We start from the raw sequence: 71,192 nt of genomic DNA, 5'->3' as shown, positions 1-71,192 counted from the left end.
CAAACTGCTAGTACCAACAAGATCTCCGTGTGAGTGGCTGTGGGGGCGTGAGAGTTAAGGAATGGCAACAGAATCACCCGAAAAGAAAAGCTTTCCATTCCGCAGTCCCAACCTACCCACCACTGACTGTACCTGTTAAAAGCAACAGAAACCAGTAAACTCAGTACCAGCAGGCCACACTCCTGTAAATCATTAAAATAGCAATGCTGCAAGTACTACAGACTAGAAGAGGATGTGAAACTGCCAGCAAACTGCATTTAAGCTGGAAGAGAAGAGACTTGTGTTTGTCCTTATTACTGTGAGGGAGAAAAAAATAACATATTCAATGTAGCACATCCAAAGCAACTCCATTTTATCATCTCAGGCTTCATCTTTGCCGACAAAGAAGGATTTCTGCTGATTGATTGAAAGCATTACCTAGAGTTTGTGCTATTCTTTATTTATTTATTTGCAAGGAAGGAGTCTCAGCACTCATTAGGTATTTATTCCATTGACCCGTTCTATCAAGGCTTTTGAAGTGCTATAAAACAGGCTAATCAGGTGAGCAACATTTATATTCATGGTTAGAGTGGCTACAAATGAATTGATCAGGTCCAAGGAAGCTTTCAATGGACGAGGTTTGAGGTTTTGCAGCCCAATACTCCGAGATGCTGAGGCTCTTCTAAACGTTTCCTTAGGGATAATAACTGGGAACCTCCCTGTGTGAAAATGAACTGCTCAGCAAGTTTGGTTTTCCCCAGAGAGGGTGGCAAACTTTGAACAGCGTGATTCCAGTATCATGGAACTGGTACATCTCTAACCCACGGATGGGAGGAGCAAACTTGTGTTTACAATAATGACAGGAGAGTCACTACAGCCACTGGGCACACCTGCAAGGACAAGGGTGACCAGCTTCAGACACGTTGTGGTATTTAGAAACATGTCCCTAAGAACACAGTGCAACTGCAAGAGCAGGACAGAGCAAAGGCACCGTGCATGTCCAGCTGCCAGCTGGGATGGAACACGTCCAAAAAGGCATGGCAGTACTTCACTTGGTGTTTCCTTCCAGTACCCTGCAGTGTAAGGACAGCCAGCAGAATTTTTTAATTTTTATTTACAAAATAACAACATCATTTTTTCATCCAGTGCTGAACCAAGCCATCTTGTGCTGTGCTTCAGGAACTGTTACCTTTCAGATCAGATGTGAAGCCAAGCCAATGCCCTAATCCCAAGAAGCATTAAGGACCACTCCTACTGCATTTTTTCATTAATGGTAATCCTGATGCCCTGGCCATATTCCCACCGAGATAATTGCTATTTACCTCTGCAAATTCCTCCCTTTGTTTCTACAGGGCCTAAGCAGACAAAAATCATCCCTATGTAACAGCACCAGCATGTTTATTCTCTTCTTCCCCCAGGTTCTCTGCTTGCTGTATTGGGAACACGGTGCACTCCTGTCTCTTTTAGCAGCAGCATTGCCCTGTGTCATTTCAGCAGGGGATGGTGCAATGCCACATGCAGAGTGGAAAGAGGGCTTTTGTCAACACTAGACTGAATATCCTCCAAGTGCTAAGAATTTCCTGAGTAAGCTGAAGCAAACACACAGTAGTCAATGTTAAGTTAGAATCTCCCCAAGCACAAGAAGGAAAAAAACCCAAGCCTGAGACCAATGTGACTTTTACCAGAGAGAGTACAGAAGACAAATCCTTGGTGAGGAGTGAGTGGCACTTGAGTGTGCAGACACCACACTGCACCATCCAGGACTCTGGCACCAAACCCCAGCTTCAAGATTCAGGGAGATGGTACACTTGCATCTTCCCCCCTTCCGCCTCATTTTTAATTGCAATTATTTTATGTACAGGAAGGTTGTTATTCACTAAGGCGGAATTCACCTCTTTGAAATTAAGCTAAACTTCAGGAATGAAACCTGGTCATGTGGACATGACCAGGAAAATGGTGAGGCACTCCTAGAGGGAAAAGTCTTTACAGAAACATTTAAGACATTTCCTGGCTCACCCTTTGCAAGTTGCATCACCTCCTAGCAGGAGCTCAGGCACTAGTTTTTACAGTACAGACGTTTTTTCTTCCCTAACTTTTAACACAGAAGAGGTGTTTTACTTTAAAAAGGTATTTGTCCAGAGCAAGTGTAGCAGAGATTAATCTCTCCATTCTTCAGAGCTGGCAGCACAGTCCCTCCAACAAACATGAGAGATGTGGGAACTATTCAAAGGAACGCTCAGCCAGCTGCATGCAGCACACTGCATGAAACAACATTCCTGTCATTAAATACACCCCATGGAACATCCTTTCCTTGACATTACTGTTTAATGGCACAAGGTGATAGCCATCAAGTTACTGTATGAAATCCCAAAATATTCAAAACAGAGGGAAGGGACAAGGGGGTAAACCTATTAACTGTGGCCTGTTAATGGGGCGTTGGCTTCTGCTCAGGTTCCAATAATCCATGGGCACAGGGGGTTCACTTTTTACCCCTTTAAGCTGGCACAGGTCAGAGAGACCATGCCCTCCTTCGTGGGTCACCAGGCTGCAGGTGCCAAATACTTCTTATTTTCTGGGCAAGCAGCAGGTCTCGAATCTGCACATGGCATACTCAAGACTGCTCAATGCATAATAAAGTACCTTCTTTTTGCAACCTCATCTCTCCTTTAGGCAAAGCATGGACAATTTTAAGGAGCAATTTTCAGATTTTTTCTCTCACTGCTGAGCTAGCACAGCCAATAGATCATCACTCCCATTTTCCTCCTTCCATCATGGCTTGTCAGTCACAATTAGAATCATTGCTCAGCTCCTGGATTGCTGCCTATGAACAAAGGCAACTCTGAAAAACAAAAAAAAGTCAACTTCAAACCATCTGATCTCTGCTTTCATCCCTAGCCAACAGCAAACAACACTAAAACACAACAAATCCAGATGTTCATGCATTCAACAGAAATGATCAGAACATGTCACTGTCCTAATCCAAGTATTCAAAATGCAACAATCAAAATGAGGTATTAACATGGGACAAAAGGATTTAGAGAGTACCCAGTGGTGTTCCTATCATTACCCAGAAATTATTTTTACAGTTATTGTGCTTTTTGGAAGTTTTATAACAGATCATTAATTTGACACAGAGTAGAAACTTCCCAAAAACAGTCCTAGTTTTTGAGCGGCACTAATCCAGCTGTACAATTTGTCAAAATTTTTTCCAAACTTATGAAAACAAATTCTTTACTATATTCCAGAAGATGAAAAACACTCTGCAGATGGAATGCTGGATATAATTCAGTCAGTAAAGACAGTCATGTTCATCAGAAATCAAAGGTATTAAATGAGGTTCAGCTTTGCACAGGATGTGCAGAAAAACATCACCTGCCTCATGGGAATTGTGTAGCTGATGCTCCACCCAAAAACACTTATAATTTGAACACAACATGACAACTTGCTTTTCATCACTTCCCTCGAGCCTTCTGGCTGATGAGACTCTCCAGGATTTGCAGCAGAGACTGATGGCAATACCTGGCCATGGCTTAAGGTTGGCATTGGAGAGACACGTTGTAGTTTAACTTCTGTTTTAGAAAGAACATCCAAAGCTGGACTAGAGCTACTAGAACCTAACTTCTTAAACCAAAGCAGGACAAAGCTCTACTCGTGGTGCACACACTGTGTCTGTGTTTCCACTGCAGGGGCATTAATTTCAGCAGCTGGTTCTGGTGGATGTTGGGTAGAAGGTCACAATTCAAGATTCAGCCCGTAGGTTGCTGTTCTCCTTCCCCTTCATCCTCACCAAAACTAGTTCATCCAGGTCTTAGACATGGTCTCCCAGTTCAGAGAAAAATTTAGGAAAGAAACTTTCCAAAAAGAAAGAAAAATTTTCCTCCTATCCCAACAAACTGGTACTAACACCTGAGGGATATAAAACCCATGACCACACATTAGTGATAACCGGCACATCTACAAATTTAAGATTGCAAATATTTACTATCTCATTTCAAAATAAGGAGAGCACCCAAACAATGCCAAGGGAAAAGGGAAAGAAAACCCTTCCACAAGCGCCCTGAGAGCAATTGGTGTCACAAGGACTAAAATGTTGGGAAAACTTCTGTGTTGATGGGAAAACAACATCAGAGGTCAGAGATGCTCTGTATGCATGTCACTACCTGCAGCACCATTTCACTGCAGCTGACATGTCTACAGAAAGGATTTCCAGCTGCCGATGTTTACTGAGCTGAAAAAGGTCAAAGAAATAGAAGTGACCTTTTCATGTGGGCCTGCTGGGTAAACTATGAGGCATTGCTAGGCTTGAAAATGGATTAAAGGGGGCCGAAGGGGAGAAAAGCTCTTGAAAGAGCCTCCATGGATAACATCCAGCAGTGCTTCCCTGCTCCATCTAGTGAGATCTCAGCAGTCATATGGGCTTCACTTTGTTGCATTTTCAGAGTAGGGGCTTTTGGCCAAGTGTCACATCTGACAGCATATAATGACTGGAAAGCTCTCCTGCTCAGTCACCTAGGAAGGCAGACCCAAATGAGGCTGCAGGTGCACCCTGTGCTTTACTGCTATCACCACTTGAGAGACACAGAAACAATTGCATGAAACCTTGATTTCCCCATGGTCCTTCATTTGGGGAAAAGGCAGCACTTTGTCTCTTTAGGCCAGGGACAGAAGCTGCCTTAGCTTTGCACAGCCAGGATTTCAGCAGTGATCTCCTCTCACACCCCAGCTCTTCAGCAGTAAGAGCTAGCCAGGCCCTCGCTCTCACTTCAACACACAGCACCACCTTATCTCTTCTGTCAGTGCTACTAAGACCTCTTTAAAAAGTGTCAATAGAACAGGATTGCAAAGAGCTCTATTTACCAGACACACTGAACATGCATGATCCAACATCAGCATGCTGCTGAAGCAGCATGCACAGGAAACACTGAGCAACTCCAAAAAGCTCAAATTACATGAAGGCAAGCTTAGTCCAACCCTCAGTATTTTTTAAAAAAATCTCAGACCAAGAGCTGACATCCAGTGTTCAAGAAACAAGTATTCACAATGTTAAAGACTGCATGCAGGATGAGAGCAACTGCAGGGCTTTGTCCTCCTTTGGAGATCCTGACAGCATTGAGATACTGGGGAAAAGCACAGCACCAGGACAGCCTGGCTTTTGGATACAAGACAGTGTTCCTCTGTGGTTTCAGATCTTGTCTCACTGCTTCCAGACTGTGGAGGACATGCACAGAGTAGAACTAAGGTCCTTACAGAAACCCAGAAACAGCAGTAACTCCTGTGAAGGGGCAGGTTCAGCGCTGAGCAAACACAAACCCTGCGCTTTTGAAACCATAGTGAAATTTGTAGAAGTACAACTACTCAACTTGCTCTGGTCATATCAGCACGAAGCTGCTCTTGTGAAGTCATGAATAAAAATGGACAGCAGACAACAATATGAAAGCTTCATAATTCCTTGGTTTTTAATATAGCAAAGCATTGTCTCAAAAAGCATATTTGTCCTAACTGTAGCATTCTTCCATATCACGTTAAAATTCAACATTTTGGTGACTTAAAAGCCTGCTGAGGCAAGTGACTATCACCATGTGAAATGGACATGAAAAGAAACAAGCAGGAAAAGAAATACAGCCTGACCAGTAACACATTTAGAACAGTCCTGCCATTTGAAGAGAACATGTCATTTCACAAGCCAGAGCAGTATTTCCCTTTGTGTGCATTCTTTTTTGTATTTTACTTTTGTCCTAGAACATTCAAGTGCATCTTTAATGTATTATTCAAACAGAAGCAATGATTAATTAATCAAAACTCCGTTGTATAGGGAGAAGAAAACTGGGCTCTTGTGCAACACCCGGCCAGATGCTCCAACTTAAAGGGAATCATAAGGGAGGATGTGTCAGCAAAAGTGCTTAATTATGCAGTAAAAAACGATGGAATTTCAGAGACAGCTTTTAGGGTTTTCGCAGCATCTCTTTTCAGTGCTTCTCTTCACCACATATAAACCATGTGCCCCTTTGCATATCCCATCTACCAGAGACACTGCAAAGAGTCTTGATCCAATCTCACGGAAACCGGCTCACACGGAACCACGAGCAGCTGGATTCAAAACTGACCAATGTCTCTAAATTATGCTGCTTTAAATGACAAGTGTCCCTGGTGAGAAGCTCAGTACTTCTTAGGTAAGGAAGATGGTCTGTGTACCAAACCAGGAATCAAATCTGGAGTTAAGAAGGCTCTTCTCTGCTTTTGGCTTTGTTGAGCTGTATAAGCCTGCTCAGTTCTTGGTGCTTCTCTTTCCTTTCCCACACTGCATCTTCTTAAAGCTGAGTATTCAGCCCGCAAAGAAAAAAGGAATTTAGAATTGTTTCAAATGCTTTAAATCATCCTAATATATTATCCTAATCCCATCTAGGACGGGTTTGAGCAGGGCTGTTTCAAAAAGGGAACAAATTTCTTTTCAGGTTTGTCATGGGCAGGAGAGGAATCAAAACCTGCAGTCCCTACAAAGAAAATGCAAACTGAGTATTAAGAGAAAAGTTCCTGACAGCAATAGCAATGATGTGTGAGAACAGGTTCCTGAAATTTTCTATTCTCAGTAGTCCAGACCTTCTGAAGCATAGGCTGGATACATTTCTGTCCCAAATAGTTCAGGTTGAGTTGCTCTTGCCACAGGGAAGAAATCAGCAGTATAAGCTCTCATGATGTCTTCCAGCTCTACTTTTCTACAATTCCACATTTTTTTAATATCAGAAATTTAAAAGTTTCAAATCAGCATATTATCTTTTTCAAAGAACTGAGCTCTTCACTGTTTCCATTCATCAAAATATTTGTATTTGTCCTAATTCAACTATACATAAGAAATAGCTTCATCTTTTTTGTTTTTTTAGTGTTTTGCACAACATAACATTTTTGCCTCTGGTTAATACACCAAATCAGAAGCTACAGGAAAACATCAGCCCAAATAACTGATTTTTTCCCCTGTCATTTAAAGCACAAAGTAAGGTTTTAAGAGATTAAAAATAATGTAACAAAAATATGGAATGAAATAACTATTCACTACTCATCAGTCCTTGAGCTCAAAGACCACCAATTTTGTTTCCAACCAGTGTTATTTCTCTTGAGAATCACTATCTGAAGCCCATAAGACAGAAAAAAAAAAAAAAAAAAAAAAACCCACACCAGCTAGATGTACATGGACGCTGCACATGCATACAAAATCTCAAGGCAGAAAATGTGTCATTTTGAAGATTGATATTTACTCACAATTCTTTATTGTCTCCTCAACTCCGTATTTCTTTCCCTTACCTACTGCATCCTTCTCAAGGTCACACTTTTCCACTTTCACAATCACATGCATTATCAAACTGCAATGTCATGACATGGTAAGGATGCAGACAGCAATGGCAGCAGACTCAAGAAGAGTTATCCACGAGGAAGAGTCCACCACAGCAATTCTTCCTCAGCCACACAGTCAAACTTTCTGATTTAACTACCTAAACAGGCAATATGGGTTTTGCTTTTCCCAAGAAAACATATACCAGTATGCAGAACACAACCACCAAAAATTTAATGCCAAATTAATTACTCAAAAATATGCAATATGAGCAAAGACAAGTGCTTGCTGGATACTTCTCCTAGGTGAGAAGTAACAGGCAGATGCACCTGTCCATCCTGAATTTAAAGAAACCACTCTGCTTAGGTCCCTTAGAACAATCAGTCTGTAAAAAAGTGAAGCCAATTACTCGTTGTTTGTTCTTTTTCTGAAAGCTGACAATTGCTAGGGGCAAAGCTCCATGATACACAGGTATCTGAACCCACTCTGCTTCAATTAACCATTATGTCCAAATGGCCTCAGGTGAAACCAAGGGGCCTGAGGAGGCCCCTGGAAGGCAGGTAGCCCTTCTGCACAACTCTTGAGCTAATTAGCCCTTTCAAGAAACAGGAATAATTAGTGTAATTTGAGTCCCTTGCTACAAAGGGCACATTCCCTGCAGGTCCCTCTGCCTGGTGCTGCAGCAGGCAGACCTTGAAAGCTGGACAGCTGTGCTTCTGCCAGAGCTGGGTCTATAACATATTGATGCTAGCAAATCCTTCTCAAAAAAATCATTTCCATGCTTACTTCTACTCCTTCTCCATTTTGTTGTTAAAGATTAATTTTTTTCAGACCTATGTCCCTGGGGCTGTGGCTAGTTTCATTTTTAGCACTTACATTCACATGGATGATACAAAATGGGTTGTTAATGGGTATACTATGGTGCAAAATGGGTTTGTTACATCATCTTTCTTTTGATCAGTAATAGTTAATACTAGTTATGACAAAAGATAACCTACAGGTTTCCCTATCACCTGATTTTTTTTTCATCTCACTGAATCAGAAATAACTGGTGAGCAAGTGCCAGCAAGACTGGTCCTTTCATTGGTTGGGAACACTAATGCATCTTAATCCAGCTGGCCTAAACGCTTCCCAAAACATTGTGCACCATTAGCATCAGAGTCCAGACAACCCTCAAACTAATAAGGACAGTCCCAAGAAGCAGCTTGAGCTGATTTTCTTTGCCCTAGTCAGTATGTACAGCTCTTTTTACATTTGCTCAACCATTCTATGAGGTGTATGACCAGAAGGTATCTGTCTCACTCCACTTTGTGAGCAGCTCAGGAAGGAAAAAAAAAAAAAAAAAAAAAACAACTCGCCAACATGTTTTTCCTTTTCTAATAGAGTAGAGCAGTTAAAAAGAATCAGCCATTAGCCATTATAAACCCAAGCCTTGCTTTCCACATTTGCACATCAAATGTGGTGATGAAGATGGTCAGAGTAACAAGAAGACAGAGTGGCAATGCTACAGATGCCCTGAGGAATTCAGTCCATGTTTGGCATCCTTTAAGGCAGATGAAAAAAATGAACTCTTGCTTTTTTCTTCACTGGCAATGGAACAAAGCTATTTAATTTTAGAACAAGAATCATCTCATGTCTTTCTTCTAAGGACAAGCAAAGGAAGGTTGGAAAGCCACAAATCCACAGGCAAAGCCATGGCTGTGTCACTGCTCATCACCAAGGAGTGGGGACAGGTGACAGGTCTGGAGTTGAATCCACCTCCACCATGCCAGATATATCCCCAGTGTGATGGCACCCTCAGGCTTGCTCCCTTGGCCAACATGATCCTAAAACTGCCAGAACAGGCAGCCAGGGGGGAGCTTTGCTCTGGTGCACCCTTGACTTACTGCACACACATCAGTCAGTGAGGAATGACTTTGCACTCGAGTTCAGATTCCTGTTGAAACTCCTGCTTTGGACACAAACCCATGTAACTGTCTCCAGATGCAAGGGTCACAGCTGTACAGTCATGCTGCCAGATGTCTACCATGGCCAGTTACCAACCACTGATTAATTCTCTTAATTCAAGTGCCAGATCCCTCCTATTACAGCTCCTCTTCCCCTTGATGCCTTGCATCACAGCCAGCAGACTATCCTTCATCCTGAGGATCTAGGGTGCTCTTTGCCAGCTGCATCCAATCTTGCATCTATTCTTCATCTCCATTGCCACTACCAAATTATACTGTGAGATAGCTCTTCATGCAGATGAAGGCTGAATGTTAATTAACAGTGTTAATATCTGCCAATGTGTTTCCTTATCATCTCCACCAAGCTCTTTTACCAAGACATAATCAGCCTGTTTTACTTCTATCCTGGCTCTGATCCTCTGTCTGCATCTCTTGTTACCAGCCAGTGCTTCTACATCAGGTAAGTCCAAAATCCCCAATAGAACAAAACCAACATTTTTTCTCAAAAAGATCATCTTTCTCTCTTTGCATGAAATCAATCCAGCTATTTACATCTAAAAGAGTGAAATGTTCTTTTTCTTCTAGAGTGACTTTTGAGCCAGTCCTGGATCTTAAACCACTATTAAAACCTATTATTTGGATTGTACTGCCCCAATGCACAAACCTTACCTTCTCCCACATTTCCCCCTGCCTGCTCTTTCATTTCTCTAGGCCATGTCCCAAAAACTTAGCTTTCTAACACAATCATATTATTCTTCTCCAACAGCAACTTCCATTTGCTGCCCCATCCCTGTATTTTCCAATCAACATCTCAGCACACAGTTTTCCAGCCTTATCCCCTCCCAGTTTTACTAGGTCTTCTCTCATTCTCCACTTCACATTGCCCCACAAAAAGAAAAGCTTCCTACCTGGTTAGAACACATTTCTACCCCAGTACTGGTTCTTCAGTGGTAGAAAACATTTCAGACCACAGCAGATTTTCTTTCAATTGAGATAGCTCAACATCAGCTTCTCAAAGCTTACCAACAACCAAGGCTCAGCTTCTCTGCTGCAAGAAACTCAGCAGACTACTTAAAGCTTCACAAACTTCTGCAAAAGACCCTCAGCTCTCTACACATCCCTCATATCCTTTCCTGGTCATTAATCACTCCTTCCACCTGAGAGGGCAGGAAATTGCAGACAGATGGGTCCCTTTCAAGGGCCTCTTGACACCCTGAGAGCTTCCCTCATCTTCCTTCAAATTGCCTTCTTCTGCTTCTCCCCATACCCTAAAATCAGTGCTCCTCTCCTGTGTTTGTGCCCATCTGTATCTTCTTCAACCTTTTTTTTTTTACTTCCTTTCAAAAGTTAATTGTCTAAATCACAAAAACCTTTACTTGGCTGAATGGAGTGCTCGCATAATCAATGGATCTGTAAACCCCGTGTTTCTGCTGCTCCTTATCGCCTGTTCACACATTTAAAACAGCAGCAAACATCCACCCTACCTCCTCCCTGAGCGGGGCCACTGCAATCCCGTTATCTGACTCCTACATAAAGCACTCCAGAGCATTCCTTGAGACACCTTCTGCCTCCCAGGTCATGGCTGAAACAGTTCTTTAAGCCAGCAATCAAACACTTCTCTTTAAAGCATTTCAGTGCTTGATAGAGAAACATCGTACATGGATTGCAATTAACAGGGAGGAGACATCTCCTTGCTCCACACGAAAACGTTGTCAGCCATTAACACCTTCAGGAGGCTGTGCTTGAGTGGAAATAGTGCACCTTGGGATCTGGGCTATCAATCTGCTCAGCAGGGGAAGGGGTCAGAGTGGTGAAAAAACAGCTATGTGGGCCTTCAAAACAGTTTCTCTTGCAATTCATTCTCCCCTTGAGTTTCTGTTCTAGTTAACAAATGGTGAAGCTGCCACACTTCTGATTTTCCACAGAGCGGTCTTCAGTAAAAGCTGTCATGTCAATGTTTCCACGACATACCCCCGGGGGCAGCGGGAGCGGGCTCGCCCGCTCCGACCCCGGGCTCGTCCTGCGGGGCAGCGGCGTCTCCCGTTCCCGAGCCTGCGCAGCCTGCTGGGCGTGCGGCGGCAATGGGAGCCGCCGGAGCCGGGGCGCTGGCCGCTGTTCCGTCGGGCCCCGGCCCAGCAGGCGGGCAGCCCGCCCCGCTCCGCCCGGCGGGGGCGGTGCCCGCTGCGCGGCTCCGCGGCACGGCTCCGCCGCTCCTCGGGCCGTGCCGGGCTCCCTCGTGTCGGCCCGCGGTGCCGCGGCTCCGCACACCGCGTCTCTCTCTGCGCCCCATCCCTGCCCCGCGCCGGGGGCGGGGGGCGCCGCGCCGGGTCTGCGTTCCGCGCCGGCGCCTGTGTCCGCCGCGGTGCCCTCTGCCAGCGCTGCGGCGGGCGGCACCGCCGAGCTGCCGGCTGCTTCGGCCCCGCTCCCCCGCCTGCCGCGGGGGCTGAGGCTGCGGCGGGGCGCGGGGCTGTTTACCTTGAGCGCGGCTGCTGACGCGGCCGGCGGGAGGCCGGTGGGTTCCCGTGGCCGCGGACCCTCCCCGTCGGCTTTGTGGACCCTCCCCGCCTGCCAGGTGACCGTGCGTCCGAGGCACCGCGGGCGGTTTTGGCAGGAGGTCCTGGGTAAGGCTGAGGAGATGTGCGACTCTGCCTCCTCGCAGCGCCTGCAGGATCGCGGAGGAGGCTCCTCTGGCTCTGCTGATGCTGCGGGGAGCGTGGTGTCAAGTGATGCTGCGCTGCCTCGCAGTCAGGCGGCTGCTGCTGTCCCTGTGGAGCCCACGGGACGGGACACGGCAGGTGATGCGACCTTGCCAGGGGGTCCCCAGGCTTTCCCTGTGCTTAGGGGCGTTACTCGCAGCACCCATCAGCCTTTATCGTTTAAGATGGTGAAAGAAATCCGTGACACCGTTGCTCAGCATGGTGTCGGGTCTGCTGAAGTTATGCGGACGATCGGAATGCTCCTTGCTGAGATGCTGACACCTTCCGACATCCGTTCTGTGGCACATGCTCTTTTTGACTCTGTGCAGTTTGAGGTTTTTGAGGCCAAGTGGGCTCGTTTGGCGGCCAGCGCAGTGCAAAGGAATGCTATGCTCGGGCCGCAGGATCCCCTCGTGAGGATGACCTCATGCAACAAGCTCTGTGATGTCACAGCCCAATCTGTGACCTCACACAACCCACGCTGTGCTGTCACACAGCCCCTCTCTGACATCACAGCTGCTCTGTGCCTCCATGACACAGCCACAGAGGTGCTGCTGTCACAGATTGGGCTATGGCATCACAGAGTTTGTTGTGTGAGGTCATCAAGCAGCTAAGGCGTGATAGAGGGGACAGTGTGACATCACAGAGCAGGCTGTGACATCATGGCATGGCTTTATGGCATCATAGAGCGGGCAGTGAGGTCAAAGTGTGTGCTGTGACATCACAGAGTGGCAGTATGACATCACAGGGAGGGTTTGTGACATCAGAGAGTGGACTGTGACATCACAGAGTCGGGTATGAGGCCATAGAGCAGATTCTGCCCAAGAGCTTACAGAGCTCAAACTTAACAGGACTTAACTTATACCTTAACTTCCACCTTCAACTTCACAATTTAGCAAAAGAACAGCACTTTACCGTATTAAACCGAACTTATAACCTATGACTTTGCAATTTAACTGCGAAATAACATTTAACAATATTCAACTTGGCTTATATATTAAATGTAAAAACTTAGCAAAGAACAACTCTTAGTACAATTTAACTTAGCTTAGACCTTGTGATTTAATCTTACTGACAGGCCTGACTGGCTCAGCTATCCAAGGCACTCAGACCCCTCAGAGAGCAGCATTTCTGCCACATTTCCCGAGCACAGGCACTCCTGTGTGCACACAGACACAAAGAGTCAGTGCAAGGCACCTGTGAGAAATTCCCCTGAGGGCAGGGAAATGCTCCCTGCCGATGCTTTGGCATCTCCCCAGCGGGGGAAGGGCTGAGCCTGGAGGAGTGGGGGGATCGGCCCAGGCTCCCTCGTTGTTGGGGATCCCCGAGTGCAGCAAACGGGAGAGTTCCCGGCTCGGAGAGGCCCCACTCCGAGGGAGTCGCTGGCCCAGGAGAGCTCCAAGGGGCTCCTTTTGGAGCGCTGTCTGTAGGGCCCCAAGAGAGGGGCTTCAGTGCCAGCAATGTTTCATCCTGGCCGCACTTGGCATCCACAGCTTTCTTTGGCAGGGTGAGAACAGGGCTGTTGTGCCACCGAGGGAACAAAAACACTTCCCGGGGCTGCTCCTAAAGCAGCCAGGAGCTGGTTGGGCAGCAGCAGTGCCTGGAGCAGACAGTGTTTGTGATGAGCTCCAAGGAGCTGAGCCCAGGGGCTGTTGGCCAAGGCCGAGGCCCAGCGAGCATTTCTCAGCTGGCAGGGCGGCCGGAGAAGGTGGAGGCGGGGGAATAATTCACGCCCTCAATGTGCTCCCAGTCGCTCCCAGTATTTCCATGTCCGTGCCCCAAGTGCTGCTCCCAGCCCTGATCCCTGGGGATGGGAATGTCCCGCTCCCTTGCCGGGGCAGGGTCACACCTGAGCCAGGTGTGCAGGGCAGGCCCTTGCCCTGAGCCCCAGCACTGTCCCAGCTGCAGGATCTGCTTCCCACCGGCCTCTTCCTCCTGCAGCCCCGAGCCCAGCTTGGTGCTGAACAAAGGGGCTGGGCCGGGGCCATCCCCCGGCGGGGGCTGCACACCCCCCTGCCCCCTCCCCAAATTCCCTCTAGGGGAGCAGGAGCTGGGGCTGGAGCCCTGTGGGGAGGGACAAGGGAGTGACAATGGGATGGGGGGTGTCGCACACGCTCTGGGGGGACACGCACGGCCCCGGGGACCCCCCCATATCTTCTGCAGAGCCAGGACGATGAACCCCAACATGGAGCCACTGACCTCTGGCAGTATCTTGAGGGTGGGGTCTGGTGGAAGCTTTGGGAGTCTGGGGGAGTCACAACCACCCAAAAACGCCCTCCCAGCCCCACAGCCACTCCCAGACTCCTCAAACCACCCCACAGCTCCCAGCCAGGACCCCCCCCCCCAACTACTCCCTGCAAGATAAATGACCCCAAGAACCACCAAAACCCGTTTCCATCTCCCCCAGGACCCACCCAAATTCTCTGCAAGCCACACAGCCCTGTCAGGGACCCAAATCTCCCTCATAGACCCTGCCAAGCCCCCTCCCAGCACCACACATGCCCAAAGGATTGACAGAAGCCCTTCCCAGTCCGCCCAGGAGCCCCTAAACTCCCACCTCCCATGGCACTGACCAGGAGAGCTTGGTGGACAGGAACATTTACAGCCAGGATCAGCTCGGGTGCTCCAGCAGTGATTTGGGCACTTTGGGAGAACATCCCGGATAGGGAGAGCCAGGCCAGGGACTGGGACAGACAATTAGAATTCTTGGAGAACAGGCGGGCTCAGGTGGACACCTTTTGCCGGCACACCTATGAGATTGTGGACATGTCCCCTGCCTTTGATAGCTTCAGAACACCCAAATCCTCCCAAATATTCTATTGAACCAACCCCAAATTCACCCCCAAATCCTGGTAAATGGTGCAGCTTTAGATCTCTTTGCTCAATTTCTTTATTTTCACCCAGGTTTGGTTGTGTAGACAGGGTGAAGAAAAAAATTATTGAAATGGAAAAGACCTCCAAGATCATGCAGCACTGCTTGATGCCACCAGAAGAAATAACTGGACAGAGCGGGTGAGATTTCTTTGGGGTGTAAAGTCAACAAATTGCTTTCTGCCAGTGAATTTCCAGTTTAGATCAGAGTCCTGATGGATGTTCCTGCCTCTGTGTTCATCCAGGTGCCTATGGGGATCCAGGAGGACGTGGAGACCACCTTCCAGGTGTCTTCCCAGCAGGGATCACTGGGAATGTGGGTCACCAGGGCTCTGACCAAAGTGGGTCCTCCCATGGGGGATGGAGTTGGAGCAGGGCACGAAGCTCTTCCCACAGCTGAGGCATTTGCAGGGCTTCCCTTACCGGTGCCTCCGTTGGTGTTGGGTCAAGGTAGAGCTCCTGGAGAAGCTCTTCCCACACTGGGGACACTCGTAGGGCCTCTCCCCAGTGAGCATGCCTTGGTGGGTGACGAGGTGGGAGCTGCAGCTGAAGCCCTTCCCACACTCCCCACACTCCTAGGGCCATTCCCCAGTGTGGATCATCTGGTGCTGGATCACGTGGGAGCTCTGCCTGAAGCTCTGCCCACACTCCAAGCACTTGTAGGGCTTCTCCCCATGGTGAACCTGCTCATGGCCCACCAGCTCCGAGCTCTGGCTGAAGCTCTGTCCACCTTCCTGGCACAGGATGCCAGGGCTTTTTGGGCTCCCAGGGTCCCTTCTCCCCTCCTTCTCTGCTTTGGGCTGCAGGGGCTCCAAGGAGTCCCCCCTGCCCCTCTCCAGGCTGTTGAGGGTCCTGACAATGACGGCGCTCCCCCCTCTCTGGGCTCTCCACTTTGGGCTCCTGGGGGACACAGGGCTCTGCTCCTCCAGGCTGCCTCGCTGTCAGCCGCCACTTGGACCCCCCATTTTCCCCCAAGGGGACTTTTCCACTCAGCTTTGCAGTTCTTCATTCTCCAAACATCCCCCCAAAAACCCAACCCAGGGACCCCCCCAGGATATCTGGGCCGAGCTCCCCATCCCTGGTCACCCATGGGATGGGGGCTGATGGTCCCAGCAGGGCTGTGAATTCAGGAAGGGCTCGACCTCGTGGTTCCTTTTTCTTTTCCTGATCCTCCATTGTCCCTCCTCTTCCTCTTTGTCCCACTCCTCCTCTTCCATCCCTCCTCCTCCTCCCTAAGCCCACCTCCTTCTCCTACTTCCATCCCTTCTGGCTCTCCTCCTCCATCCCTCCTCTTCCCTCCCTCCTCCTCCTCCCCCAGGAGCAGTGACACCCTTGGTGCCCCGTTCCCGCAGCCCTGACAGCCTCCGGCAGGAGCGGGGATGGAGCCGGAACAGGTCGGGATGGGCAGCGCGGGGCTCTCGGCTGCTCCCACCCGCTGGGGGCGGGGGGAACCCGGCCCGGGCAAAAGGAGAGGCAAACTGGGAAAACTGGGGGCTGCGCATCCAAACTGGGCCTTGCTGGGGACCCTGCCAGGGGACTGCCAGCACTTGGGGCTCCTCTCGGGAGATCCGGGAAGGGGGAACGCAGAGAGGGCTGGGGGATCCCAGGAATGGCAGCACTGGGAGTGACTTTTTTATACTGGCATCGTACTGGGATCATACTGGGAGCAGCTGGGCCCATGCTGGGGCAGACTGCGGTCACACTGAGGGAGACTGGGATCATATTGGGATCATACTGGGATCACACTGGGACAGAGTAGGAGCCTGCAGCAGGCAATTGAGACCATGCTGGCGCAAATAGGATACACTGGGAGTGACTGGGATCATTCTGAGTTTGACTGGGAGCAACTGTGAGCAACTGGGATCATGCTATGAGCAAGTGGGAGGAACTGGGAGTCACTGGGTGCATGCTGGGGGTGACTGGAAACAACTGGGCTTCTACTGGGATCAACTGGGATCATGCTGGAGGTGACAGGGATCATATTGGCAGTGAGTGCAACTACACTGAGGCTGAGTTGGAGTGGTGGTGAACAAATGGGATCATGCTGGAAGGAACTGGGAGTGACTGGGAGTATGCTGGAAGGAACTGGGGTACACTGGGAGAGACTGGGAGGGACTGGAACAAAAGTGAGGGTGAAAGGGAGCAACTGGAACCATGTGGGGCACAACTGGTTCATACTGGCAGTGACTGGAAGCACACTGGGCTCATCTCTGGACCATACTGGGAAGGACTGGACTAATATTGGGAGTGTCTGAGACTGACTGGGAAAACACCAGGCACATCATCCCCCATACTGGGTGTGACTGGGAGCAACTAGTAACACACTGGATGAAAGTGGGAGCAACAGGGACTATGCTGGGGGCAAATTGTATCATAATGGGGAGTGACTGGCAGCAACTGGGCTCCTGCTGGGAGCAGCCCCTGGCGGCCCCGGGAGCCCCGCACCCCTTTCCCGGCCATGCCGCCCCTCCAGCCCCAGCACCCCCCATTGCCGGGGTGCTGGCACTGCCAGGGGTCCCCCCCTCTCGGGGTCCCCGCTGGGGCTTCTGGGGCTCTTCTCTCTCTGGGCTCCCGCTCAGGGCAGCCGCGGCTCTCCTGGGGCTCCCCAAAACCGGTGTCCCCCCGCCGGGGCTCTGCTGCCCTCACCGCCCACCGGGTTCCCCTGGAAAACACCTCCCGGGGACCCCCCGATGTCCCCCCGAGGGCCAGCTGCGGCTCGGCTTTGGAGCCCTACCAGCTCCAAACATCCCCCCAAAAAAATCCCAAACTCAGGGAGCCCCGGGATATTTGGGCCGAGCTCCCCCTCCCCGGGCACCTGCGCGATGGGGGCGATGCTCCCGGGGTGCTGCGAGCTCAGGCAGCGCCAGGGCCACGCGATTCCTTCTTTCCTCTCCTCCGGCTGCTCCCTGCTGCCACTGCGCCTCTTCCTCCCTCCCTCCTCCTCCTCCCCCGCTCCCGAAGCCCCCGCAGCCGCGGGAGGGGCGGGGATGGAGCCGGGACAGGTCGGAACGCAGAGAGGGCTGGGGGGGATGCCAGGAGTGGCAGTGACTGGGCTGTCCTGGGATCATACTGGGAGCGGCTCCTGGGTGACCGACTTCTACTGGGATCATACTGGGATCGTACTGGGAGTGAGGAGGAGCAGCGCGATGGCTCCAGCGCTGGGGCTGGGGGCACTCCTGGGGCCCCGGGGGGGCAGCGAGAGGTGAGGGGGACCCCCGGCACCGGGACTCTTTGGTCGCCCATTCCGGAGCACCGAGGGGCCCCTGAACCCCCATTCCCGGGCACCACCATCCCCCCGCACCCCCATTCCCGGCCATGCCGCCTCTCCCAGCCCCCCGAGCCCCCTTTTCCTTCACCCAGAGACCCCCTGGACCCCTATTCCTGCCTTTCCCAGTGCCCAGCCCCTCCTTTCCTCAACACCGAGGACACCTGGGACCCCTATTCCCAGCCAGCCTGGGTTTTCCCACCTTTTGCAGGGAATGGGGACACCGGGGACCCTTGGAGTCCCCTTTCCTGACGATAGTGACACAATTAGGCTCGCCCAAACGCCTCCTGGATCTCCCCTAAGCCCCCAGTGGGGATTCCTGGGAGTTCCCCTGTGTTCCCCCTTTCCCAGGACTTTGGGGGTCCCCCCGACCTGTCCGTGCACCCCTAGATTTCTTCCACAGCCCCCTGTGATGGTGGGGGTGGGGGCCGAGTGCTGGTGCCCCCTGCCTGCAGCAGATCCAGCGGGGAGGGGAATTTGGGGGGGATCCCTGAGCATTTGGGGTCCCCTGGGTTTTGGGGTGACCCCCGGGCCCCCCAGGATCTCCCTGAACACGCTGACGCTCCCCGTGCACAGTGAGAAGGTTCATACCCAGCACGGGGTCCCAGCTCAGTCACCGGCATTGCCCAGGAACCCCCAAACCCTCCCGGGAACCCCCAAATCCCCCGGGACACCCAGACCTCCCCGGGACCCCAAAATCATCCCTGGGCCCTCCAAAAACTCCCCAAGACCACAAAAACCCCACACAGACACCCCCCAAACCATCCCAGGACATCAAAATTCCCACAAGACCTCCTAGCACCCCCAGACACCCCTGAGAAGGTTCTTACATGGCAGAGGGTCCTCATCTCTGTCACTGGCAGGTACCCCAAACCAGCCTTGGGTTCCCCCTGGGATCGCCCAATCCCCCCCTTTGGGAATCCTGAAAACCCCCCTGGGAACCCCCAAAAATCCAACGGGACCTCAAAAACCCTGGATATAGACAAAACCCCCGTCAGGAATTCATCATGAAATTTATACCCAGCATGGGATCCCCATCACCATCACCGGCATCACCCGGGTACCCCCAGATCCTCTCGGGATCCTGTGCCTGATGCAAATGGAAAGAGAACTGGGGTGTGAAAAATAAAGCTTGTTTATTTTCAGAAAAACAGCAATGAAAACACAGAACATATTTACATTGTAAGAATATTTGTAACAACAACAATCTATAGAACGTATATACCTAAGAACATATGTTATGGTTTGACGCTGGCGCGATGCCAGCGCTCCCATGAAAATGCACTTTTTTAAATAATTGCTGTGAGATGTGATCAGGAACAGAGCGGAGCAGGCTCAAGCTTAATAACAAAGAAAACAACTTTATTAAACTACTACTACTATAAAAATACAGACACTCAATCCTGGACGAAGACCTTCCAAAACACTCTTCCTCCTCCCAACTAATTCCCACCTAATTTCCAAATGGAACCACAGTGAGACACCACCCGGGATCCTGATCAAGTTGCCACCCTTCAGATATTCAAATACTCAATCTTTCAAGGGAGACAGGAGTCTCTCCTGTGCCACAGACCCCCCAGGAAACACAATTGCCACCCTTGTGTTTCCATGTCACACATGGCAACTGCCCGGAGAAAATCTGCCGTGGTGAAACTCTCCTCTCCATGTCACAGTGCTCTCACCACCGTGCATGGACAGACTGCTCATAGGGCTCCTTTAAGGATGCTTTGCCATGGACCAAAAGAGACAACAGTTCAGTTTCTCATTGCGGGACTACAGTCCCCCCCATTTTCCCCTGGGGCTGAGGGTCCAAGAACAGAGGTCTTCTTCTCCTCTTCTTCTTCCTTGAAGATAGAGGGCTTCTCCACACTTTCTCCTCCAACTCTCCTCTGTTCTCTCTAATCCTCTGCTGGTAATCACTAATACAAGTCTCTTGGCTCACCAAACCACCCCCCTAAGTGCAGCTTCTGTCAGGAGAATTTGGTTCAGTCTATGGCTAACAAGAAAAGTCCAGCCACAAGCCACTCCATCATCTCCTTCCAACTCAAGAATTTCTTCTTCCATCATCTCGGATCCCAGACTGTCTCTCTTCTACTTCAAATCAAGGAGGAGTAATATTTTACAAAGCCTTCATTTCTCAGGAAAGGGTTAAAAGCTCAGACTCCCTGGACGGCTGATATCTCTGCCCAGCACCCGATTCCCAAGGCCAAGGCTGGGCACCTTCCCCCACCCCTTCTCCTCCGCGCCAGCAAAGTTACAGGTGCCGTCTGGACTCTCTGTCTCTTCCCTCTTGGCGGGGGGAACGACAAAGACATCTCCACTTCTCTCCACCCTTCTGTCCACAGGAGCTGGCTCGGTTCCAGTCCTTCAGCCCCCTCGGCTCACCTCGACCAGACCGCATGGCTTCCCCTCCCCCACCCAGCCCCATGGCTGGGCAGGGGAGATCTGCACTGCACCCTGACCAGAACCAAAGAGAGCGAGCTCTTGGGAGTTCCTGCTTTTAACCCCCTGTGTTCTCAGAGGCGTATCCACACCTTTAGTGGCCACTTAAGGTGCCAATATCCAAACTTGACTACTGATTGGTTTGACCCAACTTCCTGAAAGAATTCACTTCCATGTCAAACCACAACAGCATATCCAACAAAAGTCAATGAAACGTATTTACAGAAGACAAAAAGAAGCCCTGAAACCTATGGCCTAAAGACAACAACAAACTCTACAACGTATGTACAAAAGGGTGGCATCTCTGTCCGGGATCTCCATCGGTCCTTGAGGAAAAGCAAGAGGCACAGTCACTCCAATCAGGCAGAGAGGGCTCTTCCATGTGCCCCCAGGCTGGCCCAGCAAGCGCAGCACAGGCTGGGGATGGCCACCAGAACCCAATGCACCGGGTCCCACATCCCTGAGCAGGGACCACCCAGCCCAGTCCCAGCCTGGCAGCAGGGGACCCGCTCTGCCTGTGGGGACCACATGCCTGTCCTGCTGCTGGTATTGCTCTTCATCCCAAGATCATGGCCTCTTCCTCATCTTTTTCATCAATGTCCATGTCCTCAAGGTACTCTTCCATTTCCACGTCCATCTCCTCTTCCACATCTACCTCCATCTCTTCCTCTCCACTCTCTTCTCCATCCACTTCCATCTTCTCCTCTGTATCAATCTCCACATCTACCTCCATCTCTTCCTCTCCACTCTCTTCTCCATCCACTTCCATCTCCTCCTCAGTATCAATCTCCATGTCCACCTCCATCTCTTCCTCTCCACTCTCTTCCCCATCCACTTCCATCTCCTCCTCGGTATCAATCTCCATGTCCACCTCCATCTCTTCGTCTCCACTCTCTTCCCCATCCACTTCCATCTCCTCCTCTCTATCAGCCTGCATGTCCACCTCCATCTCGTCCTCTCTGTCTGGAGGACTCATTGCTTGGGAAAACCATGCCCTCATCCTCCCTGCCTGCACTGCCCCAAAAACATTATGAATCCAAACCAAACCAGGTGAGTGGAGCAGTCCAAGCCCTTTGTCACCTGCACACCAAACCGGAACAAGATGCTCTTTAGATCCACTGTGATGTCACAGATGTGATGTTCCAGCAGGAACCTCCAGCGTCCAGCACAGAGCACAACACAACCACTGGCCCTTGTGTCAGCCCACCCTGTGCCAGCCCTCGTGCCAGCTCACCCGTCACCATGCTCCCTGTCACTCTTCTCGTCACCTGCGCCCTGATACTCCCATCAGTCCTGAAAGCTCTCTGTTGCCTGGATTTTGTCATCCGTCCCTGCAGGATGCTCACATTTGTCCTGAGGAAGGTACGGTGCCATTCCATGGAGGTGGACACCCCTCAGCTGCCCGGCTGGGCTGGAGTTCTGTGGGGATGGGGTGGGACAGGGACCCCACTCTGAGGTGTTGCTATCTCTGCAGGCTGTCACAGAGAGAGAGGACGAGATGGAGGTGGACATGCAGGCTGATAGAGAGGAGGAGATGGAAGTGGATGGGGAAGAGAGTGGAGACGATGCAATGGAAGTGGACATGGAGATTGATACAGAGGAGAAGATGGAAGTGGATGGAGAAGAGAGTGGAGAGGAAGAGATGGAGGTGGACATGCAGATGGATACAGAGGAGAAGATGGAAGTGGATGGAGAAGAGAGTGGAGAGGAAGAGATGGAGGTGGACATGCAGATGGATACGGAGGAGGATATGGAAGTGGATGAAGAAGAGACTGGAGAGGAAGAGATGGAGGTAGATGTGGAAGAGGAGATGGACGTGGAAATGGAAGAGTACCTTGAGGACATGGACATTGATGAAAAAGATGAGGAAGAGGCCATGATCTTGGGATGAAGAGCAATACCAGCAGCAGGACAGGCATGTGGTCCCCACAGGCAGAGTGGGTCCCCTGCTGCCAGGCTGGGACTGGGCTGGGTGGTCCCTGCTCAGGGATGTGGGACCCGGTGCATTGGGTTCTGGTGGCCATCCCCAGCCTGTGCTGTGCTTGCTGGGCCAGCCTGGGGGCACATGGAAGAGCCCTCTCTGCCTGATTGGAGTGACTGTGCCTCTTGCTTTTCCTCAAGGACCGATGGAGATCCCGGACAGAGACGCCACCCTTTTGTACATACGTTGTAGAGTTTGTTGTTGTCTTTAGGCCATAGGTTTCAGGGCTTCTTTTTGTCTTCTGTAAATATGTTTCATTGACTTTTGTTGGATATGCTGTTGTGGTTTGACATGGAAGTGAATTCTTTCAGGAAGTTGGGTCAAACCAATCAGTAGTCAAGTTTGGATATTGGCACCTTAAGTGGCCACTAAAGGTGTGGATACGCCTCTGAGAACACAGGGGGTTAAAAGCAGGAACTCCCAAGAGCTCGCTCTCTTTGGTTCCGGTCAGGGTGCAGTGCAGACCTCCCCTGCCCAGCCATGGGGCTGGGTGGGGGAGGGGAAGTCATGCGGTCTGGTCGAGGTGAGCCGAGGGGGCTGAAGGACTGGAACCGAGCCAGCTCCTGTGGACGGAAGGGTGGAGAGAAGTGGAGATGTCTTTGTCGTTCCCCCCGCCAAGAGGGAAGAGACAGAGAGTCCAGACGGCACCTGTAACTTTGCTGGCGCGGGGGAGAAGGGGTGGGGGAAGGTGCCCAGCCTTGGCCTTGGGAATCGGGTGCTGGGCAGAGATATCAGCCGTCCAGGGAGTCTGAGCTTTTAACCCTTTCCTGAGAAATGAAGGCTTTGTAAAATATTACTCCTCCTTGATTTGAAGTAGAAGAGAGACAGTCTGGGATCCGAGATGATGGAAGAAGAAATTCTTGAGTTGGAAGGAGATGATGGAGTGGCTTGTGGCTGGACTTTTCTTGTTAGCCATAGACTGAACCAAATTCTCCTGACAGAAGCTGCACTTAGGGGGGTGGTTTGGTGAGCCAAGAGACTTGTATTAGTGATTACCAGCAGAGGATTAGAGAGAACAGAGGAGAGTTGGAGAAAGTGTGGAGAAGCCCTCTATCTTCAAGGAAGAAGAAGAGGAGAAGAAGACCTCTGTTCTTGGACCCTCAGCCCCAGGGGAAAATGGGGGGGACTGTAGTCCCGCAATGAGAAACTGAACAGTTGTCTCTTTTGGTCCATGGCAAAGCATCCTTAAAGGAGCCCTATGAGCAGTCTGTCCATGCACGGTGGAATTAGTTGGGAGGAGGAAGAGTGTTTTGGAAGGTCTTCGTCCAGGATTGAGTGTCTGTGTTTTTATAGTAGTAGTAGTTTAATAAAGTTCTTTTCTTTGTTATTAAGCTTGAGCCTGCTCTGCTCAGTTCCTGATCATATCTCACAGCAATTATTTTAAAAAGTGCATTTTCATGGGAGCGCTGGCATCGTGCCAGCGTCAAACCATAACATATGTTCTTAGGTATATACGTTCTATAGATTGTTGTTGTTACAAATATTCTTACAATGTAAATGTGTTCTGTGTTTTCATTGCTGTTTTTCTGAAAAGAAACAAGCTTTATTTTTCACACCCCAGTTCTCTTTCCATTTGCATCAGGCACAGGATCCCGAGAGGATCTGGGGGTACCCGGGTGATGCCGATGATGGTGATAGGGATCCTGTGCTGGGTATAAATTTCATGATGAATTCCTGGGGAGGGGTTTGTCTATATCCAGGGTTTTTGGGGTCCCGGTGGATTTTTGGGGGTTCCCAGGGGGGTTTTCAGGATTCCCAAAGGGGGGGATCGGGCGATCCCAGGGGGAACCCAAGGCTGGTTTGGGGTACCTGCCGGTGACAGAGATGGGGACCCTCTGCCATGTAAGAACCTTCTCAGGGGCATCTGGGGGTGCTGGGAGGTCTTGTGGGAATTTTGATGTCCTGGGATGGTTTGGGGGGTGTCTGTGTGGGGTTTTTGTGGTCCTGGGGAGTTTTTGGAGGGCCCAGGGATGATTTTAGGGTCCCGGGGAGGTCGGGGTGTCCCGGGGGATTTGGGGGTTCCCGGGAGGGTTTGGGGGTTCCTGGGCAATGCCGGTGACAGAGCTGGGACCCCGTGCCGGGTATGAACCTTCTCACTACGCACGGGCAGCGTCAGCATGTTCAGGGAGATCCTGGGGGGCCCGGGGGTCACCCCAAAACCCAGGGGACCCCAAATGCTCAGGGACCCCCCCAAACTCCCCTCACCGTTGGATCTGCTGCAGGCAGGGGGGCGCCAGCACTCAGCCCCCACCCCCACCATCACAGGGGGCTGTGGAAGAAATCTGGGGGTGCACGGACAGGTCGGGGGGACCCCCAAAGTCCTGGGAAAGGGGGAACACAGGGGAACTCCCAGGAATCCCCACTGGGGGCTTAGGGGAGATCCAGGAGGCGTTTGGGCGAGCTTAATTGTGTCACTATCGTCAGCAAAGGGGACTGCAAGGGTCCCCGGTGTCCCCATTCCCTGCAAAAGGTGAGAAAACCCGGGCTGGCTGGGAATAGGGGTCCCAGGTGTCCTCGGTGTTGAGGAAAGGAGGGTCTGGGCGCTGGGAAAGGCAGGAATAGGGGTCCAGGGGGTCTCTGGGTGAAAGAAAAGGGGGCTCTGGGTGTTGGGAGAGGCGGCATGGCCGGGAAAGGGGTGCGGGGGTTGCCGGTGCCGGATAAAGGGGGTGCGGGGTGGAATCCCGGCCGGGAATGGGGGTGCAGGGGGATGGTGGTGCCCGGGAATGGGGGTTCAGGGGCCCCTCGGTGCTCCGGAATGGGCGACCAAAGAGTCCCGGTGCCGGGGGTCCCCCTCACCTCTTGCTGCCCCCCCGGGGCCCCAGGAGTGCCCCCAGCCCCAGCGCTGGAGCCATCGCGCTGCTCCTCCTCACTTCCAGTACGATCCCAGTATGATCCCAGTAGAACTCGGTCACCCAGGAGCCGCTCCCAGTATGATCCCAGGACAGCCCAGGCACTGCCACTCCTGGCATCCCCCCCAGCCCTCTCTGCGTTCCGACCTGTCCCAGCTCCATCCCCGCCCCTCCCGCGGCTGCAGGGGCTTCGGGAGCGGGGGAGGAGGAGGAGGGAGGGAGGAAGAGGCACAGCGACAGCAGGGAGCAGCCGGAGGAGAGGAGAGAAGGAATCGCGTGGCCCTGGCGCTGCCTGAGCTCGCAGCACCCCGGGAGCATCGCCCCCATCCCGCAGGTGCCCGGGGAGGGGGACCTCGGCCCAAATATCCCGGGGCTCCCTGGGTTTGGGTTTTTTTTGGGGGGATGTTTGGAGCTGGCAGGGCTCCAAAGCCGAGCCGCAGCTGGCCCTCGGGGGGACATCGGTGGATCCCCGGGAGATGTTTTTCGGGGGACCCGGTGGGCGGTGAGGGCAGCAGAGCCCCGGCGGGGGGACACCGGTTTTGGGGAGCCCCAGGAGAGCCGCGGCTGCCCTGAGCGGGAGCCCAGGGAGAGAAGAGCCCCAGAAGCCCCAGCGGGGACCCTGAGAGGGGGGGACCCCTGGCAGTGCCAGCACCCCGGCAATGGGGGGTGCTGGGGCTGGAGGGGCGGCATGGCCGGGAAAGGGGTGCGGGGCTCCCGGGGCCGCCAGGGGCTGCTCCCAGCAGGAGCCCAGTTGCTGCCAGTCACTCCCCATTATGATACAATTTGCCCCCAGCATAGTCCCTGTTGCTCCGACTTTCATCCAGTGTGTTCCCAGTTGCTCCCAGTCACACCCAGTATGGGGGATGATGTGCCTGGTGTGTTCCCAGTCACTCTCAGACACTCCCAATATTAGTCCAGTCCTTCCCAGTATGGTCTAGAGATGAGACCAGTGTGCTCCCAGTCACTGCCAGTATGAACCAGTTGTGCCCCACATGGTTCCAGTTGCTCCCTTTCACCCTCACTTTTGTTCCAGTCACTCCCAGTCTCTCCCAGTGTACCCCAGTTCCTTCCAGCATACTCCCAGTCACTCCCAGTTCCTTCCAGCATGATCCCATTTGTTCTCCACCACTCCCACTCAGCCTCAGTGTAGTTGCACTCACTGCCAATATGATCCCTGTCACCTCCAGCATGATCCCAGTTGATCCCAGTATAAGCCCAGTTGTTTCCAGTCACCCCCAGCATGCACCCAGTGACTCCCAGTTCCTCCCACTTGCTCATAGCATGATCCCAGTTGCTCACAGTTGCTCCCAGTCAAACTCAGAATGATCCCAGTCACTCCCAGTGTATCCTATTTGTGCCAGCATGGTCTCAATTGCCCGCTGCAGGCTCCTACTCTGTCCCAGTGTGACCCCAGTATGATCCCAATATGATCCCAGTCTCCCTCGGTGTGACCGCAGTCTGCCCCAGCATGGGCCCAGCTGCTCCCAGTATGATCCCAGTACAATCCCAGTATAACAAAGTGACTCCCAGTGCTGCCATTCCTGGGATCCCCCAGCCCTCTCTGCGTTCCCCCATCCCGGATCTCCTGAGAGGAGCCCCAAGGTCTGGCAGTCCCCTGGCAGGGTCCCCAGCAAGGCCCAGTTTGGATGCGCAGCCCCCAGTTTTCCCAGTGTGCCTCTCCTTTTGCTCGGGTCGGGTTCCCCCCGCCCCCAGTGGGTGGGAGCAGCCGAGAGCCCCGTGCTGCCCATCCCGACCTGTCCCGGCTCCATCCCCGCTCCTGCCGCAGGCTGTCAGGGCTGCGGGAATGGGGCACCGAGGATGTTGCTGCTCCTTGGGGAGGAGGAGGAGGGAGGGAAGAGGAGGCATGGGACGAAGAGGAAGAGGAGGGACAAAGGAGGATCAGGGAAAGAAAAAGGAACCACGAGGTCGAGCCCTTCCTGAATTCACAGCCCTGCTGGGACCATCAGCCCCCATCCCATGGGTGACCAGGGATGGGGAGCTCGGCCCAGATATCCTGGGGGGGTCCCTGGATTGGGTTTTTGGGGGGGATGTTTGGAGAATGAAGAACTGCAAAGCTGAGTGGAAAAGGCCCCTTGGGGGGACACTGGGGTGTCCCAGTGGCAGCTGCCGGCAGAGGCAGCCTGGAGGAGCAGAGCCCTGTGTCCCCCAGGAGCCCAAAGTGGGGAGCCCAGAGAGGGGGAAGCGCCGTCATTGGCGGGACCCTCAACAGCCTGGAGAGGGGCAGGGGGGACTCCTTGGAGCCCCTGCAGCCCAAAGCAGAGAGGGAGGGGAGAAGGGACCCCAGGAGCCCAAAAAGCCCTGGCATCCTGTGCCAGGAAGGTGGACAGAGCTTCAGCCAGAGCTCGGAGCTGGTGGGCCATGAGCAGGTTCACCATGGGGAGAAGCCCTACAAGTGCTTGGAGTGTGGGCAGAGCTTCAGGCAGAGCTCCCACCTGATCCAGCACCAGATGATCCACACCGGGGAATGGCCCTATGAGTGTGGGGAGTGTGGCAAGGGCTTCAGCTGCAGCTCCCACCTCGTCACCCACCAACGCATGCACACTGGGGAGAGGCCCTACGAGTGTCCCCAGTGTCAGAAGAGGTTTCAGACCAGTTCCAGTCTCCTTGTACATCAGCGGATTCACACGCAGGAGAGGCCTTTCCGCTGCCCCAACTGTGGGAAGGGCTTCAAACAAAAGTCCCACCTTGTCACCCACCGGCGCGTCCACACTGGGGAGAGGCCCTACGAGTGTCCCCAGTGTGGGAAGAGCTTCTCCAGGAGCTCTACCTTGACCCAACACCAACGGAGGCACCGGTAAGGGAAGCCCTGCAAATGCCTCAGCTGTGGGAAGAGCTTCGTGCCCTGCTCCAACTCCATCCCCCATGGGAGGACCCACTTTGGTCAGAGCCCTGGTGACCCACATTCCCAGTGATCCCTGCTGAGAAGACACCCGGAAGGTGGTCTCCACGTCCTCCTGGTTCCCCATAGGCACCTGGATGAACACAGGGGCAGGAACATCCATCAGGACTCTGATCTAAACTGGAAATTCACTGACAGAAAGTGATTTCTTGACTTTACACCCCAAAGAAATCTCACCCGCTCTGTCCAGTTATTTCTTCTGGTGGCATCAAGCAGTGCTGCATGATCTTGGAGGTCTTTTCCATTTCAATAATTTCTTTCTTCACCCTGTCTAAACAACCAAAACTGGGGTGAAAATAAAAAATTGAGCAAAGAGACCTAAAGCTGCACCATTTACCTGGATTTGGGGGTGAATTTGGGGTTGGTTCAATAGAATATTTGGGAGGATTTGGGTGTTCTGAAGCTATCAAAGGCAGGGGACATGTCCACAATCTCATAGGTGTGCCGGCAAAAGGTGTCCACCTGAGCCCGCCTGTTCTCCAAGAATTCTAATTGTCTGTCCCAGTCCCTGGCCTGGCTCTCCCTATCCGGGATGTTCCCCCAAAGTGCCCAAATCACTGCTGAACTGCCCGAGCTGATCCTGGCTGTAAATGTTCCTGTCCACCAAGCTCTCCTGGTCAGTGCCATGGGAGGTGGGAGTTTAGGGGCTCCTGGGGGGACTGGGAAGGGCTTCTGTCAATCCTGTGGGCATTTGTGGTGCTGGGAGGGGGCTTGGCAGGGTCTATGAGGGAGATTTGGGTCCCTGACAGGGCTGTGTGGCTTGCAGAGAATTTGGGTGGGTCCTGGGGGAGATGGAAACGGGTTTTGGTGGTTCTTGGGGTCATTTATCTTGCAGGGAGTAGTTGGGGGGGGGGGGGTCCTGGCTGGGAGCTGTGGGGTGGTTTGAGGAGTCTGGGAGTGGCTGTGGGGCTGGGAGGGCGTTTTTGGGTGGTTGTGACTCCCCCAGACTCCCAAAGCTGCCACCAGACCCCATCCCCCAAGATACTGCCAGAGCTCAGTGGCTCCATGTTGGGGTTCATCGTCCTGGCTCTGCAGAAGATATGGGGGGGTCCCCGGGGCCGTGCGTGTCCCCCCAGAGCGTGTGTGACACCCCCCATCCCATTGTCACCCCCTTGTCCCTCCCCACAGGGCTCCAGCCCCAGCTCCTGCTCCCCCAGAGGGAATTTGGGGAGGGGGCAGGGGGGTGTGCAGCCCCCGCCGGGGGATGGCCCCGGCCCAGCCCCTTTGTTCAGCACCAAGCTGGGCTCGGGGCCGCAGGAGGAAGAGGCCGGTGGGAAGCAGATCCTGCAGCTGGGACAGTGCTGGGGGTCAGGGCAAGGGCCTGCCCTGCACACCTGGCTCAGGAGTGACCCTGCCCCGGCAAGGGAGCGGGACATTCCCATCCCCAGGGATCAGGGCTGGGAGCAGCACTTGGGGCACGGACATGGAAATACTGGGAGCGACTGGGAGCACACTGAGGGCGTGAATTATTCCCCCGCCTCCACCTTCTCTGGCCGCCCTGCCAGCTGAGAAATGCTCGCTGGGCCTCGGCCTTGGCCAACAGCCCCTGGGCTCAGCTCCTTGGAGCTCATCACAAACACTGTCTGCTCCAGGCACTGCTGCTGCCCAACCAGCTCCTGGCTGCTTTAGGAGCAGCCCCGGGAAGTGTTTTTGTTCCCTCGGTGGCACAACAGCCCTGTTCTCACCCTGCCAAAGAAAGCTGTGGATGCCAAGTGCGGCCAGGATGAAACATTGCTGGCACTGAAGCCCCTCTCTTGGGGCCCTACAGACAGCGCTCCAAAAGGAGCCCCTTGGAGCTCTCCTGGGCCAGCGACTCTCTCGGAGTGGGGCCTCTCCGAGCCGGGAACTCTCCCGTTTGCTGCACTCGGGGATCCCCAACAACGAGGGAGCCTGGGCCGATCCCCCCACTCCTCCAGGCTCAGCCCTTCCCCCGCTGGGGAGATGCCAAAGCATCGGTAGGGAGCATTTCCCTGCCCTCAGGGGAATTTCTCACAGGGGCCTTGCACTGACTCTTGGTGTCTGTGTGCACACAGGAGTGCCTGTGCTCAGGAAATGTGGCAGAAATGCTGCTCTCTGAGGGGTCTGAGTGCCTTGGATAGCTGAGCCAGTCAGGCCTGTCAGTAGGGTTAAATCACAAGGTCTAAGCTAAGTTAATTTGTGCTAAGAGTTGTTCTTTGCTAAGTTTTTACATTTAAAATATAAGCCAAGTTGAATATTGTTAAATGTTATTTCTCAGTTAAATTGCAAAGTCATAGGTTATAAGTTTGGTTAAATACTGTAAAGTGCTGTTCTTTTGCTAAATTGTGAAGTTGAAGGTGGAAGTTAAGGTTAAGGTATAAGTTAAGTCCTGTTAAGTTTGAGCTCTGTAAGCTCTTGGGCAGAATCTGCTCTATGGCCTCATACCCAACTCTGTGATGTCACAGTCCACTCTCTGATGTCACAAAACCCTCCCTGTGATGTCATACTGCCACTCTGTGATGTCACAGCACACACTTTGACCTCACTGCCCGCTCTATGATGTCATACAGCCATGCCATGATGTCACAGCCTGCTCTGTGATGTCACACAGTCCCCTCTATCACGCCTTAGCTGCTTGATGACCTCACACAACAAACTCTGTGATGCCATAACCCAATCTGTGACAGCAGCACCTCTGTGGCTGTGTCATGGAGGCACAGAGCAGCTGTGATGTCAGAGAGGGGCTGTGTGACAGCACAGTGTGGGTTGTGTGAGGTCACAGATTGGGCTGTGACATCACAGAGCTTGTTGCATGAGGTCATCCTCACGAGGGGATCCTGCGGCCCGAGCATAGCATTCCTTTGCACTGCGCTGGCCGCCAAACGAGCCCACTTGGCCTCAAAAACCTCAAACTGCACAGAGTCAAAAAGAGCACGTGCCACAGATCGGATGTCGGAAGGTGTCAGCATCTCAGCAAGGAGCATTCCGATCGTCTGCATAACTTCAGCAGACCCGACACCATGCTGGGCAACGGTGTCACGGATTTCTTTCACCATCTTTAACGATAAAGGCTGATGGGTGCTGTGAGTAACGCCCCTAAGCACAGGGAAAGCCTGGGGACCCCCTGGCAAGGTCGCATCACCTGCCGTGTCCCGTCCCGTGGGCTCCACAGGGACAGCAGCAGCCGCCTGACTGCGAGGCAGTGCAGCATCACTTGACACCACGCTCCCCGCAGCAGCAGCAGAGCCAGAGGAGCCTCCTCCGCGATCCTGCAGGCGCTGCGAGGAGGCAGAGTCGCACATCTCCTCAGCCTCACCCAGGACCTCCTGCCAAAACCGCCCGCGGTGCCTCGGACGCACGGTCACCTGGCAGGCGGGGAGGGTCCACAAAGCCGACGGGGAGGGTCCGCGGCCACGGGAACCCACCGGTCTCCCGCCGGCCGCGTCAGCAGCCGCGCTCAAGGTAAACAGCCCCGCGCCCCGCCGCAGCCTCAGCCCCCGCGGCAGGCGGGGGAGCGGGGCCGAAGCAGCCGGCAGCTCGGCGGTGCCGCCCGCCGCAGCGCTGGCAGAGGGCACCGCGGCGGACACAGGCGCCGGCGCGGAACGCAGACCCGGCGCGGCGCCCCCCGCCCCCGGCGCGGGGCAGGGATGGGGCGCAGAGAGAGACGCGGTGTGCGGAGCCGCGGCACCGCGGGCCGACACGAGGGAGCCCGGCACGGCCCGAGGAGCGGCGGAGCCGTGCCGCGGAGCCGCGCAGCGGGCACCGCCCCCGCCGGGCGGAGCGGGGCGGGCTGCCCGCCTGCTGGGCCGGGGCCCGACGGAACAGCGGCCAGCGCCCCGGCTCCGGCGGCTCCCACTGCCGCCGCACGCCCAGCAGGCTGCGCAGGCTCGGGAACGGGAGACGCCGCTGCCCCGCAGGACGAGCCCGGGGTCGGAGCGGGCGAGCCCGCTCCCGCCGCCCCCAGGGCTATGTCGTGGAAACATTGACATGACAGCTTTTACTGAAGACCGCTCTGTGGAAAATCAGAAGTGTGGCAGCTTCACCATTTGTTAACTAGAACAGAAACTCAAGGGGAGAATGACTTGCAAGAGAAACTGTTTTGAAGGCCCACATAGCTGTTTTTTCACAACTCTGACTCCTTCCCCTGCTGAGCAGATTGATAGCCCAGATCCCAAGGTGCACTATTTCCACTCAAGCACAGCCTCCTGAAGGTGTTAATGGCTGACAACGTTTTCGTGTGGAGCAAGGAGATGTCTCCTCCCTGTTAATTGCAATCGATGTACGATGTTTCTCTGTCAAGCACCGAAATGCTTTTAAGAGAAGTGTTTGATTCCTGGTTTAAAGAACTGTTTCAGCCATGACCTGGGAGGCAGAAGGTGTCTCAAGGAATGCTCTGGAGTGCTTTATGTAGGAGTCAGATAACGGGATTGCAGTGGCCCCGCTCAGGGAGGAGGTAGGGTGGATGTTTGCTGCTGTTTTAAAGGTGTGAACAGGCGATAAGGAGCAGCAGAAACACGGGGTTTACAGATCCATTGATTATGCGATCACTCCATTCAGCCAAGTAAAAGTTTTTGTGATTTAGACAATTAACTTTTGAAAGGAAGGAAAAAAAAAAGGTTGAAGAAGATACAGATGGGCACAAACACAGGAGATGAGCACTGATTTTAGGTTATGGGGAGAAGCAGAAGAAGGCAATTTGAAGGAAGATGAGGGAAGCTCTCAGGGTGTCAAGAGGCCCTTGAAAGGGACCCATCTGTCGGCAATTTCCTGCCCTCTCAGGTGGAAGGAGTGATTAATGACCAGGAAGGGATATGAGGGATGTGTAGACAGCTGAGGGTCTTTTGTAGAAGTTTGTGAAGCTTTAAGTAGTCTGCTGAGTTTCTTGCAGCAGAGAAGCTGAGCCTTGGTTGTTGGTAAGCTTTGAGAAGCTGATGTTGAGCTATCTCAATTGAAAGAAAATCTGCTGTGGTCTGAAATGTTTTCTACCACTGAAGAACCAGTACTGGGGTAGAAATGTGCTCTAACCAGGTAGGAAGCCTTTCTTTTTGTGGGGCAATGTGGAGAATGAGGGAAGACCTAGTAAAACTGGGGGAGGATAAGGCTGGAAAACTGTGTGCTGAGATGTTGATTGGAAAATACAGGGATGGGGCAGCAAATGGAAGTTGCTGTTGGAGAAGAATAATATGATTGTGTTAGAAAGCTAAGTTTTTGGGACATGGCCTAGAGAAATGAAAGAGCAGGCAGGGGGAAATGTGGGAGAAGGTAAGGTTTGTGCATTGGGGCAGTACAATCCAAATAATAGGTTTTAATAGTGCTTTAAGCTCCAGGACTGGCTAAAAAGTCACTCTAGAAGGAAAAGAACATTTCACTCTTTTAGATGTAAATAGCTGGATAGATTTCATGCAAAGAGAGAAACATGATCTTTTTGAGAAAGAGTGTTGGTTTTTTTCTATTGGGGATTTTGGACTTACCTGATGTGGAAGCACTGGCTGGTAACAAGAGATGCAGACAGAGGATCAGAGCCAGGATAGAAGTAAAACAGGCTGATTATGTCGTGGTAAAAGAGCTTGGTGGAGATGATAAGGAAACACATTGGCAGATATTAACACTATTAATTAACATTCAGCCTTCATCTGCATGAAGAGCTATCTCACAGTATAATTTGGTAGTGGCAGTGGAGATGAAGAATAGATGCAAGATTGGATGCAGCTGGCAAAGAGCACCCTAGATCCTCAGGATGAAGGATAGTCTGCTGGCTGTGATGCAAGGCATCAAGGGGGAGAGGAGCTGTAATAGGAGGGATCTGGCACTTGAATTAAGAGAATCAATCAGTGGTTGGTAACTGGCCATGGTAGACATCTGGCAGCATGACTGTACAGCTGTGACCCTTGCATCTGGAGACAGTTACATGGGTTTGTGTCCAAAGCAGGAGTTTCAACAGGAATCTGAACTCAAGTGCAAAGTCATTCCTCACTGATTGATGGGTGTGCAGTAAGTCAAGGGTGCACCAGAGCAAAGCTCCCCCCTGGCTGCCTGTTCTGGCAGTTTTAGGATCATGTTGGCCAAGGGAGCAAGCCTGAGGGTGCCATCACACTGGGGATATATCTGGCATGGTGGAGGTGGATTCAACTCCAGACCTGTCACCTGTCCCCACTCCTTGGTGATGAGCAGTGACACAGCCATGGCTTTGCCTGTGGATTTGTGGCTTTCCAACCTTCCTTTGCTTGTCCTTAGAAGAAAGACATGAGATGATTCTTGTTCTAAAATTAAATAGCTTTGTTCCATTGCCAGTGAAGAAAAAAGCAAGAGTTCATTTTTTTCATCTCCCTTAAAGGATGCCAAACATGGACTGAATTCCTCAGGGCATCTGTAGCACTGCCACTCTGTCTTCTTGTTACTCTGACCATCTTCATCACCACATTTGATGTGCAAATGTGGAAAGCAAGGCTTGGGTTTATAATGGCTAATGGCTGATTCTTTTTAACTGCTCTATTAGAAAAGGAAAAACATGTTGGCGAGTTGTTTTTTTTTTTTTTTCCTTCCTGAGCTGCTCACAAAGTGGAGTGAGACAGATACCTTCTGGTCATACACCTCATAGAATGGTTGAGCAAATGTAAAAAGAGCTGTACATACTGACTAGGGCAAAGAAAATCAGCTCAAGCTGCTTCTTGGGACTGTCCTTATTAGTTTGAGGGTTGTCTGGACTCTGATGCTAATGGTGCACAATGTTTTGGGAAGCGTTTAGGCCAGCTGGATTAAGATACATTAGTGTTCCCAACCAATGAAAGGACCAGTCTTGCTGGCACCTGCTCCCCAGTTATTTCTGATTCAGTGAGATGAAAAAAAATCAGGTGATAGGGAAACCTGTAGGTTAGCTTTTGTCATAACTAGTATTAACTATTACTGATCAAAAGAAAGATGATGTAACAAACCCATTTTGCACCATAGTATACCCATTAACAACCCATTTTGTATCATCCATGTGAATGTAAGTGCTAAAAATGAAACTAGCCACAGCCCCAGGGACATAGGTCTGAAAAAAATTAATCTTTAACAACAAAATGGAGAAGGAGTAGAAGTAAGCATGGAAATGATTTTTTTGAGAAGGATTTGCTAGCATCAATATGTTATAGACCCAGCTCTGGCAGAAGCACAGCTGTCCAGCTTTCAAGGTCTGCCTGCTGCAGCACCAGGCAGAGGGACCTGCAGGGAATGTGCCCTTTGTAGCAAGGGACTCAAATTACACTACTTATTCCTGTTTCTTGAAAGGGCTAATTAGCTCAAGAGTTGTGCAGAAGGGCTACCTGCCTTCCAGGGGCCTCCTCAGGCCCCTTGGTTTCACCTGAGGCCATTTGGACATAATGGCTAATTGAAGCAGAGTGGGTTCAGATACCTGTGTATCATGGAGCTTTGCCCCTAGCAATTGTCAGCTTTCAGAAAAAGAACAAACAACGAGTAATTGGCTTCACTTTTTTACAGACTGATTGTTCTAAGGGGCCTAAGCAGAGCGGTTTCTTTAAATTCAGGATGGACAGGTGCATCTGCCAGTTACTTCTCACCTAGGAGAAGTATCCAGCAAGCACTTGTCTTTGCTCATATTGCATATTTGTGAGTAATTAATTTGGCATTAAATTTTTGGTGGTTGTGTTCTGCATACTGGTATATGTTTTCTTGGGAAAAGCAAAACCCATATTGCCTGTTTAGGTAGTTAAATCAGAAAGTTTGACTGTGTGGCTGAGGAAGAATTGCTGTGGTGGACTCTTCCTCGTGGATAACTCTTCTTGAGTCTGCTGCCATTGCTGTCTGCATCCTTACCATGTCATGACATTGCAGTTTGATAATGCATGTGATTGTGAAAGTGGAAAAGTGTGACCTTGAGAAGGGTGCAGTGGGATAGGGAAAGAAATACGGAGTTGAGGGGACAATAAAGAATTGTGAGTAAATATCAATCTTCAAAATGACACATTTTCTGCCTTGAGATTTTGTATGCATGTGCACCGTCCATGTACATCTAGCTGGTCTTTTTTTGGTTTTGGTTTTGTTTTTTTGGGGGGTATTTTTTTGGTGTTGTTTTATGGTTTTTTGGGTGGGTTTTTTTTGTTTTGGTTTGTTTTTTTTTTCTGTCTTATGGACTTCAGATAGTGATTCTCAAGAGAAATAACACTGGTTGGAAACAAAATTGGTGGTCTTTGAGCTCCAGGACTGATGAGTAGTGAATAGTTGTTTCATTCCATGTTTTTGTTACATTATTTTTAATCTCTTAAAACCTTACTTTGTGCTTTAAATGACAGGGGAAAAAAATCAGTTATTTGGGCTGATGTTTTCCTGTAGCTTCTGATTTGGTGTATTAACCAGAGGCAAAAATGTTATGTTGTGCAAAACACTAAAAAAACAAAAAAGATGAACCTATTTCTTCTGTGTAATTGAATTAGGACAAATACAAATATTTTGATGAATGGAAACAGTGAAGAGCTCAGTCCTTTGAAAAAGATATGCTGATTTGAAACTTTTAAATTTCTGATATTAAAAAAATGTGGAATTGTAGAAAAGTAGAGCTGGAAGACATCATGAGAGCTTATATTGCTGATTTCTTCCCTGTGGCCAGAGCAACTCAACCTGAACTATTTGGGACAGAAATGTATCCAGCCTATGCTTCAGAAGGTCTGGGCTACTGAGAATAGAAAATTTCATCATTGCTATTGCTGTCAGGAACTTTTCTCTTAATACTCAGTTTGCATTTTCTTTGTAGGGACTGCAGGTTTTGATTCCTCTCCTGCCCATGACAAACCTGAAAAGAAATTTGTTCCCTTCTTGAAACAGCCCTGCTCAAACCCGTCCTAGATGGGATTAGGATAATATATTAGGATGAAATTAAAGCATTTGAAACAATTCTAAATTCCTTTTTTTTTTGTGGGCTGAATACTCAGCTTTAAGAAGATGCAGTGTGGGAAAGGACAGAGAAGCACCAAGAACTGAGCAGGCTTATACAGCTCAACAAAGCCAAAAGCAGAGAAGAGCCTTCTTAACTCCAGATTTGATTCCTGGTTTGTTACACAGACCATCTTCCTTACCTAAGAAGTACTGAGCTTCTCACAAGGGACACTTGTCATTTAAAGCAGCATAATTTAGAGACATTGGTCAGTTTTGAATCCAGCTGCTCGTGGTTCCGTGTGAGCCGGTTTCCGTGGGATTGGATCAAGACTCTTTGCAGTGTCTCTGGTAGATGGGATATGCAAAGGGGCACATGGTTTATATGTGGTGAAGAGAAGCACTGAAAAGAGATGCTGCGAAAACCCTAAAAGCTGTCTCTGAAATTCCATCGTTTTTTACTGCATAATTAAGCACTTTTGCTGACACATGCTCCCTTATGATTCCCTTTAAGGTGGAGCATCTGGCCGGGTGTTGCACAAGAGCCCAGTTTTCTTCTCCCTATACACCAGAATTTTGATTAATTAATCATTGCTTCTGTTTGAATAATACATTAAAGATGCACTTGAATGTTCTAGGAAAAAAGTAAAATTAAAAAAAGAATGCACACAAAGGGAAATACTGCTCTGTCTTGTGAAATGACATGTTCTCTTCAAATGGCAGGACTGTTCTAAATGTGTTACTGGTCAGGCTGTATTTCTTTTCCTGCTTGTTTCTTTTCATGTCCATTTCACATGGTGATAGTCACTTGCCTCAGCAGGCTTTTAAGTCACCAAACTGTTGAATTTTAACTTGATATGGAAGAATGCTACAGTTAGGACAAATGTGCTTTTTGAGACAATACTTTGCTATATTAAAAAACAAGGAATTATGAAGCTTTCATTTTGTTGTCTGCTGTCCATTTTTATTTATGACTTCACATGAGCAGCTTCGTGCTGATATGACCAGAGCAAGTTGAGTAGTTGTACTTCTACAAATTTCACTATGGTTTCAGCTCTTGGTCTGAGATTTTTTTTTTTGAAAATACTGAGGGTTGGACTAAGCTTGCCTTCATGTAATTTGAGCTTTTTGGAGTTGCTCAGTGTTTCCTGTGCATGCTGCTGAAGCAGCATGCTGATGTTGGATCATGCATGTTCAGTGTGTCTGGTAAATAGAGCTCTTTGCAATCCTGTTCTATTGACACTTTTTAAAGAGGTCTTAGTAGCAGTGACAGAAGAGATAAGGTGGTGCTGTGTGTTGAAGTGAGAGCGAGGGCCTGGCTAGCTCTTACTGCTGAAGAGCTGGGGTGTGAGAGGAGATCACTGCTGAAATCCTGGCTGTGCAAAGCTAAGGCAGCTTCTGTCCCTGGCCTAAAGAGACAAAGTGCTGCCTTTTCCCCAAATGAAGGACCATGGGGAAATCAAGGTTTCATGCAATTGTTTCGGTGTCTCTCAAGTGGTGATAGCAGTAAAGCACAGGGTGCACCTGCAGCCTCATTTGGGTCTGCCTTCCTAGGTGACTGAGCAGGAGAGCTTTCCAGTCTTTATGTGCTGTCAGATGTGACACTTGGCCAAAAGCCCCTACTCTGAAAATGTAACAAAGTGAAGCCCATATGACTGCTGAGATCTCACTAGATGGAGCAGGGAAGCACTGCTGGATTTTATCCATGGAGGCTCTTTGAAGAGCTTTTCTCCCCTTCGGCCCCCTTTAATCCATTTTCAAGCCTAGCAATGCCTCATGTTTACCCAGCAGGCCCACATGAAAAGGTCACTTCTATTTCTTTGACCTTTTTCAGCTCAGTAAACATTGGCAGCTGGAAATCCTTTCTCTAGACATGTCAGCTGCAGTGAAATGGTGCTGCAGGTAGTGACATGCATACAGAGCATCTCTGACCTCTGATGTTGTTTTCCCATCAACACAGAAGTTTTCCCAACATTTTAGTCCTTGTGACACCAACTGCTCTCAGGAGCTTGTGGAAGGGTTTTCTTTCCCTTTCCCCTTGGCATTGTTTGGGTGCTCTCCTTATTTTGAAATGAGATAGTAAATATTTGCAATCTTGAATTTGTAGATGTGCTGGTTATCACAAATGTGTGGTCATGGCTTTTATATCCCTCAGGTGTTAGTACCAGTTTGTTGGGATAGGAGGAAAATTTTTTCCTGACAGTTTCTTTCCTAAATTTTTCTCTGAAGTGGGAGACCATGTCTAAGACCTGGATGAACTAATTTTGGTGAGGATGAAGGGGAAGGAGAACAGCAACCTACGGGCTGAATCTTGAATTGTGACCTTCTACCCAACATCCACCAGAACCAACTGCTGAAATTAATGCCCCTGCAGTGGAAACACAGACACAGTGTGAGCACCATGAGTAGAGCTTTGTCCTGCTTTGGTTTAAGAAGTTAGGTTCTCGTAGCTCTAGTCCAGATTTGAATGTTCTTTCTAAAACAGAAGTTAAACTACAACGTGTCTCTCCAATGCCAACCTTAAGCCATGGCCAGGTATTGCCATCAGTCTCTGCTGCAAATCCTGGAGAGTCTCATCAGCCAGAAGGCTCGTGGGAGGTGATGAAAAGCAAGTTGTCATGTTGTGTTCAAATTATAAGTGCTTTTGGGTGGAGCATTAGCTACACAATTCCCATGAGGCAGGTGATGTTTTTCTGCACATCTTGTGCAAAGCTGAACCTCATTTCCCCTTATTTTAGCAATTTGGCCTTGTTTTTTGAGTTTTTCATAATACTCTCAATGTGTAAGAACGTTTTCATAGGGAAGTATTTGTGCAATCTTGCTGCCTCTGGGAATTGTTACAGGTGGTTGTAAACCGTAGGCTGTGATTTGTACTTGCCCTATGAACTCTGCATCTGTCACACCGGGTAATACAATTACTCCTTTTTACTTGTTGACGACCTGCCACGTAAAAGTCCTCCTACTCGAGACTCAGCACTGAGCACAGGGCCTTTTACTTCAGCTGGAATCAATGTTACCTCTTTGTTGCTCAGGGTTGCCTCTACTGTGGTTGCCACGTCCACTCCGAGACTCCCTCGGGTGGCTGGGACGCGCTGGTATAGGAAACTGTATTTTTCATCTGTGTCAAAGGGGTGTGCTGGGTCAAAGGGGTCTGTACTTGTGTCTTCACACGGAGACCCCTCACGCTGCTCTGCGTGTTTCCCGACAGTCTGCGAGTACAGGCAGCAGTAGCACGAGCATCAGAGTTACACACACGACACCAAACAGTTTTGGAACAGGTTCGCCGCATATGACCAAATTCAGCACATCAGAAGCGGGTACCAGTTTCAATCTTTTTGTTACTTTGACCTTTTATTTTAGTTTGCTTGCCTCCGCTTCCAGACAGAGCAGCTGCAATTACATGACTATTGGGGTTCCCAATATTCCGACAGAGACCTGCCCGGGCTTGCCTTGCTGCTGAGTCCAATGGCGGCAGCTGGGATGTTTCCTCCCCAGTGACACCCTTGGGTTACTCAGAGGCTGCGAGCGATATTCCTCAGTGGAGAGGCTTCAGGCGATGGTGAAGAAAGGAGGCACTTCTGCTAGAGCTTGATCCAGAGTCTTTATTTCAGCTACAGAGTTGTGGACCTGGTGGCAGCTCCAACAGAAGGCCCGGCCACGTGGCTGGATTGTCCTTTTAACCCGGGGGTAAGGGGAGGGGCAGGGACAGGTAGCCACCAACCAGGTGAGGGGGAGGGGTGCCAGGGGAGAAGGGGCACTTAGGTCTACCAATAGCCACAGGGGGCAGGGGGTATCTTCAAATCTGCCAATCACTCGACCCCCTGGACCCCCTGTCTCACAGCCAGGGCTCATGGGGGTTGGGGCGGGGGGAGAGGGTTACCTTTGGGAGGGAGGAGACACACCGCAACACATGACCTTGTTCCTTTAATGTTTCTTTCATCGCTGCCGTGGAGGCGGCTGTCTGATTATTCTGTTCTGCCCGAGTGGCTCTCATAAGCATTTAGTCAACTGGGCTCCCTTGTGGTAATGTTGCCAGGATTGCTCTTGTTCTAGGATTTGCTCCTTCAAAAGCCAGAGTGCGGAACATATGTTCCTGGAGTTCAGGTGGCAAATCTGCATTTTCTTTTATTGCTGCTGACAAACGGTCTAGGAATTGTCCATAGGGCTCTGTGCTTCCCTGACGGACAGTGGTATAAGGTGCAGTTTTCTTCTTATCAGGTACAGACAAAAGAGCTCGGTGGGCTAAAGTCTGTACAATTTGGTGCATTTGAATAGGATATTGTAGCTGAACTTGTGTGTTAGAATAGGGTCCTTGCCCAGTTAGCATATCTGCTTGCATACCATACAGAGGGTCTCCTACTATTAAATGTTTATTTGCTTCTTCAACTGCTAATCTTTTCCATTCTCTTTCAAACAACAAATACTGAGACGGAGTGAGGAGAAGGGAAGCAACTCTTGCACAGTCAGCAGGGGCAAGGACATCTGCTGTAAAAATCAACTGAGTAATTTGTCGGGCAGCTTCTGATCGAATACCATGGGTAGTAACTGTTTGTTTTGCTTGTTGCAGTATTTTCCAATCATGAGGTTCCCAATTTGCTTGATTATTACTGCTTATTACAGGGCAAGCAAGAGAACTGGCAGCCTGCCACTCACTTTCTATGACAGCATCTCGAATCACACCCGACCATCGTTGTTGAATTGGATTTTTTCTGGCCTTGGTGCCTGCAGGGGTATTGCAAGGCATCTGGGCATCAGTGGAGCAGTAGGCTCCACAGGGGGTGTCACTGGGACTGGGACAGAAAGGGGTGTAGGAATAGATTTTAGCACTGGCACAGTCTCTGTTTTTCTAACTGTTCCTGCGGTATGGATAATTCTGCTAATTTCTTTAAGACTTCTTGAATGGAGTCATTAGAATTTGATTTTTTAACTTTGTTCTTAGATTCAGAGCATTTTGACCTTCTAACTGTATCTTTTTCCTCTCCCTCGGACTCAGCCGACGGCATAGATTCATCTGTCGCTGTGTGAGGCAAAGGAGGATACAGGGAAGGGCGGCATTCTTTTCTTTTTCCTTTCTGCCCACAAGCTGAAACTCCCTTTTTCAGCCTTGAATCACCCTCCGCCTGAGGAAATTCTTCTATTTCTCCTGCTTCAGGCACTGCTTCCATATCTATTGCTTCTCCTGAAGGGGGATCGGTTACTTTTTCTAATTCTGGATCAGCTGCAGCAGACTCTGATGGGGCAGCCTCCTCTTTTTGTGATGGATTATTTAGCAACTGTTGCAAATTAGAGCAAACAGGGGCAGAGATTCCTTTCATGGGGACATTTCCAACTCCAAAAAAGTTAGCAAGACGTGACAGTTTGGAAGGAACTGGTTTTACATCGCCTCCCAAAGCCTCAATGGCTGTGGCAGCCACCTTTTTCTCAGCTTTCATAGTCTCTAAAGTTTTGATGATGGATTTCCAAGTAACTCCTAACTCTCTGGCTTCTTTTCCATTTTTTCCACCTTCTATCATAATGCCCCTGAGGTAGTTTCCTACCTCTTGCCACTCAGATTCACTAAACAGCACAGCAGGGTCAGAAACTTTCCTTTTTTATGTGCCCATTTTATTAGGGCTATGACATCTGCTTCTTTGGTGTCCTCACCTCTCTTAGAGAGGATAGTTGTCAGTAATTTAATTGCCGTGTCTAATTCCATCGTGGTCTTACCTCAGCAGGGACTTGATCAGCCGCTTAAGCTCTGGACTCTGGTCTCCTTCTTCACCAGGCCTCTCCTGCCTCCAGCTCTCCGGCTCCCAAATCAGGTGCTTGCCTGATGCTTCAGAGTCTTCTGCATTTAAGCAATCTGCATTTAAGCAAAGGTGTCCCTGTTCATGGCCCCAGTATGAAGAGGGTCTCACGGAGAGCCGGCCGGAGTAATGACACTCAAACCACTGTGGAACCCCTGGGACCAAATGATAATACAGGACAACAGATTAAAGAGCTACCACGGGATGTGTTGATTGACATCAAGAATGCAGCATGCAATGCAATTTTACAAACTCCATCAGCAGGAACACCTGAAAACATCTACACAGGGATCAGGCGAGGACCTTCAGAACCTTTTACTTCATTCCTTGAGCATCTCATACAAGCAGTGAACAGGCAAGTGAATGAAGAAACAGCAAAACCACACCTGATTTGGGGTCTTGCATTTGCAAATGCCAACACAAAATGCAGACAAATCATCAACACACTGCCTGGTCAACCCTCGTTGGAAGAAATGGTGAGGGCCTGCAGCAAAAATTATACACCTCAACACACTGCATCCATTCAGGCAAACATCTGGGGAGAGCAACTTTAAAGGATCCTCCAAGTTCGGGATGGAAGATTTCTCAGAGCACTTCAATTACTGTTTCAACGAAACAACTTTACAGATGACACATGAAGATTGTGGAAGAGGACCAGAAGAAAGAATCACAATTACTTGTTTCTTTGTTGTGGGACAGGTTATCATTGTGTGGGATACACACTGTGAGAAAGGGACATCTTATCATAATGAAAATTGAAATAGAAAATTAAATAGCATAAATTTTTAGTAATTTATTATATTAAGGTTTAAGTTAGGTCGTATTTTAACATTTTATTGATGATGGGCTTGATTTTTATATAGTTTGGTTTAAGTATTGTTTAATTAGAGTATATCACTTGAAGTTTTATTTTAGGTTTGGGCCCTGAAGAAGTTAAGTTTTATAAAAGTTTAATTGATAATGAATTTATATATTATTAATTTGATACATCTGGATTTTATAAAGTTAATATAATTTAGGAATTTTTTACCAAGATATTTTTTATATTGAGTTTCAGTACTGTTTGATTCAAAAATTATTTTAAGTTTTTCAAAGATCAAGTTTATTTGGCTAACAAAGTTTAGTTGTTTTTCTTTAATGATGGGAGGATTTCAACTGAAAAGGAAGTCATGAGACATTGATGAACATTGATTTAAGGAGGAGACAGAGTTTGTTGAATCCTTGGTTTTGTTTCAGTCTTCTGTGTTTTATTAGAAGTTTATCAATATATAAGAGTCTTAAAGGAATTTGTTTTGGGTTTTCTGAGATTGATTTCTCATTTAATAGTCAGTTTTTATAGTCTGTTATTTCTTTATATAATGATACAAAGGGTGTTTGTTGTTTTCAAATCCTTTCTTTTATTTTTTAACTATTTAAGTGTTTTATAAATATTAGTGTTAAGAAATTTTATCTTATTACTAGCTGAAACCTTGTGCTTTGTTCTTTCATAGCAAATTTTCATATGTTTTAATGTCCTTTATGCAATCTTATCCAGGTTGCATGCCATTTTGAAGTCTCATTTTGGTTTCTAACTGTATTGTGCATTTTTCTAGGTGGACCTTCTGGTTTGTTTTTATATCTCTTGTGAGTGGAATCATTGCATTTCTATTTTTTATCATTCTCAAATGTTTTTCAGAAGATCTCAAAGGGAGATGTCTGAAACATTTTGTCAGCCTTTTGTCAACTGCTGATCTTATGATTTTGTCCAATTGACATCCTTTTTCCCTCAAAGAAGTTTCAAGGAAAATGAATCCTTGTGTCATCTGATCGATTTACCCTCTTGAACTTCAAGTGTTTATTTTATGTGACAATGTTATGATAGGTTGTTATGTTTTAAGTATCATATATGTATTGTTGGTACAAGCTTGGTTTTAGATAATATGTTAGGGGACATCACTCCAGTTTAAAGTTTGGGCCCTGGCCAGGCTCTGATTTTAACTTGGACAGATGAGTTTGCCAGCAAAATCCAGAGGTTTCTGCACAAAAAATGAATAATATGCAGGTCATTTTGACCTACCAGTTCGATCCTACAGATGGAACAGCTGAGGCAGCTTTGAGGTGAAACTTGCCAGCCTTGCCAGGGAAAGGATGCCGAGGATTTTCACTGCAAACAAATGCTGCAGCTGTTTGCAGACTCTGAAGTGCTGGCACAATGTTTCTAATGATTATGCTTTGTTCAATTTTATATATGTTATTTAGAATCTCTTTCTTTTGAATCTTCTTGATTTTTTGTCAGTTTTGATAAATTTTATGCATTTTATCATTGAGGTATTTTGTCTTATTTTATATTATGTTTTATATTTTTCAACCTTCCTGTTTAAAAAAAAAAAAAAAAAGAAGGAGAGAAAGGTGAAGAAGTGCCTGAAATAAGGCTGGAATGAGGCTGGAGATTTTGTGTATTTTAATCTTTTGAAATAATTCTTTTGTAAAGCGCACTTCACTGATCATCGAGTGAAACGTGAGGAGAGTCCCAGACACTGGACAGATCAAATTGAAAAAAACACTCAAATTAATAACTTTGGGAAAGAATTGTGTTTGTGTTTTCACAGGGGTTGAAAGTACGCGTGAGATCTTGTTGAGTTCAGAGGAGAGCAGATCCTGACTCCAGAAGCAGAGAAGTCAGCACGCAGACATGAGCAGGTGTCAAGACAGTGGACATCTCTTCGTTCTACATGCAGAAAGAGGACTCTGGGACTTGGGTTTCTTTTGGGACTTGAGTTGTCATCTTTCCATTTCAGGAAAGGGAGATGATGGTGTTGCATTCCAGATTCCCATGGGGAATGAGGCCTGCAGTTTGATCAAGTGTTATACTTGTGCCTCATCTTCTCACTGATTGCCTTGGGCAATGGGGTGGTTTTGTTCATGTTTCAACCAAGGGAAATGTTTGGAAAACTCGGGGCAACACATCAGGGTTGACACTATCAGTCTGAAACACTCAAGGCCAGAAAAGCCCTTTTCAACATGTTTGAATTTGCCAGGGAACAAATGGCTGATTCCAAAAGATATCCCTCCAACAATTTTGCAATTTGGAGAATGGAGGTGGTGTTTGGATGGGGTTTCTTGCTGCAGCTCCTTATGAGCCTTGAGAACTGGAAAGTTGTGGCAAAAATGAATTTTTATATAACATTTCGGCTTTTCGGAGTGGCACAAAACAAAGATAAAATCATAGAAGTCACTCCAAACCACTGAATTTGCAAAGAAGCATCATCTTGGTGTATCTACACTAAGATGTCGAACAAACCATCCAACCAGGTTTCAAAATAATTGCCACGAGAGATCTTTTTCATTTGTAAGAAGACAGTTTGATTTGCTATCCCTACAGATATCAGGGACAGTCCATGCAGCATTGGCAAATCTTTTGTTAACACGCAGCATGACTTTGATAAAAGAGCAAGAAGGAAAAAATCGAATGAGTGAAGTGATCCAGATTGTGACAATGATAATGTTAACACATGGAAAAAAGGCTCAGAAAACTGGGATGGTTCTGCTTTCACAGCAGGTGGCATCAAAAAGAGCCTTGGCACAACTGGATCAAAAGAGGTTGTGGGCAGAGTAAAGATGCCCATGCCGTTTCTTTTGCATTGGATGATTTGTTAGCTAGGAGTGTGAAATGAGAACAAAGCAGCAATTGAACATCTATTGCGGGCACATGGACACCAGAGTGATAAATGTGAAGAGGTATCATGAGAGAAAACACACCTGGAGGGAAACTAAATCTTAGATGGATGCTGTGTTCAATTTGTTTAACCTTTCACAGTTGTAGAAGGAAATTTTGAAAACAGTTGTATATCTTTACAGGGTATTGTAATTCTTCTGATGCTTGTGCCGTGCATGCTTTAGCGCATGCGGCAGACCACGGACAGAGCTGTCAAAGAAGTGTTCTTGGTTCAAGAAGGAGGGGGAGATGTGGGAATCCAGGGCAGCCCTCTGGCTGCCCTGGAAGGTCTGGGACCCTGGCAGGGGGTCAGGAACCCCCCTGTACAGAGCCCCAAGAGACACTGTCTCTGTTCTCTGTCCATGCAAACAATTTTTCAATCTTTCAGGATGAATTACAAGCTCTGACTGTTTGATTTAAGTAGTAATTAGTGTGGCACGGGTGCAAAAGTAGAATTTTAGCATTCTAGATAAGGGGTTCAAAGGGGGCAAGATGGAGGAAACTGGGCGTGCCTTGTCCTTTTTCTTCTTCATACCCTCCATACTTCACTGTGGTGTTGGCATTTTTCTATGGGTTTAGGCTGGGGACACACTGTTCAACATGGGTGATAGGTATTGGCTCATTATTGTAAATATAGCACACGTAGTTTTTGGTATATAATGTTTGTAACATCCCACTGAGGGGCAGAGCCCCACACACTGTCCTGCAAGACAGACCTGCTGCAGGTCAGAAAGAAAATATTTTAGATAAGAAGATATAAACAACCTTGAAAACCAGCAGAGATGAATTACGACTCCTTCTTTGGCAGCGGGACTGAAAGACAGAGACTTTCTACAATCTTGGGAGCATCTACGTGTCACAGATCCCGACAGGTTTTGGTTCGGGTTTTTTGTTTTTGCTTTGGGTTTTTTTTTTTCATTTTGTTTTGATTTTGTGCTTTGGTTTGATTTGGTTTGGTTTTGGGTTTTTGGGTTTTATTCCCCCCCTTTTTCTTTTCTCTTCTCTTAAAGGAATGGCTCTTCTATTTGCTTGGAACAAGAAACTTGTCCGGAAAAGAAATTTTCTCGGCAAATTTTATTTCGTTTCCTTTAGTATCCAGAGCACTCCCAGACCGAGCTGATGGGCAGCCCGTGCCCTGTGCTCGGCCTGCTGGCACGCCGAACTGTCGAAACGGCCTCCCCACCGCCCCTCGCCCAGGACCCTACAAACCCTCCCCTGCAAAACAGCATCTCAGCGGGGCCAGCGGGGAAGAGAAGCACGTACGTGCGGCGGAAATCAGCAGCAGCCGCCGGCCCCCGATGCGACTCGGCCCGCCCTGCCCCGCCGCACCGCCGGCGGCAAGCGGCCGGCCGCTTTTGGGCGGGTTCTTTGAAGGCCCGCAGAGGTCTTCGGCCCTCAGCGGGGATCTGGGGGTCACGGGGTCTCAGTGCTGAGGTACGGTATTAAATTCTGGGGTTTTTTTGTCGTGTAGAGGCACATGTTTCTGAAATATAGCTGTCTTTTTAAACTATTATTTCTGTTTGCTCCAAGAGGATGTTAACAGACTACATAAATTAGAGGGGAGTTATACTTGAAACACTCCGAGCTGCATTGGAGATATTTCCATGTGCCTGGTGGGGATGATGTGAGACATGGAGGACATTCACATCTTCCTAGAGCATCAGAGAAGGTTGAGAGCGCTGCCTCAAGTGTTTCAAGGGGACTGACATTTATTTTTGTAATTCTTTTTCTATCACTACGTTGGTATGTTAAACTCCACATATGTGGTTTTCTTTCTCCTTGCCTCTTTGGATCACCAAATCGTGTTTCTCTGTGGAATTTCTTAGTCTTGTGTGTAGTTCTTGTTGGGAATGGTATCTGAGGAGTTTCAACACAGACACATTTATGTATTAATGGACAATTTTTTAAAGGAGATAGATTTCTTGTTGCTTTGAATGTAGATTACACCTCCACAGGCACAGAGATGTGACACTGATGCTGTCTTCTTCAGCTAAAACAAACGCTCTCCAGTTAGTTACGTTTCATCTGTGTCAGCACCCTGCCCTTACGGGACCTATTTCTGCTCTGTTTTTCAAACTTATGTCTTCCTATGCATGGCAGAATTGCACTCAGGATGGTGTGATGGGACAGGCTGTAAACCCTTCATCGGGGCTTATGATACGTTTGTCATGAGTTTAGCACCCAGATGAATTTAATGAGTAAGCAGAATGACATGCTATTTATTTACAAGCTTCTCTTTTGCTAGATTTGCATGCCACTGTGCATGCTATTCCACTGTGTAGAGATGTGTTTGGATGTGTTTGTGTGAGAGAGACGGAGGAAGCAAGATGAAGGGATCTTGACAACATTTTCATAAATTCAGGAAACAGTTGCACTCACCGAAGCCAATGAATACCGAAACTGAAAACCTGACATGAGTTATGAAAGTTAGCAGTAAAACCCTCCTAACATACAGCCAGCCTTCTCACAGCTAGGCCTTTTGAGATAATTCCCAAAAGCAGCACATACCATATGGCAATGGCATTTATTGTGGATTTGACACTCACGATTAGTGAATTCCTCTCAACTTCAAAAGCAGATAGCCTTTGGCAAAATCCTGATGGATGCATCTGGCAGGTAGAGAGGGGGAGAAAAAAAATATTGAGGTCAACACAGGAAAAAAAGAAATGTCTGAAATCTTAGTTTAGAATAGTGGCAGAGACCTGCTGGGAGTGGTTGGGAAAATGCCTGAGCTCGTTTAAAAAGACAATGAGCAGATGATTGATATTTAGGCCCTGACCCAAACTTTTATTAGCAACTTTAAAAAGCAACTTTCAAAACTATTAGCAACTTTAAAAACTTTAAAAAACCTTTCAGTTTGGCTTGAGGGATACCGTTTCCTGTCCAAACTTATCCACCTATATCCCTGTAGGGGGGAAAACAACAACAGATACAGATGCAAAATAGCACATAAATCTTAATTTGGAGAGCTGTGATGGAACTGAAAAGCCAGAAGAAAGAGAATTACGAGAATTTATTGTGCCTTGTCTTACTTTTTTGGGGGGGGTGGAAGGTGTGTATTTTTCCACATGGATCAAGAAAAAATTCATTGCAGTTTTTTCACACTTAGGTATTGTAAATGATACCAGTATGGCTTATCATAATTAAACCATATTTTTGTTGTTGATATCGGGATGTCAGATGTACTGAATATTCAATAAAGTTGTCAGAATGAAGTCCATCTTGCTTCCCCCAAGTGTTTCAGACAAAATAATTCCAAGGTTTCTGTAAGATGTAGGAGAAATGAGCTGTCTTGCCAGTTCTCATAAGATTGTTAGTCATGTCACTGACAAGTCCTGGCATCTCTGTTCTTTGGAATTAAGACTTGAAATATCATGAGGAGGAGAATACAAGGTTCTTTCCCTTCTTTGTGGGAAACAGACGAAAACTGGCAACATCAGGCAGTTCCAGAAAGCTGGTCACATGTGTGTGTTTGAAGGGAAGTTTTCATTCTCTTCCAGGTGCAGTGTGTTTATGGCATAGGTCCATCTTCCCAGAAGAGCTGAGCATTTGCTGGGGCAGGAGAGCTGAAAGTAAGCAAGATTTTGCTCCACAGTTACTGAATCTCCCAGCTGCATCAGTCAATGGTGGATGGGGAAGAGGGAGAGGGTGGGGTAGTTAAAGATGTGTCTGTAACTGCAGGAGTGCTTCAAGAAACCACAGCATGTCACAGCTCCTTTGTGTTCAGACAGCAATTAAAATTTCAGACCTTCTCTTAATGGCAGTTACAGGTTTTCATCTTCTCTGGGTTTTCATCTTCAGAAGTGGGAATCTGTGCTGGAAATGTTAAGATATTCCAGGGAGTCATGTGGCGATCAATGCAATACAATGCATTTCCTTTATTGCATGCCATACTCTAAAAATGTGTTCTAAAAAATTGTGCATGTATAAAACTAAAGCTACACACAACTCAATTGAAATATGTTGTAATACAGAATCAAAGTCATATATTCTCCACCTCTGTTAATATAATACACTATGATCTTTAATCACATATCCTTTGTTCCCACATTTTCCCTGATCCATTAGTTGAAAAATTCTCTTCTTCACTTATACTTAACTTTTAGATACTGATTCATGTCATTACTATCCCAGAAATTGTCACTGCTTGCTCTTGTGATGTTTTTAGGGTGCTCGCTCTGCATAGACCTTACTTAATCTATGCATCTTAGATACAAGTTTGAGGTGCTTCTATTTTTATGTTATAGCTTTAATATACGGAGGAGCTAACAAACTGTCTTCTAATAGAAGACTGACATCTTTAGAAAACCAGGGGATGAATTATTCCTTATTTTCATACTCTTTGTCTAGCTCTGCTTTCAGTCTAAGAGAACTGTGTGTATTTATCATTCATTTTCGTGCACCTGGACATAGCCTGTGACCTTCATCCAAACTGCAGAACTCCTTAAGCACAGAAGTGACATTCAGCTTCCCTAAGAAGTGCATCCTCCTTGTCTGCTGCATCATTTAACATGCTCATTCCAACGTCTAGAGCAGATGCAGAAGGTTTTCATATACCAGTCTCATTCATTAATGTCATTTTCAGGACAGCATCAGTTTTGTTACTAAAGAATGGAAGAGTCTGTGTCCTAATTCATATAAGTTCAATTCATACAGTGTAGACAGTCATGTCTCTATCTTCTGGGTAATAATATTTTTTAATTAATTGAGAGGTACTTCCATACATATTTTCTGAGTGTATCTCTAGGTTCTACTTTATAGGGAAAAGTAGACTATAGCCAAACCAGAAGATTGATTGCCGTCTCAGGAAAAAAAACCATTTGCATTTTACAGCTGTGCTTGCTCTGCAGGAAGAAGGAAGCAAAACCAGACAAAGCCCTGCTCCTGTGTTAGCATCAGCAGCTGTAAATCTGAATGCTTATGAAAAACAAGGAAAGTGTGTTGAGTGAAGAAATGGTGTTTTCCTCTTGTTTGTTATTTAATTAATTTTTGTTGGTTTGTTACCTCTCAGAAAAATCTATCTCAGATTCCTTTGCGGAAAAACATGAAGTGTTTATGTGAGAGTGAAGATCCTACTACTGGAAGATTGTATAGTTACACAAAAGAATTTGCCTGTTTTGTCTCAAAAATGCTTTCTGGAGGCAGTTATCATTGAGACTTATAATATACCCAAGATTGATGATGGATGGGCACTGCTGTCCATGCAAGGAAAGGCTCTTGTATGTGCATAAACTAAATATAAATGTGAAGGCATTTATAAATAGAAAAACCAGCAAATTTCTTACAGACTTTTTTTTCTTTTTTTAAGCTAGTGAACTTGAAGGTCAGATCCAACTATATGTTGCATATTCTGTCATATAATTATCATATATATAATGTCCTGGAGAGCAGCTTCCAGTCACTGACATCAACAGTTTACATAGCAGATGAACTAAGAATAACCTGGGAGAACTGACCCATATCAACCTCTTAAGTGTAAACTGTAGCTCACAACAGTTTTTGTGTTTTCATGGTCACAGAAGGCCCTCAGTTGGGTAAAGGAAGAATTGTGTTCAAAAAATACGGAACTATTCTGCTGAGTGTTCACTTTATTAAATCTTGGAAAATGAGAGGAAACAAATCTGGAAGAGTGATACTTGGCAAATAATTTTTGCTCCCTTGTAAAAAGAAGGAAGGGACAACATCAAAAACAGCTTCCCTAGAAGAATGCGGGGAAGATACATGATAAGTGGCATCAGCTCGGAAGAGAGTTTAAAACTCTTTATTGGAATACTTCTACTAATGACATCTGTTAAGCAAATCCAATTCAGAGCAGTTTTAGCCATCCCAACATTATTCTGCTACACACCAAGGGGAGAGCGTGATCAGCCTGACGTCAGTGTCTGTCTAGCAGTGGCCATCTGTGGTCACGATGCAGGTACTCAAGTCACATCCTGCTTCCCTTTCCTCCCTCCCCATTTCTGCAGTTCCATTTAGAGATGAGTTCCCCAAAGAAAGGTCGAGGAGTATAATCTCTCCTGTACTCACAGTCCTTTGGAGATAAATACACAAAGAGATAGCAGAAAGAGACAGAAGTTCCTTTATCAGTCAAAGAGATTGGCTAAGACTGTTTAAGGGAGACAATTTTGAAGATGGTGGGAGTGACAGAGGTACATCTTTGCACAAATTTGAAAACACAGACATTCTACTTTCAGAACAAAATCCTGGCTATACCAGAATTTTGCACGGTGTTGAACCACAGAGTTTGAGAGCTAAGAGGTTATTGAAGGCATAACATTTTGTAATTAAATTAATTGGCCTTTTTAGGATGGTATTAACTCTTCCTGTGCATCATCCAAGCAGCCTGGATTTCTTCCAGAAAGAAAGAAATCTCACTAAATCTGTAACAGAGCATTAGCTTACATGACATCCTACCCCAAAGTAATAAGTATAAATACTACTAATAAAAAATGTCCCCCACCAGTATTAAATAAAAGCCTACACTTGTACACTGAGAACATCCCTGGGTCATGTCACCCAAATTTGAATTTGACAAGGGTTGTGTGTGAGGGTGCTTGTGCCTGCTCTGTCAAGGGAAGCTCTGGTGTTCCCAGGTTCCCGAGTGATGGATCTGCACTTGGTGTCTGTTGGGGCTCGGGGTGCCCAGGGCCACGATGAGTTCCCTGACCGGGCTGGGGACGGCGGGCGGGGCTGGCCTGTGCCGCGCTCTGGGTTCTGCGACATCGCAGGCGCCGTGTCACAATGGGGGCAGCTAGAAAAGGCCCCAGCGGGTGCCGCTGCCCCAGTAGAGCCTGGGCAAGCGGTGAGTGCACAGCAGTGAGGAGACGGGGCTGGGGGCTGGAGGAGGGCTGGGGGAGAAGCGCCGGTACCTGGGGCTGCCCCCGCATCCAGGGCCCAGCCCCGGCGGGAGCGCCTCGCTGAGGGCGCGCTGCTTGCTGGGGCAGCGGTGCAGGCCTTGCCAGCTGCCGGGGGCCCTCTCCTTCCTGCCGCCACATCCCTGCTGCTCCTGCCCCTCATTGTCCGTCTCCATTCCGGCCCCACTGAACCCCTTCTGTGTGTCCTCCTGCAGACCATGGCTTTACTGTCACTGCTCTTCGTGCTCGTGCAAAGCCTGATCCAGTACCCCCAGCCGGCTGGGGATGGGCTGGATGAGGCCACGCACCAGCGAATGAAGGAGCGTCAGGAGCTGCTGGACCGTGAGCTGGCTCAGCTGCTGCAGGAGCTGGAGCGGGGGCCCCTGGAGCAGCAGGACGAGGGCTGGGGAGCCATGCTCTTTGGTGCCCTGCAGCAGTGGCCGGTCTGGGTTCTTGCTGGCGTCCTGCTCTTCTTGGGCCTGTGGTTTAGCTGCAGGAGAAGGAGCTGTGACACCAGCAGCAGCAGCAGCAAGGACCAGAGCTCCTGCAAGACCTTGGGAGATGAGAAAGGAACAGAACAGAAAGAAAACAGCACTGATCCAGAGGAAGGTGGAGAAAACACTGACGTGACTGTGGAGGCAGATGACAGCAGCACTGAAAATGACAGAGGAGGCAGTCCTGTGGCTGTAGATGAAGGAGACAGTGATGATGCCATTGAAGGCAATGACAATGTGAAGGTGAAGGAAGACAGCGATGTTCACAGAGACAATGGACATGATTTAAAGAAAGATGAGGGACGGAGTGATGGGGATGTGCCAGGAGACAGTCGTGGTGACGAAAATGAAGAAGAACCTGGCCATGTTGTTGGAAATAAAGAAGACCTAGATGAAGCAAATGAAGGAGAACACAAGGATGTGCGGGTGGAGCAAGACAAGGACACTGGAAAGGAAGAAGAAGGAGATGGAAATGAAGAAAAAAACAATAGTGTGACTATAAAGGTGGGCGACAACAATGACATAAATGAAGGTGAAGACAACATAGATGGACAGGAAAAATACATGGATGTGAAGGTGCAGGAAAGCTGTGATGCCAGTGAACAGAGAAGCAGAGATGTGACTGAGCAGGAAGATAGCAGTAAATGCGGGAATGAAAGTGCCCTTAATGGTTTTGCTGGACCTGAGAAAGAAAATAAGGATGTTACAGAAGAAGATGGCAATGATAGAAACAAGGTTGAAGAACAGGGGGATGTGAACGTGGAGGGAAACAAGAACAAGGATAGAAAAGAAGACAAACAAGGTAACGTGGCTGCCAGTGAAAAAGTTGGCAGTGATGGTGGCAAGGAAGAGAGCAGCAATGGTGGACCCAAAGACAGAGAAGACACTCAGGATGCTGGGAATGAGCAAGGCATCCTTTTAGTGGATGGCATACAGTGGCCTGTGGAGGACCTGGAGAGAGGTTGCTCAGTGGTAGCTGAGCTGATGGAGAGCTTCACGCGTGTCTTTGTGGACAGCGTGAGCAATAGCTTCTACCCGGTGCCTCAAGAAGCCATCGGGGTGGGCAGTGCCTTTGAGGGCTGGAGTCCCCGTGGGTGGGATGGTGTGTACCACGTGCTGGTCCCACTGAATCCCCCGCCAGGGCACGTCTTCCACCTAGAGCTGAACAGTGCAGGGCAGATGGCAACAAGGACCTTCAGCGTCCGTGTGGAGCTTGCGTGCTTGTGCGAGAGGGAGCGGCTGGGCGAGAAGCTGTTGTGCTTCCTGCACCACTCGCAGGAGGAGCTGTGGCGGGAGCAGAAGCGCAGCCTCCTAGAGACACTCTGCACCGGCTCCTACCTGGATGTGGAGAAAACCTCCCGCTGGTTCTACCAGTTGGTGAGATGCTCGTGGCTGCACGTGCCTCAGTCATACTCATGGCACTTGGTGTTTCAGCCCTGCAGCCGGTCCTGCCAATTCCAGCTGAGCAAAGGCAAGAAGAGCCTGACGGTGGAGATGCTCTTTGGGGTGCGCCAAGGGGACTCTGACATCTTTGTGGTCAGCCATCCCACAGAGGCCCAGAAAGGCAACTCCAGCATCTTTGTGAGCAGTCAGCCCGCCGAGGCCAACATCATTGCAAGCACAGCATGGCCTGAGACATATGCTGTGGCAGAGGCAAAATTCTTGCAGCACATCGCCAGGCAGATGCCGTGCCAGAGCTTGCACCTGAAATGCCTGCAGGTCTTCACCTGCATCCTGAGGGGCACAGGTTTTTCCAGCTCTACCTGGAAGACTGTGGTCATGCACGTGCTGACCACCGTACCGCTGTCCCGGTGGCGCAGGAGGGAATTTGCACAGCGGCTGTGGGACATCATGGCGTACCTGCGCCGCTGCCTGCACTTGAAACACCTGGAGCACTTTGTGCTAGGCAACGGGAGGCTTCCTGCAGAGATCAGCTTGCCGCCAGCAATGCGAAGGCTTCAGCCACTCAACCTCTTTGAGCACCTGGCCCGAGATCCTGCTGCCCACCTAGAGGCGCTGCAAGCTTATGGTCGGCTGCGATTTCGCCTCCGGACGCTGCTCTCCAGCCACTGAGAGGAGTTCCCTGCACAGAGCTGTGCTGGGGGGGTCACACCCAATGGCAGCCACGTGAACGCTGCATAATTGTTGCATTTGTCACTGGCAATCCTGAAGCTGCTTTCCTGCTCCTGCGGAAGGAAGATGCTGCAGCACATGGATTCGTTGTGCAGACACATCTCTGAGTGGCCTTGCCCTTCACCTTCCACTTACGACGGTGCTGTTGCCTAAGTCTATGAGGCAGAAACTGGCTCCACCTGCACATCCTCACAGAAGAACAGTGCAGTTGATGGAGGTTGCTTGAAATATCTCGAAGACAGCAACCTAGTCTGTTAGGGACTTAGTGTAGTCATTTAATGAGCTGTAGCTTTAATTAGACTAGTTTCTTAGCATTCCTTCCAGATGCCCTTTAGTCTCGTGAGTGTATAACTATTCTGCAAAGTTACCCTTAGTGTAGAGAAATACCCTACTGTAGTTGCTTGTCTGCTTTTAAATAATATTTGAATATCTATGTTTGAGAAATTAATAAAAGAAAATAAGTTTCTCAAATTGCCTGAAATGTGTCATTCTTTGAATTTAACCCTCTGTATTTAGAGAATGTCCTTCCTATACCCCTATCTGAAATAAAAAGTTTTTGCAAACAGAGATTTTGGATATATGAAGTATGCTGTCTCTCAAGCATTTCCATAGAAATGCATGAAGCTTGAAGTGAAAATGCCCTGAAGTGCCTGAAATTTTGCAGCAGAGTACTCCTGAATTTTTAGGAATATTTGGAAAAGTTTTCTTCACACAGTCACTTCTATACGCTCCTGGGGAACAATTCAGTCCAAAGAGTTGAAGTCAGAGAAGTCCCTAACTGCAAAACATGTGGTTCAATACATCTTTTTTTGTCTTCTCATAACCAAGGTTTTGGCACAAAATTGTGACAGTGGAAAGTCATTTTTCTGTTTTTCTCTTTTCTCTATTCCTGGTTATCTGTGTCCTTTCGGAGAGGCCCTGTTGGTCTATTAATATAACCTTTTCCACCAGGCCTATATAATATTGTCTAGCAGTGAGAGCCACTTTCCATGCACAGCTTTACCCATGGTGAGATGCAGCTAAACAAAATATGATTTACTTCTTGCCATACATAGTAGAGATTCATGGTAGTTTGGAAGCATTTATTCTCTTTGCCTTTGTACCAACACATCAAAGAACAAACAGTGACATTGCAGGGTGACATCTCAGAGTCTTCTGTGACATCACAGAGCAGCTGTCTGACATCACAGGGTGACATCTCAGAGTTGTCTCTGTGACATCACAGGGTCTGTGTGACATCACAGGGGCTGTGTGAGGTCACTGGGGAGGTGACTCTGCCCCAGCCCCCCCTGTCAGTTCCCCCAGAGAAGTCCAACGCTGCTCGTGCACAGCGGGGTCCCCTGTCCCCCCGGGTCCCCCCGCTCCCGGCGCCGCAGCCTCCCCCAGAGGATGTTCCACGAGATCGACCCCAGAGCCTGACACAGGACCATGGGGGGTGGGACAGGGGACAGGGACCCCCCGGCAGTGTCCCTGTGTCCCCCAGGGCCAGAGCCTGGCCCAGGGCTCCTTCACCCTGTTACCAACGAGGGCTTGAGAGCGCTGAAAAAATCCCCGGCAAGGGAGCAGCAAAAACCCGATTTAATATTGAGCAACAGCACCACAAAGTTCCTTGGCAAGAGTCACTCTGCTCCTGACTGGACACTTCAGGCACACCAAGGAAACAAAGCAACAACAAAACCAAACAGAATCCAGGCAATCAAACCAGAAATGAACCAAGAACTGTCCCTGTGTGAGTGTGAGACACAAGGAAATGAGGGCAAGGATAAAAGGAATACAGGCCCAAGAGCTTACAGAGCTCAAACTTAACAGGGCTTAATTTATACCTTAACCTTAACTTCCACCTTCAACTTCACAATTTAGCAAAAGAGCAGAACTCTACAGTATTTAACCAAACTTATAACCTATGACTTTGCAATTTCACTGAGAAATAACATTTAACAATATTCACCTTGACTTATATATTAAATGTAAAAACTTAGCAAAGAACAACTCTTAGCACAAATTAACTTAGCTTAGACCTTGTGATTTAACCTTACTGACAGGCCTGACTGGCTCAGCTATCCAAGGCACTCAGAGCCCTCAGAGAGCAGCATTTCTGCCACATTTCCCGAGCACAGGCACTCCTGTGTGCACACAGACACAAAGAGTCAGTGCAAGGCACCTGTGAGAAATTCCCCTGAGGGCAGGGAAATGCTCCCTGCCGATGCTTTGGCATCTCCCCAGCGGGGGAAGGGTTGAGCCTGGAGGAGTGGGGGGATCGGCCCAGGCTCCCTCGTTGTTGGGGATCCCCGAGTGCAGCAAACGGGAGAGTTCCCGGCTCGGAGAGGCCCCACTCCGAGGGAGTCGCTGGCCCAGGAGAGCTCCAAGGGGCTCCTTTTGGAGCGCTGTCTGTAGGGCCCCAAGAGAGGGGCTTCAGTGCCAGCAATGTTTCATCCTGGCCGCACTTGGCATCCACAGCTTTCTTTGGCAGGGTGAGAACAGGGCTGTTGTGCCACCGAGGGAACAAAAACACTTCCCGGGGCTGCTCCTAAAGCAGCCAGGAGCTGGTTGGGCAGCAGCAGTGCCTGGAGCAGACAGTGTTTGTGATGAGCTCCAAGGAGCTGAGCCCAGGGGCTGTTGGCCAAGGCCGAGGCCCAGCGAGCATTTCTCAGCTGGCAGGGCGGCCAGAGAAGGTGGAGGCGGGGGAATAATTCACGCCCTCAGTGTGCTCCCAGTCGCTCCCAGTATTTCCATGTCCGTGCCCCAAGTGCTGCTCCCAGCCCTGATCCGTGGGGATGGGAATGTCCCGCTCCCTTGCCGGGGCAGGGTCACTCCTGAGCCAGGTGTGCAGGGCAGGCCCTTGCCCTGACCCCCAGCACTGTCCCAGCTGCAGGATCTGCTTCCCACCGGCCTCTTCCTCCTGCGGCCCCGAGCCCAGCTTGGTGCTGAACAAAGGGGCTGGGCCGGGGCCATCCCCCGGCGGGGGCTGCACACCCCCCTGCCCCCTCCCCAAATTCCCTCTGGGGGAGCAGGAGCTGGGGCTGGAGCCCTGTGGGGAGGGACAAGGGGGTGACAATGGGATGGGGGGTGTCACACACGCTCTGGGGGAACACACACGGCCCCGGGGACCCCCCCATATCTTCTGCAGAGCCAGAACGATGAACCCCACCATGGAGCCACTGAGCTCTGGCAGTATCTTGGGGGGTGGGGTCTGGTGGCAGCTTTGGGAGTCTGGGGGAGTCACAACCACCCAAAAACGCCCTCCCAGCCCCACAGCCACTCCCAGACTCCTCAAACCACCCCACAGCTCCCAGCCAGGATCCCCCCCCAACTACTCCCTGCAAGATAAATGACCCCAAGAACCACCAAAACCTGTTTCCATCTCCCCCAGGACCCACCCAAATTCTCTGCAAGCCACACAGCCCTGTCAGGGACCCAAATCTCCCTCATAGACCCTGCCAAGCGCCCTCCCAGCGCCACAAATGCCCACAGGATTGACAGAAGCCCTTCCCAGTCCCCCCAGGAGCCCCTAAACTCCCACCTCCCATGGCACTGACCAGGAGAGCTTGGTGGACAGGAACATTTACAGCCAGGATCAGCTCGGGCACTTCAGCAGTGATTTGGGCACTTTGGGGGAACATCCCGGTTAGGGAGAGCCAGGCCAGGGACTGGGACAAACAATTAGAATTCTTAGAGAACAGGCGGGCTCAGGTGGACACCTTTTGCCGGCACACCTATGAGATTGTGGACATGTCCCCTGCCTTTGATAGCTTCAGAACACCCAAATCCTCCCAAATATTCTATTGAACCAACCCCAAATTCACCCCCAAATCCAGGTAAATGGTGCAGCTTTAGATCTCTTTGCTCAATTTTTTATTTTCACCCCAGTTTTGGTTGTTTAGACAGGGTGAAGAAAGAAATTATTGAAATGGAAAAGACCTCCAAGATCATGCAGCACTGCTTGATGCCACCAGAAGAAATAACTGGACAGAGCGGGTGAGATTTCTTTGGGGTGTAAAGTCAAGAAATCACTTTCTGTAAGTGAATTTCCAGTTTAGATCAGAGTCCTGATGGATGTTCCTGCCCCTGTGTTCATACAGGTGCCTATGGGGATCCAGGAGGACGTGGAGACCACCTTCCAGGTGTCTTCTCAGCAGGAATCACTGGGAATGTGGGTCACCAGGGCTCTGACCAAAGTGGGTCCTCCCATGGGGGATGGAGTTGGAGCAGGGCACGAAGCTCTTCCCACAGCTGAGGCATTTGCAGGGCTTCCCTTACCGGTGCCTCCGTTGGTGTTGGGTCAAGGTAGAGCTTCTGGAGCTCTTCCCACACTGGGGACACTCGTAGGGCCTCTCCCCAGTGTGGATGCGCTGGTGGGTGACGAGGTGGGACTTTTGTTTGAAGCCCTTCCCGCAGTTGGGGCAGCGGAAAGGCCTCTCCTCCGTGTGAATCCGCTGGTAACTGAGGAGACTGGAGCTGGTCTGAATCCTCTTCTGACACTGGGAACACTCGTAGAGCCTCTCCCCAGTGTGCATGCGTTGGTGGTTGACGAGGTGGGAGCTGCAGCTGAAGCCCTTCCCACACTCCCCACACTCATAGGGCCATTCCCCGGTGTGGATCATCTGGTGCTGGATCAGGTGGGAGCTCTGCCTGAAGCTCTTCCCACACTCCAAGCACTTGTAGGGCTTCTCCCCATGGTGAACCTGCTCATGGCCCACCAGCTCCGAGCTCTGGCTGAAGCTCTGTCCACCTTCCTGGCACAGGATGCCAGGGCTTTTTGGGCTCCCGGGGTCCCTTCTCCCCTCCCTCTCTGCTTTGGGCTGCAGGGGCTCCAAGGAGCCCCCCCTGCCCCTCTCCAGGCTGTTGAGGGTCCCGCCAATGACGGCGCTCCCCCCTCTCTGGGCTCCCCACTTTGGGCTCCTGGGGGACACAGGGCTCTGCTCCTCCAGGCTGCCTCTGCTGGCAGCTGCCACCGGGACCCCCCAGTGTCCCCCCAAGGGGCCTTTTCCACTCAGCTTTGCAGTTCTTCATTCTCCAAACATCCCCCCAAAAAACCCAACCCAGGGACCCCCCCAGGATATCTGGGCCAAGCTCCCCATCCCTGGTCACCCATGGGATGGGGGCTGATGGTCCCAGCAGGGCTGTGAATTCAGGAAGGGCTCGACCTCGTGGTTCCTTTTTGTTTTCCTGATCCTCCTTTGTCCCTCCTCTTCCTCTTCGTCCCACTCCTCCTCTTCCATCCCTCCTCCCCCTCCCTAAGCCCACCTCCTTCTCCTACTTCCATCCCTTCTGGCTCTCCTCCTCCATCCCTCTTCTTCCCTCCCTCCTCCTCCTCCCCAAAGAGCAGCGACACCCTTGGTGCCCCGTTCCCGCAGCCCTGGCAGCCCGCGGCAGGAGCGGGGATGGAGCCGGGACAGGTCGGGATGGGCAGCGCGGGGCTCTCGGCTGGTTCCCAACCGCTGGGGGCGGGGGGAACCCGGCCCGGGCAAAAGGAGAGGCAAACTGGGGAAACTGGGGGCTGCACATCCAAACTGGGCCTTGCTGGGGACCCTGCCAGGGGACTGCCAGCCCTTGGGGCTCCTCTCGGGAGATCCGGGAAGGGGGAAACGCAGAGAGGGCTGGGAGATCCCAGGAATGGCAGCACTGGGAGTCACTTTTTTATACTGGGATCGTACTGGGATCATACTGGGAGCAGCTGGGCCCATGCTGGGGCAGACTGCGGTCACACTGAGGGAGACTGGGATCATATTGGGATCATACTGGGATCACACTGGGACAGAGTAGGAGCCTGCAGCGGGCAATTGAGACCATGCTGGCGCAAATAGGATACACTGGGAGTGACTGGGATCATTCTGAGTTTGACTGGGAGCAACTGTGAGCAACTGGGATCATGCTATGAGTAAGTGGGAGGAACTGGGAGTCACTGGGTGCATGCTGGGGGTGACTGGAAACAACTGGGCTTTTACTGGGATCAACTGGGATCATGCTGGAGGTGACAGGGATCATATTGGCAGTGAGTGCAACTACACTGAGGTTGACTGGGAGTGGTTGTGAACAAATGGGATCATGCTGGAAGGAACTGGGAGTGACTGGGAGTATGCTGGAAGGAACTGGGGTACACTGGGAGAGACTGGGAGTGACTGGAACAAAAGTGAGGGTTAAAGGGAGCAACTGGAACCATGTGGGGCACAACTGGTTCATACTGGGAGTGACTGCGAGTAGACTGGGCTCATCTCTGGACCATACTGGGAAGGACTGGACTAATATTGGGAGTGTCTGAGTCTGACTGGGAAAACACCACGCACATCATCCCCCATACTGGGTGTGACTGGGAGCAACTAGGAACACACTGGATGAAAGTGGGAGCAACAGGGACTGTGCTCGTGCAAATTGTATCATAACGGGGAGTGACTGGCAGCAACTGGGCTCCTGCTGGGAGCAGCCCCTGGCGGCCCCGGGAGCCCCGCACCCCTTTCCCGGCCATGCCGCCCCTCCAGCCCCAGCACCCCCCATTGCCGGGGTGCCGGCACTGCCAGGGGTCCCCCCCTCTCGGGGTCCCCGCTGGGGCTTCTGGGGCTCTTCTCTCTCTGGGCTCCCGCTCAGGGCAGCCGCGGCTCTCCTGGGGCTCCCCAAAACCGGTGTCCCCCTGCCGGGGCTCTGCTGCCCTCACCGCCCACCGGGACCCCCGAAAAACACCTCCCGGGGACCCCCCGATGTCCCCCCGAGGACCAGCTGCGGCTCGGCTTTGGAGCCCTGCCAGCTCCAAACATCCCCCCAAAAAAGTCCTAAACCCAGGGAGCCCCGGGATATTTGGGCCGAGCTCCCCCTCCCCGGGCACCTGCGGGATGGGGGCAATGCTCCCGGGGTGCTGCGAGCTCAGGCAGCGCCAGGGCCACGCGATTCCTTCTCTCCTCTCCTCCGGCTGCTCCCTGCTGCCGCTGCGCCTCTTCCTCCCTCCCTCCTCCTCCTCCTCCGCTCCCGAAGCCCCCGCAGCCGCGGGAGGGGCGGGGATGGAGCCGGGACAGGTCAGAACGCAGAGAGGGCTGGGGGGATGCCAGGAGTGGCAGTGCCTGGGCTGTCCTGGGATCATACTGGGAGCGGCTCCTGGGTGACCGAATTCTACTGGGATCATACTGGGATCGTACTGGGAGTGAGGAGGAGCAGCGCGATGGCTCCAGCGCTGGGGCTGGGGGCGCTCCTGGGGCCCCGGGGGGGCAGCGAGAGGTGAGGGGGACCCCCGGCACCGGGACTCTTTGGTCGCCCATTCCGGAGCACCGAGGGGCCCCTGAACCCCCATTCCCGGGCGCCGCCATCCCCCCGCACCCCCATTCCCGGCCTGGGTTCCACCCCGCACCCCCTTATCCGGCACCGGCAACCCCCGATCCCCTTTCCCGGCCATGCCGCCTCTCCCAGCACCCCGAGCCCCCTTTTCCTTCACCCAGAGACCCCCTGGACCCCTATTCCTGCCTTTCCCAGTGCCCAGCCCCTCCTTTCCTCAACACCAAGGACACCCAGGACCCCTATTTCCAGCCAGCCTGGGTTTTCCCACCTTTTGCAGGGAATGGGGACACCGGGGACCCTTGGAGTCCCCTTTCCTGACGATAGTGACACAATTAGGCTCGCCCAAACGCCTCCTGGATCTCCCCTAAGCCCCCAGTGGGGATTCCTGGGAGTTCCCCTGTGTTCCCCCTTTCCCAGGACTTTGGGGGTCCCCCCGACCTGTCCGTGCACCCCCAGATTTCTTCCACAGCCCCCTGTGATGGTGGGGGTGGGGGCCGAGTGCTGGCGCCCCCCTGCCTGCAGCAGATCCAGCGGGGAGGGGAGTTTGGGGGGGGTCCCTGAGCATTTGGGGTCCCCTGGGTTTTGGGGTGACCCCCGGGTCCCCCAGGATCTCCCTGAACACGCTGACGCTGCCCGTGCGCAGTGGGAAGGTTCATACCCGGCACGGGGTCCCAGCTCAGTCACCGGCATTGCCCAGGAACCCCCAAACCCTCCCGGGAACCCCCAAATCCCCCGGGACACCCAGACCTCCCCGGGACCCCAAAATCATCCCTGGGCCCTCCAAAAACTCCCCAAGACCACAAAAACCCCACACAGACACCCCCAAACCATCCCAGGACATCAAAATTCCCACAAGACCTCCCAGCACCCCCAGACACCCCTGAGAAGGTTCTTACATGGCAGAGGGTCCTTATCTCTGTCACCGGCAGGTACCCCAAACCAGCCTTGGGTTCCCCCTGGGATTGCCCAATCCCCCCCTTTGGGAATCCTGAAAACCCCCCTGGGAATCCCCAAAAATCCACCGGGACCCCAAAAACCCTGGATATAGACAAAACCCCCGTCAGGAATTCATCATGAAATTTATACCCAGCATGGGATCCCCATCACCATCATCGGCATCACCCGGGTACCCCCAGATCCTCTCGGGATCCTGTGCCTGATGCAAATGGAAAGAGAACTGGGGTGTGAAAAATAAAGCTTGTTTCTTTTCAGAAAAACAGCAATGAAAACACAGAACACATTTACATTGTAAGAATATTTGTAACAACAACTATCTATAGAACGTATATACCTAAGCACATATGTTATGGTTTGACGCTGGCGCGATGCCAGCGCTCCCATGAAAATGCACTTTTTAAAATAATTGCTGTGAGATGTGATCAGGAACAGAGCAGAGCAGGCTCAAGCTTAATAACAAAGAAAAGAACTTTATTAAACTACTACTACTATAAAAACACAGACACTCAATCCTGGACAAAGACCTTCCAAAACACTCTTCCTCCTCCCAACTAATTCCCACCTAATTTCCAAATGGAACCACAGTGAGACACCACCCTGGATCCTGATCAAGTTGCCACCCTTCAGATATTCAAATACTCAATCTTTCAAGGGAGACAGGAGTCTCTCCTGTGCCACAGACCCCCCAGGAAACACAATTGCCACCCTTGTGTTTCCATGTCACACATGGCAACTGCCCGGAGAAAATCTGCCGTGGTGAAACTCTCCTCTCCATGTCACAGTGCTCTCACCACCGTGCATGGACAGACTGCTCATAGGGCTCCTTTAAGGATGCTTTGCCATGGACCAAAAGAGACAACAGTTCAGTTTCTCATTGCGGGACTACAGTCCCCCCCATTTTCCCCTGGGGCTGAGGGTCCAAGAACAGAGGTCTTCTTCTCCTCTTCTTCTTCCTTGAAGATAGAGGGCTTCTCCACACTTTCTCCAACTCTCCTCTGTTCTCTCTAATCCTCTGCTGGTAATCACTAATACAAGTCTCTTGGCTCACCAAACCACCCCCCTAAGTGCAGCTTCTGTCAGGAGAATTTGGTTCAGTCTATGGCTAACAAGAAAAGTCCAGCCACAAGCCACTCCATCATCTCCTTCCAACTCAAGAATTTCTTCTTCCATCATCTCGGATCCCAGACTGTCTCTCTTCTACTTCAAATCAAGGAGGAGTAATATTTTACAAAGCCTTCATTTCTCAGGAAAGGGTTAAAAGCTCAGACTCCCTGGACGGCTGATATCTCTGCCCAGCAGCCGATTCCCAAGGCCAAGGCTGGGCACCTTCCCCCACCCCTTCTCCTCCGCGCCAGCAAAGTTACAGGTGCCGTCTGGACTCTCTGTCTCTTCCCTCTTGGCGGGGGGAACGACAAAGACATCTCCACTTCTCTCCACCCTTCTGTCCACAGGAGCTGGCTCGGTTCCAGTCCTTCAGCCCCCTCGGCTCACCTCGACCAGACCGCATGGCTTCCCCTCCCCCACCCAGCCCCATGGCTGGGCAGGGGAGATCTGCACTGCACCCTGACCAGAACCAAAGAGAGCGAGCTCTTGGGAGTTCCTGCTTTTAACCCCCTGTGTTCTCAGAGGCGTATCCACACCTTTAGTGGCCACTTTAGGTGCCAATATCCAAACTTGACTACTGATTGGTTTGACCCAACTTCCTGAAAGAATTCACTTCCATGTCAAACCACAACAGCATATCCAACAAAAGTCAATGAAACGTATTTACAGAAGACAAAAAGAAGCCCTGAAACCTATGGCCTAAAGACAACAACAAACTCTACAACGTATGTACAAAAGGGTGGCGTCTCTGTCCGGGATCTCCATCGGTCCTTGAGGAAAAGCAAGAGGCACAGTCACTCCAATCAGGCAGAGAGGGCTCTTCCATGTGCCCCCAGGCTGGCCCAGCAAGCGCAGCACAGGCTGGGGATGGCCACCAGAACCCAATGCACCGGGTCCCACATCCCTGAGCAGGGACCACCCAGCCCAGTCCCAGCCTGGCAGCAGGGGACCCGCTCTACCTGTGGGGACCACATGCCTGTCCTGCTGCTGGTATTGCTCTTCATCCCAAGATCATGGCCTCTTCCTCATCTTTTTCATCAATGTCCATGTCCTCAAGGTACTCTTCCATTTCCACGTCCATCTCCTCTTCCACATCTACCTCCATCTCTTCTTCACCAGTCTCTTCTCCATCCACTTCCATCTCCTCCTCCGTATCCATCTGCATGTCCACCTCCATCTCTTCCTCTCCACTCTCTTCTCCATCCACTTCCATCTTCTCCTCTGTATCAATCTCCATGTCCACTTCCATTGCATTGTCTCCACTCTCTTCTCCATCCACTTCCATCTTCTCCTCTCTATCAGCCTGCATGTCCACCTCCATCTCGTCCTCTCTCTCTGTGACAGCCTGCAGAGATAGCAACACCTCAGAGTGGGGTCCCTGTCCCACCCCATCCCCACAGAACTCCAGCCCAGCCGGGCAGCTGGGGGGTGTCCACCTCCATGGAATGGCACCGTACCTTCCTCAGGACAAATGTGAGCATCCTGCAGGGACGGATGACAAAATCCAGGCAACAGAGAGCTTTCAGGACTGATGGGAGTATCAGGGCGCAGGTGACGAGAAGGGTGACAGGGAGCATGGTGAAGGGTGAGCCGGCACGAGGGCTGGCACAGGGTGGGCTGACACAAGGGCCAGTGGTTGTGTTGTGCTCTTTGCTGGACGCTGGAGGTTCCTGCTGGAACATCACATCTGTGACATCACAGTGGATCTAAAGAGCATCTTGTCCCAAGCTGAGCAATCTTCCCCAGACCATGCTGCTCACAGCCCTGTTGCCAAGGATGGGGCATCAACAGCCTGGGCCAGTGCCTCAGCAGCCTCAGTGTAAAAGAGCAGCTTCCTCAGATCCAACTTCAATCAGCCTCCTGCAGTTGAAAGCCATCCCCCCTTGTCCTGTTGCCACGGGCCCGGCTGAACACTGTCCCCGTCTTTCCTGTGGGACCCTTCCAGTCCTGCAGAGCTGCAGGGAGGCCTCCCCAGTGTCTCCCCTTTCCAGGCTGAGCATCCCCAGCCCCACTTGGACGGCAGTCAGGTAGATCAGGGGGAGTCAAGGCTGAAGTCAAATAGCATCAGGAACTGAGAGGTGGAAGCTTTAGGCCCAGGTTTGCCTCTATAATAACAGTGGAGGGGAAGATGGTGGGACACTGGCTCTGTTCTAACTGGTGAATATTTTCTTTTTTTTTTTTTTTCCTTCTTTTCTGTCATGCTGATGCAGGTGTTGCTGTTTGCAAGGAAGCTTGGCACAATGTCCATTGTCTTCTCCATTTGTGAAACACCGAGCAGAGTCTGGGCAGGCTGATGATGCAGAGCAAAACCTGCAAATACACCGGTGATCCTGAGCCTGGAGGATGCAGCTAAACCCGGCCAAAAATAATTTCTGGAAAGTCAAGCCTGGTTTACATTTTCTTGAGTTTGGCTATTCCTGAACCGGGGGAGGGGGCTTTCTGGGGATGGGGTGCCACAGGGGTTCCCCTCCCCCATTTTTGGGGGGTCTCCCATGGTGCCCCCTCTCCAAAAACTCCGCGGGCCCCCTGAAGTGGCTCCTGTTCCACCGGCTGGTGCCCCCTGATCCAGGACGGCCCCCGGTGAGTCTGGGGGGCTCTGGGGGGATTTTGGGGGGATTTTGGCGGCATGTATGCGCTTTGGGGGATTTTGTTGGGAGATTAGGGGGAATTATTGGATTTTGGAGAGAATTACTGGGTTTGTGGGGTTATGGGGGTTTTGTGGGTTTTGAGGATTTTGGATTTTAGGGATTTTTTTAGGGTTTTGCGGTGGTTAGTTTTTGGGGGGTTTATTGAAATTTTTGGGCGGGTTTTTTTTGGTTGGTTTTTTTTTTTTTTTTTTTTTTTTGGTGGGTTCCATTGGGATTTTGTTGGATTCTTTGGTGTTTAGGAGTTTTTAATTGGGATTTTTGGGGGATTTTGGGGGGTTTTAGTGGAATTTTGGGGGGCTTTGGAGTTGTCCCAGGGTGTGGGGAAGGGCTGAGAGGCACCAAAGTCTCCTTTAAACCCCTGAAAGTCCCAATAAACCCCATGAAATCACAATTAAATTTCACAAATTCCCATTAGAACACCCTCGAATCCCAATAAAAGCCCACAAAATCCCAATTAAACCCCACAAATCCCCGCCAAAAATGTCTCCAAAACCACAAGAAGCCCCACAAAATACTCATGAGACCAAAGAAATTCCGTCAACAACCTAAAAAAAACCTACAAACCCCCCCCCCAAATCCCCACTAAAATTCCTAACAAACCCAATTCCCCAAAGAATCCCACTAAATGCCCCCACAATTTCAATAAATTGCCTCCAAATCCCCTAAAAATCCCAATAAAACCCAGAAATAATTCCAGAGGATCCTACAAAATCCCCACAAAATCCCAGTAAAACCTTCCAAAATTCTAAAGAAAACACAAAAAATTTCAATTAACCCCCAAATACCCCCAGGAAAACAACTTCTCACTCAAAGCACCAATAAAACCCCTCAAAATCCAAACTCCCCAAAATCCCCCAACTGCCTCCAAACCTAATAATTCTCCCCAAAAACCCCAACAATTCCCCATAAACTCCCAACACAATTCCCCAAAGCCCAAAAAAGCCCCAGATACCCAAACCCCTCCCGAGCCCTCCCTGGTCCCTCCCGGTCCCGCCCAGGCCCGTCTGGGGCCGCGGCCAAAACTGTCCGGAGCGAGAGCGGAGGTCCCGGAGCAACCCCGGAGCCGATCCCGGGCTCGGCCTCGGGCTCGGCCCCTTTGGGGGATTTTGGGCCGAACCGGGCAGGTTTAGGGTGGGCTTCAGATCCCTTGCGGGGATCCCGAGCCTTTTCGGGTGGATTTTCAGCCCCTGTGGCTGATTTGAGGACGAATCTGGTGGGGTTTAGGGGGGATTTCAGATCCTTTTGGATGATTTTAGGCCCATGGGGGTGGGGCTGGGGCCCATTTGGGTGAGTTTAGGAAAAACTGGGCCCATATGGGTGAATCCTAATCCTGTGTGGGTGATTTTAGGTCCCTTTTTTGGGTATTTTGGGCCCGTTTAAGTAGGGTTTTTTGCTTCTTTGGGCAATTTTAGGTTGAACCAAGCCTTTTTAGGGTGATTTTAGGTCTTGTTGTGTTGGTGTCAGGGACATTTTGGTGATTTTAGATACCTTTGGATGATTTTAGGCTGGACCAGATACTTTCAGGCTGGATTTTAGTCACATTTGAAAGATTTACGGGTGATGTTAAGCCATTTCTGGAGGGCTATAAAACACTTGGGGCAGTTTTAAGCCCCTTTGGTTGGATTTTAGAGCCCTCTGGATACTTTTAATCCCATTTGGTTGATGTCAGGCTGAACTATGTGGATGTAGACTACATTTGATGCCCTTTTGGGTGATTTTGGGTCAAACCGGGCTTTTTTAGGACAGTGCGTCCCCTTGGCCCCGCTCCTTTCCCCTCACGGTTCTGTCCTTTCCTCGCCCCCTTTCCCCTCACGGTTCAGGATCCCGGAGCGGGGGAGGAGGAGGAGGGAGGGAGGAAGAGGCGCAGCGGCAGCAGGGAGCAGCCGGAGGAGAGGAGAGAAGGAATCGCGTGGCCCTGGCGCTGCCTGAGCTCGCAGCACCCCGGGAGCATCGCCCCCATCCCGCAGGTGCCCGGGGAGGGGGAGCTCGGCCCAAATATCCCGGGGCTCCCTGGGTTTGGGTTTTTTTGGGGGGGATGTTTGGAGCTGGCAGGGCTCCAAAGCCGAGCCGCAGCTGCCCCTCGGGGGGACATCGGTGGATCCCCGGGAGGTTTTTTCCGGGGGTCCCAGTGGGCGGTGAGGGCAGCAGAGCCCCGGCGGGGGGACACCGGTTTTGGGGAGCCCCAGGAGAGCCGCGGCTGCCCTGAGCGGGAGTCCAGAGAGAGGAGAGCCCCAGAAGCCCCAGCGGGGACCCCGAGAGGGGGGGGACCCCTGGCAGTGCCAGCACCCCGGCAATGGGGGGTGCTGGGGCTGGAGGGGCGGCATGGCCGGGAAAGGGGTGCGGGGCTCCCGGGGCCACCAGGGGCTGCTCCCAGCAGGAGCCCAGTTGCTGCCAGTCACTCCCCATTATGATACAATTTGCCCCCAGCACTGTTCCCATTGTTCCCAGTGCCATCCAGTGTTTTCCCAGTTCTCCCAGCTGCCCCTAGAATAGTCCCAGTCACTCCCAGTAAGATCCCAGTATGAGTCCAGTATGATCCCAGTCTCTCCCAGCAGGGCCCCAGTCACTCACCCTTGTCCCCAGTTGCCCCCAGCGTGGTCCCAGTTGCCCCCAGCACATTCCCAGTGGCTCCATATGTGTCCCAGTCCTAGTGCAATGATGGGGAATACCAAATGCACTTGAGGTATCACGTACGGTTAACACAAAAGCTGTGGCTATGTTTGTGATGGGGTCATAGGTAAAGTTCACTAGGTTCCACCAGGATTGGAATTCCTTTTCAAAATCAGCGGCACTGTCCCAAACTATTTTCCGAATCTCAGTAGGAAAAGTGCCTTCTTCACCTTCTCTTATAATCGAGGCAGCAACCGACTGCATCCATAATTGAGCCTGGATACAGCTGAGAGCTAAAGAAAGGTTCTTTTGTGTGGCACCGAGTGCATCAATTACCAATTTGTGATCATTTACGCTCGCTTCCTCCCAACTTGGTAATATGTTTGATAGCAAGCACTGATGTCTTCCCAAGGCCAGTAAGGACGACTGCAGTGGTTGTTGGAATTTGGTCAAATCTCTAGTGGTGGCAACCAATGTATTCATTAATACTTCTGAATCAATGCTATTTAGAATTCCCAATCAAGTTCCCACAGCACCGGTTATGTCTCTTAGC

At 50.3% G+C, this 71,192-nt stretch overlaps 1 protein-coding gene across 1 annotated transcript; it reads left to right on the top strand.

Annotated features, from left to right (window-relative positions):
* Nucleotides 1-27,908: 27,908 nt before the first annotated feature.
* LOC137465752 (inositol 1,4,5-trisphosphate receptor-interacting protein-like 1) lies at nucleotides 27,909-56,082 on the top strand. The gene is made up of 2 exons (XM_068177791.1): nucleotides 27,909-28,029; nucleotides 54,124-56,082. Exons 1-2 carry the CDS (start codon nucleotides 27,909-27,911, stop codon nucleotides 55,998-56,000), a joined length of 1,998 nt encoding a protein of 665 aa, XP_068033892.1. The 3' UTR covers nucleotides 56,001-56,082.
* The last annotated feature ends 15,110 nt before the right edge of the window (nucleotides 56,083-71,192 follow it).

Source organism: Anomalospiza imberbis, unplaced genomic scaffold, assembly GCF_031753505.1.
Source record: "Anomalospiza imberbis isolate Cuckoo-Finch-1a 21T00152 unplaced genomic scaffold, ASM3175350v1 scaffold_107, whole genome shotgun sequence".
In the NCBI taxonomy this organism is placed as follows: Eukaryota; Metazoa; Chordata; class Aves; order Passeriformes; family Viduidae; genus Anomalospiza; species Anomalospiza imberbis.
The sequence above is the reverse complement of the archived record's forward strand: the minus strand, read 5'-3'. Positions and strand labels throughout refer to the sequence as shown.

What these genes read in the sequence shown, in the direction of transcription:
- LOC137465752 (XM_068177791.1), top strand. Translation starts at nt 27,909, where the DNA reads ATGCACACTGGGGAGAGGCCCTACGAGTGTCCCCAGTGTCAGAAGAGG. An exon ending in GCCTTTCCGCTGCCCCAACT is followed by an intron (nt 28,030 to 54,123) that starts GTGGGAAGGGCT and finishes CTGTGGCTGTAG; the next exon opens with ATGAAGGAGACAGTGATGAT.